This window comes from Cajanus cajan, chromosome 4, assembly GCF_000230855.2.
Source record: "Cajanus cajan strain Asha chromosome 4, NIPB_CcT2T_4, whole genome shotgun sequence".
In the NCBI taxonomy this organism is placed as follows: domain Eukaryota; kingdom Viridiplantae; phylum Streptophyta; class Magnoliopsida; order Fabales; family Fabaceae; genus Cajanus; species Cajanus cajan.
This window is the reverse complement of record NC_138520.1, coordinates 51,468,520-51,540,608: the sequence shown is the minus strand read 5'-3', so window position 1 is coordinate 51,540,608 and position 72,089 is coordinate 51,468,520. Positions and strand designations below refer to the sequence as shown.

At 35.3% G+C, this 72,089-nt stretch overlaps 4 protein-coding genes across 22 annotated transcripts; 1 reads left to right on the top strand and 3 right to left on the bottom strand.

The window, feature by feature from the left end:
- Positions 1-18,032: 18,032 nt before the first annotated feature.
- Positions 18,033-19,284, bottom strand: LOC109807355 (uncharacterized). The gene is made up of 2 exons (XM_020369873.1): positions 18,934-19,284; positions 18,033-18,845 (listed from the first exon to the last, which is right to left on the bottom strand). The coding sequence occupies exons 1-2, from the start codon at positions 19,282-19,284 to the stop codon at positions 18,033-18,035; spliced, it is 1,164 nt and encodes a 387-aa protein (XP_020225462.1).
- Positions 19,285-39,219: 19,935 nt separating this feature from the next.
- On the top strand, positions 39,220-41,949 carry LOC109807356 (uncharacterized). Its single transcript, XM_020369875.3, has 2 exons — positions 39,220-39,578; positions 41,508-41,949. Exon 1 carries the CDS (start codon positions 39,282-39,284, stop codon positions 39,570-39,572), a length of 291 nt encoding a protein of 96 aa, XP_020225464.1. The 5' UTR covers positions 39,220-39,281; the 3' UTR covers positions 39,573-39,578; positions 41,508-41,949.
- A 184-nt stretch (positions 41,950-42,133) lies between these two features.
- On the bottom strand, positions 42,134-48,713 carry LOC109807491 (embryonic stem cell-specific 5-hydroxymethylcytosine-binding protein). 2 transcript variants are annotated; one of them, XM_020370021.3, is made up of 8 exons: positions 48,556-48,713; positions 47,875-48,031; positions 46,735-46,820; positions 45,364-45,476; positions 45,190-45,255; positions 43,693-43,799; positions 43,497-43,562; positions 42,134-42,703 (listed from the first exon to the last, which is right to left on the bottom strand). In XM_020370021.3, the coding sequence occupies exons 1-8, from the start codon at positions 48,648-48,650 to the stop codon at positions 42,329-42,331; spliced, it is 1,065 nt and encodes a 354-aa protein (XP_020225610.1). In that variant the 5' UTR covers positions 48,651-48,713; the 3' UTR covers positions 42,134-42,328. The 2 variants fall into 2 exon arrangements, with proteins under 2 accessions (XP_020225610.1, XP_020225611.1); XM_020370022.3 differs by having other exon boundaries at positions 42,134-42,700; positions 48,556-48,709.
- A 13,668-nt stretch (positions 48,714-62,381) lies between these two features.
- On the bottom strand, positions 62,382-71,934 carry LOC109808653 (uncharacterized). 18 transcript variants are annotated; one of them, XM_083072560.1, is made up of 11 exons: positions 71,859-71,934; positions 69,455-69,519; positions 69,294-69,372; positions 69,030-69,162; positions 65,438-68,541; positions 65,178-65,358; positions 64,392-64,870; positions 64,168-64,303; positions 63,795-64,070; positions 63,619-63,723; positions 62,382-63,001 (listed from the first exon to the last, which is right to left on the bottom strand). In XM_083072560.1, exons 9-11 carry the CDS (start codon positions 63,879-63,881, stop codon positions 62,543-62,545), a joined length of 651 nt encoding a protein of 216 aa, XP_082928686.1. In that variant the 5' UTR covers positions 63,882-64,070; positions 64,168-64,303; positions 64,392-64,870; positions 65,178-65,358; positions 65,438-68,541; positions 69,030-69,162; positions 69,294-69,372; positions 69,455-69,519; positions 71,859-71,934; the 3' UTR covers positions 62,382-62,542. The 18 variants fall into 18 exon arrangements, 8 of the variants coding, with proteins under 8 accessions (XP_082928686.1, XP_082928678.1, XP_082928680.1 ...); XR_014433093.1 differs by lacking the exons at positions 62,382-63,001; positions 63,619-63,723 and having other exon boundaries at positions 65,438-67,439; positions 68,432-68,541; XR_014433087.1 differs by lacking the exons at positions 62,382-63,001; positions 63,619-63,723 and adding an exon at positions 71,593-71,604 and having other exon boundaries at positions 71,859-71,898.
- Positions 71,935-72,089: the final 155 nt, after the last annotated feature.

Sequence of the window (72,089 nt, the reverse complement as noted above, 5' to 3'; positions counted from 1 at the left end):
GAACAGAAACACGGAGGCAGACCCTGGAGAGGGCAAACTCACTTTGCCAAAGTGATCAGAAACACGGAGGCAGACCCTGGAGAGGGCAAACTCAGTACCGAAGTGTTCAGAAAGCACGGAGGTATGCAACTTTCGGCTCGGGCGGCGAGTAAAGTTGTATCTGGAGAGACAGTACTCACAGCTTCCGGCTAGGGCGTCTAGTGAAGCTACCCTGGAGAGGGCAAACTCAGTACCGAAGTGTTCAGAAAGCACGGAGGTATGCAACTTTCGGCTCGGGCGGCGAGTAAAGTTGTATCTGGAGAGACAGTACTCACAGCTTCCGGCTAGGGCGTCTAGTGAAGCTACCCTGGAGAGGGCAAACTCAGTACCGAAGTGTTCAGAAAGCACGGAGGTATGCAACTTTCGGCTCGGGCGGCGAGTAAAGTTGTATCTGGAGAAACGGTACTCACCCTGGAGAGGGCAAACTCAGTACCAAAGTGTTCAGAAAGCACGGAGGTATGCAACTTTCGGCTCGGGCGGCGAGTAAAGTTGTATCTGGAGAGACGGTACTCACCCTGGAGAGGGCAAACTCAGTACCAAAGTGTTCAGAAAGCACGGAGGTACGCAACTTCCGACTCGGGCAGCGAGTGAAGTTGTACTCACAGCTTCCAGCTAGGGCGTCTAGCGAGGCTAACCTGGAGAGGCTACTCAACCAATTTTCCACCGGAAGACGCTACAAGTCAGAAGGTTGGCACATCACCCGGACAATTGGGTCAACTCCTTTACTTGTCAACCGGTAAACTAAAAGGCCGTTTGACCAAGTAAAGGAGGGGGCAGCTGTAGACCCCTAAAATTGTCCGGGTCGGAAATAAAGCTTGAAGACTCTCGAAGACTGAAGAAGGATCAGCCAGAAGGACTTCCAGAAGGCCCAAGGAGGGTTCTCTATAGGTCTAAGAGGTCTTAGGATAGCTAAAAATAGAAAATAGGAGGAATTGGGACCAATACGGGCTGCTTGGGGACCAGTACGGCCTGTATTGAAGTTTTGAACTTCAATACGGCCGTACTGGACTCAATACGGCCGTATTGAAGATTTGTGAACTTCAATACGGCCGTATTGAGTTCAATACGGCCGTATTGAAGAACAAATTCTCAATACGGGCCGTATTGACCCCAGCGCCCGTATTGCTCCTATTTCCTATAAATATGGCGTCATTTGACGTCAATACACACTTTTCAACCATTTCTTGACTCTCTTATTGAGTGTTCTGGGGTTTTTGAGCAGTGCTCTGCCTTAGGAACCTCTCTGGGAGTCAGGACCGGTTAAATCCTCGAGTTCTGAGCGCTTTGCTTGAGTCTCGGATTTAACCGAAGGGGAAATCTTTTTGATTCCCTTAGTCAAAAATTTTCTTCGAGGAGAGTGTCGAGCGAGCTTGTAGAGGGAAGGAGCGCCGCAAAGCCTCCTAGCATTTATTGAGATTTATAAAAGCACGCTCCAAGAGGTTTTCTTTAATTCCCTCCTTTTACTGCTTTCTGTGTGTTTAATTTAAGCATCATGTAGATATTTAAGATAATAATCGTTCATAAATAAAAGGGGTAATTTAGTAATTTTGTGCTATTATTTGTAAAATAATCCGTCATAGGGAACCCGTTAGGGGCGCTGTGGGGTGCTAACACCTTCCTCACGCGTAACCGACTCCCTTACCCGACTCTGGTTATAATGGCCGAAGTCGATTTTTGAAATCGATTGCCTTAACTTCTTTTTCCAATGTTTTGAGTAAAACATTGGTGGCGACTCCACGAACCCTCCCTTTTTACAAAAACCACTAATCCATGGAGGGTCCCGCTTGGGATTAAATGGGATTGGTGAGACTCTTTCAATAATAAATTGGATAAGATCGACGAGGTCTCAGTTTGAGAACAAGTCGTTCTAACAATCCAATACATTTTCAAACAAAAAATAAAAAGCGAGCTCGACCGTCTTCGCGACCGCCGAGGCCCGTTTGGGGCCGGTGGCGACACCACAAAAGGGTGAGTCATCTCGGAAGTTCGTGGAGGATGATGAAGATCTGATAACGGATTGCTTCGAGAGTGGCTTTGATGACTATCTGGAGGATATTTGTGGGATAGTGTCAATTCTGCCTTCTGAGTATGCTAGGGCCATGGAATTTGTTAATGTGCAGGAAGATATCCATCAAGAGGATTTTTTTTATGATCCCAACTATGAGTCTAAGATTGTGTGGGTCAACCAAATTTCGAGGGTTATTCCCAAGTTTGACTCAGCTGTGTTTGATTCCCCTACTGAAGAGATGAAGGGTCATCTTAAGCTTTTGCTATTAACTTTGATGATCGAAGGGCATGAAGTAAACAAGGTTCTGGTTGATGGAGGAGCAGCCGTAAACATACTTCTGAGGACTATGCTGAAAAGGTTTGGAAATACCAAGACAGATTTAAAGCCCCATAACATACTTATCTCAGATTATGCAGGAAAATCATCACAACTGAGGGCATGATTTTGCTCGATGTTCAGATCGGGAGTGTGAAAAGAACTACTATGTTCATAGTCACTCCATCGAAGGCGAATTTCAATGTCTTATTGAGGCGTGAGTGGATTCATGGAGTAGGAGCTGTTCCTTCGACTGTTCACTAGAAGATTTTCTTCTGGAATGATGATGAAGGATTGGAGGTGCTTGATGCTGATCAGAAAGAATATGAGGTAGGCATGTACTTCACAAATCAAAAACTAACTGCATTTGTGAAAACGAGACCTTTCGATGCTCATAATGCTGGTATCATGGATGAACAAGAACGTGTTAGAAAAATAATTTGCTGGGACGTGAAACGAGGGTTTGTGATTCAAGCCGACAAAGAATCGGCTCAAGAGGAAGAATGAAGGATCAAGATCCTTATTCGATCTTTTTAGCTCGAATGTCGACCTATATGGTCGATCAAACGGCCAACATGGCCGTGGAATGTCGAGGCAAGATGTCAAACAAATATAGAGATGGTGAAAGTAATACGGCCACTTTGCTCGAGGGAATAGAAAAAAAAAAAAGCAGAGAGAAATCGAATGGACCAAGAGGTCGAGAAAGAAAAAGAAAAATAAAAAACAGAGAGAAATCGAATGGACTAAGAGGTCGAGAAGGAAAAAGAAAAACAAAAAATAGAAAATGATAGAATGAACCAAGAAGTCGAGACTTCGAAAGAAGACAGAAAGCAAGAGTCAGAACTAAAGTTAGATTGTATTTTCGACGATTCACCATTGGGATTCGAAAAGGCGACAAATGAAGAACACAAGTTAGAATCTCAAGAGCCACTCGAAGAAATTAATTTGGGTACTTTCGAAAATAAGAAGGTTACTTATATTAGCAAACTCTTGCAAGGAAAGCTGAGGGAGGAATTAATTCGAGTGTTACACGAATATAAAGACTGCTTTGCGTGGGATTATGATGAAATGCCAGGATTGGACGGAGGGTTAGTAGAGCATAGATTACCTATGATTCCTGGAAAGAAACCTGTTAAGCAAAGTCCTCGAAGGTTTGCTCCTGAAGTAATTGAAAAGATAAAAGAAGAAATTGAGAGGTTATTGAAAGCAAAGTTCATCAGAACCTCGAGATATGCTGAATGAATATCGAACATTGTGCCCGTCATCAAAAAGAATGAAAAACTCAGGGTATGCATTGATTTTCGAGATCTCAACACAACTACCCCCAAGGATGAGTATCCTATGCCTATTGCTGAGACTATGATAGATGCTGCTGCAGGTAACGAAACTATGAGTTTACTCGATGGTTATTCTGGATATAACCAAATTTATATTGCAGCTAATGACGTATCGAAAACTGCTTTTCGATGTCCAGGTGCTTTAGGCGTGTATGAATGGGTGATGATGCCATTTGGACTGAAGAACGCAGGTGCCACGTATCAGAGGGAAATAAATTTAATATTCCATGATTTAATTGGTAAGTTTGTACAAGTGTATATTGACGATATAATTGTTGGGTCAAAACGAAAAGAGGAGCACTTATGCCATTTAAAATTATCTTTCGAGAGAATGAGGAAACATGGTCTAAAAATGAATCCACTAAAATGTGCTTTTTGTGTTACAACAGGAGAGTTTCTGGGATTTGTCATACACCAGAAAGGGATCGAAGTGGATAGAAACAAGACTAAAGCTATCATGGAAACTAGACCTCCATCGAACAAGAAAGAACTTCAATCTCTCCTAGGTAAAGTAAACTTTCTTAGAAGATTCATATCGAATTTATCTGGTAAAACTAAAGTGTTTTCTCCTCTATTGCATCTGAAAAAGGAGGAGGAATTTCGATGGGAAGAAGAGCACCAGAAAGCGTTCGATGAAATCAAATCTTATTTGGGTCATCCTCCAATGATTGCACCATCCTCTAAAGGAAAACAATTGAAATTGTACATTTTAGCTAACGATTCGACCATTGCGGGCATGCTGGCGCAAGATGATGATAATGGCATCGAAAGAGTCATTTATTACTTAAGTCGAATGTTAGTAGGAGCTGAGAACAGATATACTCCTTTAGAGAAGTTATATTTAAGTCTTTATGTTGCTTGTACAAAGTTGAAGTATTATCTTAGACCATGTGATGTTGTAGTATTTTGTCGAAGTAATATTATTAAGTACATGCTGTGTAAACCTGTCTTACATTCTCGAGTTGGTAAATGGGCACTTGCGTTAACTGAATATTTATTAACTTTCGAGCCTTTAAAATCCACGAAAGGACAAGTAATTGCGGATTTTCTCGTGGATCATTCGAAAATAACTGAAGAAATCAATTACTTAACTACCAAATCTTGGGAATTATTTTTTGATGGATCGAAACATGAACTAGGCACTGGGATAGGTTTATTAATCATTTCCCCTGAAGGAATTCCAACCAAATTGTCATTAAGAACGAACAAAGGATACTCGAATAATGAAACCGAATATCAAATTACTGGACTCGAGATCCTTAAAGAGTTAGGTGCTAGGAATGTGGTAATTCGAGGAGATTCATAACTCGTCATTAAACAACTAACTCAGGAATATAAGTGTTTAAATGAAAACCTAATAGAATTTAAGACTCGAGCTGCTCAGTTACTAAACGCATTTGATGAGGTTGAATTACAACACGTTTCTCGACATGTGCAAATGAATTGGCTCAGGTGGTATCAGGGTATAAAGTAAGTAAGGGATGTCTCGAATCTTTGATTCATACAGAGAGTGAATTGATATGTCATCTAGAGAGTCTAAGTATCAGCTCATCGAGCCAGCAAGATTGGAGGAAAGAATTGGTCGAGTACTTGCAGAATCCAAATTTGAAGGTCGAAAGAAAAATCAAGCTCCAAGCCCTCAATTATGTCTTACTAAATAATGAACTATACAAAAGAGGTTTCGATGGAATTTTGTTCAAATGCCTCGTGAGCCATGAAAGTTATATAGCGATGGTAAAAGTACATGAAGGTATCTGTGGAGCACATCACGAAGGTGAAAAGATGAAGTGGACCTTGTCGAGAAAGGGTTTCTATTGGCCAATCATGATTAAAGATTGCATCAAATTCGCAAAAAGCTGTGAGGAATGTCAGAGACATGGACCAATACAAAGGGTACCAGCAAGTGAATTACATTTGATTATTAAACCCTGACCATTTCGAGGTTGGGCAATTGATATAATAGGGCAAATTCATCCACCCTCCTCGAAAAATCATAAATATATATTAGTTGCCATAGATTATTTCACAAAATGGGTTGAGGAAATTCCTTTGAAAGAAGTCGAGCAAAAAGACATAATAGATTTTGTTGAAGATCACATCATAACAAGATTTAGAATTCCTCAAACAATTACTACTGATCAAGGCATAGTTTTTACGGGTCGAAAAGTTGCTCAATATGCTCAATCAAGGGGAATTCAGTTAATAACTTCGACACTGTATTATGCACAAGCAAATGGAAAAGTAGAAGCTGCTAATAAAATAGTTATCAATTTAATTAAGAAACATATCTCGAGCAAGCCTCGAAATTGGCACGAAACACTTGTCCAAGTGTTGTGGGCTTATAGAAATTCACCAAGAGATGCCACAAAAACTACCCCATACAAACTGGTGTATGGGCATGAGGCTATTCTTCCTATAGATATTAATTTACAATCGATTCATATACAGAAGCAGAATGACTTGCCTATCGAAGATTATTGGAATTTAATGTACGACGAGTTAGTATCTGTAGAGCAAGAAAGGTTGATAGCATTACAAAATCTTGTTCAACAAAAGGAAAGAATTGAGAAAACATACAATAAAAGAGTCAAAGTGTGCGGTTTTCGAGTCAGAGACTTAGTGTTAAAAGTGATTCTTCCCATGGATCAAAAGTCTCGACACTTGGGAAAGTGGTCTTATAATTGGGAAGGTCCCTTTATCATCGAACAGGTATACTCGAAAAATGCATACGTGATTAAAGGAATAAATTCGAATGCAACAAGCAAAGTAATTAATGGAAAATACTTAAAATGCTTTCATAAAAGATCAGAGTACTAAAGCATACATCCAACATAAAGAAAAAATCAAAATCGAGGTTCGAGAATTTAATTATTACAAAACTTGGACTTAAAATCCTTAAAGGCATGATAAGCTTCATCCAGGTTTTGCCTTCGAGAGGCACACTGATTCTCCAAGTGTTTCTTCTGCTCCAAGGTCTTTGCAAGCTTGGAAGAAATCACTTTGCCTTCCTCTTTGAGACTCTTTTGACGTTGAATAATTTCTTGACTCTGAGTCTTTAAAGCGTCTTTTTTCGAGCGAATGTTATTCAACTCATGCTGCAGAGCCTCAATGGACTTTTCCATATCTCCTTCGTCCTGTTGTAGTTTCTTCAAGGAAGGAATCATTTCTTCAGTTGATTTCCTGATGGAGAGCAACTCCTGCCGAAGATTCTCGAGTTTGGCATGGTCTCCCTCACTCTCAACTTCAACTTGGGCCACTTCCTGAAATGTTGTAGACCATTTGGACCTAAGATCCCAAGCAAGGGTGAATAACTTGATAAATTCTTAAAGCTCGAGATGGATCTCAGAAGGAAGGTCCGAGTAAGCTAGCAAATCCTCCACCATCTGCTTGACCTCGATCTTAAATTCTGGAATGAGGAATGCTTGATCAAGGTCATCCACATAGGCCTTTGACCTGAAAGATTCAAGCAGAGACTGGAAAGCAGGAGTTGACTCAAAAACTTGTTTAGGGGCCTTTTCCGAGATAGAAGGACCACTCGTCCAGTTGTCAACATCGAAAATGTTGTTGACTTCTTCATCTTCTTCATTGAAAAAACTGATTAAGTCCAAATCAGTCGAAGGGATCGAAGAAAGTGTTGGTGTTGAAGATTCGACCCCACCTTAGGTCGAAGGAGAAGGGGTAAAGGGCTTCGGAGATTCAGTGGAATCTGCATAGATAGAAAAGAAAGTAAGAAAATTTTATTACAGTAATGGATAGTGATTAATAAGAGAAAAAATATATACCACGATCTGGGCCAATTGGAGGTTTGAGCTCGAAAGAAGGAGCTTCATCTTGTGAAGACTGGTGAGGAGTTTCTGTGTTCACCAGAGGTTCCGATAAAGGGATCTTTCCATCATCACTTTGAGGAGGAATCTCTATCGAAGCCATCACCGAGGCCATCTCGACAATGTTCAATTGAGGAGTGGCCAACTGCAAAAATGGCGAAGTATAAGGACAAAGTAAAAGTACAGTAAAAGTGAGGATTGAAGAAAGTCGAACCTGCTGAGATGCCCTAGTAAGAGGGGAAATATCCTTAGACATTTCCCTAGAAGAATCAAGTTGGATTATCTCGACATCCTACAACAAGGAAGAGTCTTAGAAAAAATTGAAGGCACATGAAAACTGGGAATCGAGTTAAAGTTGAAGTACCTTGGGAATAGACTTCATAGCATCCTTGAGAAGCTTCTCGACAAGAGGCTTTTGAGTTTTCTTAGGAAGAGGAATTACTAATTTCCCCTTTCCTTTATCTAGTTTTTTGGTGGTCGAAACCTGAAGAAATAAGAAAGTGAAAGTGAGAAACAAGAAGATATAACAAGGCAAATACGGATTACTCACAGTCTTGGTGCTGGTCGAGTCCACTTTTTGTTTTTTCGAGGTTTCGAGACTCTGAAAATAGGAGAAGATTCAGAAAAGGTAATGTGAAGTAAATCCAAAAAATTTCGATTGAGAAGGTAGATCGAAGAGGGTTGTACCTTAGAGCGTAGGGAAACCTTGTCAGAAGCAGTCTTTCTTTTTCGACCCTTTGTCATCATCATCATCACTCTCCCAGTTGGGAGTCTCTTCAACATGTTGAGGAACACGTTGAGGGATAGCAGCTGCATAACACAAGTTAAGGATGAGATAAGTATAAAATGGAATTCGACAATATTTTTTAGTTAAGGTCGTTTACTAGGAGGAGGGTTGGTATTATCGACCCAACACAATGGCCACCATCTCCTTCGAGGAAAATCGTACACGGAACATCTCGCGTAGGTAACTCGATCCTTTACAGGAATCACTTTGTGCTCAAGGTAAAATGGGTTGAGTTTCTTCACCCAAGGAGGGCGAGATAAATGTTTAGCTAAACCAAAACGAGCATTTGGAAGAGAAGGAATGTTTTTAGGAAAAAAAATTTCAAAATTAGTTTTTCCTCGAGGATTAATTACCTTTTTCGAGCGGATGTTCCTTTGTACCATTTTCGATAAAGAGACAGATGCATCAAAAATGGTTCGACCAATATTGTCAGGTCGATAACAAACTTTAAAAAATTGCTCGAATTGATAAATAATAGTTTGGTTCTTATAAGTACCTGATTGTTTCGGGCCCTGTGAAGAAAGGGGAGAATTAATCAGCTTCCTCAAAAAATCATCAAAGTCGAGAATTTTGTCAACATAGTACTCACACCACCAACGAAGAAAACATTTAGAAACTAAGAAAGAAGGAGAAAAAAGAGCAAGGTGTGAGGCTGAGTTGTTTTTCGGGACGCAGAATAAAATCCAAGAGTTTTTCGTAATTCCCTTTCTCAACACAAATATCAACATCTATGCTTTCTTTGCGTCGAAGGGGAAGAGGTTTCATCTGACAAAGTCCAAATTGTCGGGCAAAAAGTTGAGGTTAGTAGGGGTAAATCCTAACATTTTTTTGTCGCATGCCAGATATTATTACATCCCAGGATAAGAACCCAAACCACATCTCAATGGAATCCGGGGCCATATTCCCAACTTGATTATTTTGTCGAAGCCAAGAAGGACCTATCAAGGAAGTATGTATGAAAGGGACTAAGTCCTCGCTGAACTGACCAAAACTAAGAATCGTGTCAATATATTTCGCGAAGTTGTTGATTGAACGCTTTCGAGGAGTAACCGTGGTCAGACGGGCTCCTTCGAGTTCACACACTGGAGAGAAAGACGAAGTGAGTGAAAGCTTCTTCTCCAAAATCTCGTTAAGCCATAACTGTAGTAGCCATAACGGTCTAGAGAGATTTTGAGGGCCAGATTCTCGAAAAAGGCTTTCTGAAGCTTCATCGAGACAGGTGTATAGGGAAGCTAATAAGAGTTTGCTCAAGCAAATTTTCTTTTTCAAGTGCAAGGCTTGAGCCAGAATGTAATAGTATTTCGGAACCTGAAGAGAGGGAGTACAAAAGACACAAGCAGATAGCCAGTACATTAAAAATGCAATATGCTTAGAAGTCGAAACGGGGGTACCAGGTTTTCCTATATGAGCATTGATAAAAGCCAGATAAGTCTTCTTATCCTAAGAGATGGATTTTCCTTGATTGAAATCTCCTCCTCGAAGGCATCAAGATAAAACCTATCTCCTATAGGGGCCAGGCCAGTAATTGCTACAATATTCAACAGAGTGGGACATACGAAACCACAGGGAAACTCGAAAGCTCGAGTCTCTCTATTCCAGAAAAAAAATGGCAGAAAGGAGCATTTGGGGGTCGAAGAGGTGTAGATCAAATTTTGCAAGTTGGACGAATTTGAATATACCAGTTTCTACCCATGAAGAACTCATTGCACTTTCTACGCGTGTCAACCATTGCAAATGCCTATCTTTGGTAGGTGGAAAAGCCCTAAAAATCTTAGTAGTATCTCCGAACAAGGATAGATCTATTTGTGAGGAATGAATGAAGGGTAATGTAGAGGAGTCCTCAGGTAACAATGTATTTCCAAATTTTTTCTTATTCTGACCCATAAATGGGCCTAAAAAAGCATGAGTAGTACCATCTGCAAGGGTGAAAGGAAGAAGTACCTGAGACTGAAAAATCTTAAGGCTTGCTTCCTCCATGCCTGGGATATGGATGAAAGTATCATCACCATCCTCCACGGTGCAGACTGTAGCATTGGTTGTTAGCAGAGGAAGAGTTTGCGTTGACGACGCAATGGCCATTGTAGGAGATGACGCAGAGGCCATTGTAGGAGATGATGCAGAGGCCATGGTGGGGGAAACCACCGAGGCTACGACGGCAGAGGTAGACGCAGCAGAAGAGGCCATGGCGGTAGTGATGAGCAAAGAAGGCTTGTGAGAATGGTGAGCAAGAAACCAGAGAACATAGAGAGAAGACAGGGGAAACTTGTGCGCAAAGGAATTGAAGTGGTGAAGGTGATTTTAGCCAAGGGTAAAAAAGAGTCTTAAACAAGGTAAATGGGCCTTAGGTCAAAATGGGTCCATGTTAATTCAATTCAAATATTAAATCACATCAATTCAAATCAGCCGCCAAAACGTTTTTTTTGGACAAGCCTGTGGGGAAACGGAAGCATGCGCCATCAGAGCAATCAATATCACATCAAACGGTACAGCGCATTAAATAGGTGGTTAGAAATAGGTTTTCATCGAAATAGTACCAGTTACCAACAAACATGGAAAATTCGAGGAAGAATCAAGGAAAAGTCTCGATAGGAATTCAGTTCTCTTTCATCAGTGTATTCATCAAGACTGAATTCCTAGGGGGGCATCTGTTAGGGCTACTCGAAAGACCATACAACTCGAAAGCTATATTGATGAAACTACTCAAAATTACTCAAAAGGTAGGTAAAATCCAACACCTATCAAGAACGTATGAGGAGCCTTATTTGTTTGTGCTCGAGGAATGGTCGAATAGAACAAGGACTACTTGAAAAATAGATGAAGGAGGTTACTGGAGGTATCCCAAATAGTTGAGTAGTTATACCAGAGCGGTTAAGAAAAATAAATCGAAAAGATAAAAAACACGTGGGATGAACGGTTACGAGAAGTTGTATCCTAAACCACGTAATGAGAGCGTAGTGGATGATGGTTACCTTCCAATAACTCGCACGTACACAATCAACCACCCTCGATTAGCTCTATAAATATGCAAGGTATAGTGATTTATAGGGGTCGGAAATTTCATACTTGCATTTTTGTAAGCACCCTCTGCCTACACATATGGCTTCCGTGCACGCGATTGCTGGTTACTAATTTCTTGACCACATTTCTTTTCTTCTTTAAATCACGTAGTGTAGTTGTATAATTGTACTTTGATCAATCTGCTTCACTATTTTAATTGTATTTGATCATTATGTGAAGTGAACCATGATTTGTATTGCGAATATATCTATTGTTCATTTTGTTTATTTGAGGATTTACTTTCACGAACATTATTACTTGCTAATCATTGATGAATATTTAGAAACAAGTAATTATTAAATCTCTCTGCTCTATCTCTTATTCTTCAAGTATCTAAAATCGTCAAAATACCTAACTTGAAACATCATTCGTGCTAGTTCGAATAAAAAGAATCCATAAACTAATTCTACCATAAACAGACACACACACACACACACACATATATATAAAATTTAACTTAATTTAATTTTCCTTCTTTCCATAACTCTCTCTCTCTCTATATATATATATATATATATAGAGAGAGAGAGAGAGAGTTATGGAGAGAAGGTAAATTAAATTAAATTTATTAAAAAAGATGGAGTAAAAAAACATGTTGAGCAAAAAAGTTTTTGAAAAAATCGTGATACATGTTTAGAAAAAAAACTTCCTTTATATATAATATGATAATTAACAAATATCTTGAAAAAATTGACTAATATATATATATATATATATATATATATATATATATATATATATATATATATATATACAATTTATGCTTACTTTAATTTTTCAAATATTATATATGAAATATAAGCTAAATATTAATTTAGAGTTTTTTAATGTTGATCCTTCCAATTTTTTAAAATTATTTTTAATCCTTATAGGATTATCCTTTCTCAATTTCAGTTTCAATCTTTATAATATTTTTTTTCAAAGTTTAGTCAGTATAATTTTATATTTTTTCTTTCTAATTTTTAGTTTTTAGTACGAAGTTACATGAACTAAAGTGAAAGAAAACTGTTGGATCGAGCGCTTACCACTAGGCCAAAAGCTATAGCTGATAGTCAGGGCGCAACTCTTTTTACTTAAGAGCGTAGCAGCCCAAGCGCCATGATTCGACAGTGACTTGGCTCACCTAGCCTCTGCCACGGGACAATTGATGCAACCCGCAACAATCTCCCCCTCAGCAATTGCCCCGCTGGGTATCGAACTCATGACCTTGGCTCTGATACCAATTGTTGGATCGAGCGCTTACCACTAGGCCAAAAGCTATAGCTGATAGTCAGGGCGCAACTCTTTTTACTTAAGAGCGCAGCAGCCCAAGCGCCATGATTCGACAGTGACTTGGCTCACCTAGCCTCCGCCACGGGACAATTGATGCAAACCGCAACAAAAATTATAATATATATTTAAAGAACTAAAATTTGAAAAATACATATTTATAAAGATAAAAATAAATTAAAATTTATAAGAACTAAAATTGAGAAAACATGAACTTATAGAGACTAAATTCATATCTAAATCAAAATAAACAAAAATATTTTAAATTATCAAAATTAAGAAAACAAAACATAGATGGACTAAATTCATATTGTAAACATATAAATTATATTTAACATTTATGATATATATATATATATATATATATATATATATATATATATATATATATGTGTGTGTGTGTGTGTGTGTGTGTGTGTGGGTTTAAAAAATATATATGAGTGAAAATTCGGTTACTTCAAAAATAACTCTTAAAAGAGTTATTTAATGAATGTAATTATGTTATATATTGAATTTCTTATTCAATAAATTAAGTCTAAAAATTTTTATATACTTTATCTTTTAATCAATAATTTTATTTAATAGATAATGTTAGATAATAATATTTAATAATTTTTAAAATTAATATTAGATAATATTTAATAATTTTAAAAATATTTTTAATATTCAATAATGAAAAAAATGAAGAGATAACAGATAAGATAAAATATATATAAGTGAAATAAAAAAGAAAAAAATATGAGAAATTTCAAATTCTTACTTTTTTGGAAGAATTTGAAATTTTACTATTTCAAGAAATTTTACAAATACTTGAATTTCAAATTCTTTATAAATTCTTCATCCAAACAACTTATTTCACCTCAAAGAATTTGAAATTCTTCAAATAAATGAATTATTCCATTTAAATTACCCATTCAAACACACTATAAAGCAATTTGCAAGGGATTTATTCTCTAAATTTGCGAGGGAGCTAATAACAATTTGTGAGGGTCCTGTTCTCTAAATTTGCGAGGGATTAGCGAAAAACATTTTCCCTCACTAATTTGCGAAGGCTTTGCGAGACATTTGCGAGGGCTATACTTATAACTTGTACCTATCTTAAGGGCACAACAGTAATCTTCTCGTACTCTGAAGGTCGAATGAGAGCTCCGATTGAATATCCCGGTGAGAGGGAGGGTACCTGCAAAAGGCACTCCGACGCTCAAGTAAGGACAAGCACAGATATTGATAGTAATTAATGAACAGTGACTTTACCTCGTGACATGAGCTATTTATACCGACATTTATGGGCCCTGATCCCCATGGGCCCTGAAATATGCTTACCAATCTAGGTAATACGTCTTAATCGATTTATCGATGTAATTAACCCTTAATTACTGATTAAGGGTAATCTTTGAGTGTAGGTCGATCCTGGTGGCCGATTGGGTGTCGGCTACCAGATTCGGCCACTTGGTGACCGATAGGGTTTCGACTATGCGGTGGCCGAACGCCTTTACTCGTACACTTGCCCCCCAACCTTGGAGAAGGGCAGGCCCTCTTCAAGGGTAAAAGGAGGTTGTTGGCTAAGGGTAAGGCGAACGGTTTTCATAATCTGAACCGTTAGATTTTGAAAATCAGACGGTTACATTTTTTTAAAATTTTGAAATTTCCCGCTCTTTTCCTTGGCTATATATAGTTATGAGTGGTAGGGCCTCTCACGCGTATTGCTTTCAGCCGAGTTGTGTCAGCCGAACAACTGTGAGACCGAATCAAGTGTGCCGAGTGATTTTATTTGTGTTCTGCAAACCTTGGTAAGTATTTGTTATCATGGATAACGTTCCCGAAAGCTCTTCGGCTGATAGCTCTCGGTCATCATCGTCCGAGGGGTCATCGTCCAGTGATTCCAGTCGTCCAAGTATAACCCAGTCCCCAGTGCATGTCGAGAGGTCCGACGAGGGTGCAACATCAGGAGAAGCTTCCACCAGTGGGAGTCTCGAGGTTCAACCCAAAGCAAGGCGTATGTCGAATCGGCAACGATATGGGCCGTCCGAGGTACCTGGTTATGAATGGGTGAATGGAGAGGTGACATCATACTATTCGCGCTACCAAGACACGACCATGATCACCAACCTCTTGGAGTATACTAACTGCTTAACTTTTAATGCTAAGGAGGATCCATACCCGATCGGGGTTCGGTCGTGCCGAAACAATGCCTTTCTGAACCCCGATACAGTCTATCTCGACCAACACGCCGCGAAAATGTAGTCATTCTACATATATGACTGCCTCGTTCGGGATCTCAAAGTGAAATTGCCCTTTGACGAGTTCACGATAGGAGTGTTGAGGGTTTTAAATTTTGCCCCGACTCAACTACATCCGAACAGTTGGGCCCAATTACAGGGTTTCAAACATCTATGTCGATGCCTTTATATTAAGCCATCACCACTCCTTTTTCTCTATTTTTACTCGTCTAGGCCCTCGACGTTAGCCAAGTGGTTTTCATTAAGCCGAGTGGGCGATCGGCAGCTACTGGATAGCTTTACTTCCTCGTATAAGAATTTTAAGGCTGGGTTTTTCCGAGTGACCATCCGCCCGAATGGACAATGTTTTTTCTTTAACAAGGATGATAGGAGTATGTTTCCTTTGTACTGGACACGTGCCCCTCGGCCGTACGATGTGGTGCCGAAGAAGATGTTTTCAACCGAAGAGTAGAAGGACTTAAAGTTATTACTCCGTCTTCCTTGGCGTTTGTCGACCGATCTCTGATTAACTTGGTTGAATCTCCCCAATGGGAGAACGACCTGATAGGTATGTTATCTGTCTTGTTTCGACTGTTGGCTAAATTCCTATTGATTTTTACTTAATCACTTTTGCAGGAATCATGGTTTCTAGTGGTGCCGACGAGTTCAACATTTGAAACTTGCTTGCCGAACGAGTAAAGCACGTCAAACAAGCCAGGGGTGTTGGCACTTCAAACATTGCACGCACCCCCCGACCCAAAAAAGATGACCGAGTGCCCCCTTCCTCGGAACGCAAGAAGCGAAGGGGAAAAAAGGGGAAGGAGGCCGAGAGAGAGGGTAAAAAAAGAAAGGGCCCTGAGGAACGACAAGAGCAGCCGAAAAAGGCAATGCACGTGGCCGAGACATCACCAAATCGAACGGTGATTGTGGTGCCTCCTACTCTGATGTCTCGCGCCTTTATAGGTGATGATGTGTCGGTCGATACACTGATTCGGCTTGATGTCGTGTCGGCCTACGGGCAGGAATTCTTGGCCAATCATGATACCATAACCAAATGGAAGTACTTCTGCGAGGTGCAAGCACGTTCTTTGGCTCTTGCCCACCATCTGGCAGTGGAGCCTATCGGCGAAGTAATGTGCCTGAGACAAAGAGTTGAAGAAGCCGAGAAGGCTACGGCCGAAGCCCTTTTGGCTACTCAAGAGGTCACAGCTAAGAATCAGGACCTTGCTGCCGAGTTGGACACGCTTAGGCAGGAAAATGACACACTTCGTCTGCACCTGCAGAAGGCGACAAATGAAGAGCGTCGTCGAACGGAGGAAGCTCGGGCTGAGTACAATCGTCTAAAGGAGCAGGCAAAAGAAAAAATTTTCACTCAGCATGAAGCTGGGTTCCGACACACTATTCGGCAGGCTAAGGATTTCGGCCAGTTCTGGGAAGACTTCGAATTTGACATGACCTGTGATTTTTATCAGGGGTCTTTCATGTCGTTCGGGGAGATGCCCGAGGGAGCGCAACCTGATAGCACCGAACCGAGTGTTGCCCCCCAGACTGAGGAGGATACTCAGATTGCATCTAACGATGATGCTGAGAACGAACAAGAGCAACCAGCTTCTGAACGGGAGGTGAATGATGGTTCTAAGGTGCGCGAGGATCCTGTCGGTACTGCCCACTTTTTCAAACACAACCGAGTGATCTTGTTCGGTATTGCTCAGTTTGAGTAAGCAAACCGAGAGGGCTCGTTCAGCAAGGTACACTTTACGAGTGAAAATCGAGTAGCCTCGTTCGGTATGCCTTGTTTTCACAGGCAAACCGAATGCACGTGTTCGGCAATGCTTTCTTTTGGAGAGCAAACCGAGAGAGCTCGTTTGGCAAAGTACACTTTACGAGTGAAAACCGAGTAGCCTTGTTCGGTATGCCTTATTTTCAAAGGCAAACAGAATGCACGTGTTCGACAATGCTTTCTTTTGGAGAGCAAACCGAGAGAGCTCGTTCGACAAAGTACACTTTACGAGTGAAAATCGAGTGGCGTGTTCGGTCAGTAGTGGTTTTTCAAAGGCACATCCTTGGCCGAGTTGATCAACTCGGGAAGGAAGCCTTTTTGTACGATTCTCTGAAGGCACATCCTTGGCCGAGTTAATCAAATCGGGAGGGAAGCCTTTTTGTACTATTTTCCGAAGGCACGTCCTTGGCCGAGTTGATCAACTCGGGAGGGAAGCCTTTTTGTACGATTCTCCGAAGGCACATCCTTGGCCGAGTTGATCAACTTGGGAGGAAAGCCTTTTTGTACAATTCTCCGAAGGCACATCCTTGGCCGAGTTGATCAACTCGGGAGGGAAGCCTTTTTGTACGATTCTCCGAAGGCAAATCCTTGGCCGAGTTGATCAACTCAGGAGGGAAGCCTTTTTGTTGATTTTTAGATTATGCAGCTGATAAGAGATGAAGAGCAAAATAGACGAACTGATTGATATTTCATTGATTGGTGCCTAGTTAAAAACCTTGTCGGCCAAAACCTCTTTTCACTTTTTTATAAGGGGAGAAAAGACCGATCAAGGAAAAGAGTGCACTATGTGGATACAGCAATTACAAAAATTAACTGAAATAAGTTTTCAAATGGGTGGAATTCCATGTTTGGGGAATGGTTTTTCCCGAAAGCTCTTCTAACTTGTATGCTCCATTATTAAGGTTGTGTCAGATTCTGAAGGGGCCGTCCCAATTTGCTGCCAGCTTGCCTTCGCGCAGGTTCCGTCTATCCGATCCTAGTACACGCCAGACTAAGTCTCTTTCTTTGAAGCTCCTTTTGCTGAGATTGGAGTTGAAACGTTGTGTCATTCTTTGTTTGCAAGCTTCGGCCACGATGCACGCCTTGATGCGTACCTTGTCAACCATGTCTGCCTCTTCTCGTAGGGAATCATCATTGCAGGTCTCGTTGAAGTTTATCCTCCGAAAGGAAGGTTCTCTAACTTTAACCGATATCATTGCATTAGTGTCATATGTCAGCCGAAACAGAGTTTCTCTTGTAGTGGACTGAGGTGTGCACCGATAAGCCCATAAAACTTCAAGCAGCTCTTCAGCCTAAGCTCCCTTGGCATCGCCCAAGCGCTTCTTGAGTTCGGTGAGGATCACCTTGTTGGCGGCCTCGGCCTGTCCGTTTGCTTGGGGATGTTCTACTGAAGTGCATCAGTGTCGAATGCCTAAATCCTCCATGAACTTGTTCAACTTTTGGTCTATGAATTGAAGTCCATTATCAGTTATGATGGCATGAGGAATGTCAAACCGTGTGATAATGTTTCTCCACATGAACTTCTGAACCATGTTAGCGGTGATCGTAGCTAGTGGTTCGGCCTCGATCCATTTTGTGAAATAGTCAATAGCTACCAATAAGAATTTGCATTGTCTTTTTGCGAGGGGGAAAGGTCCGAGGATATTCATTCCCCATAAGGCAAAAGGCCAAGGGGTACTGATGCTATGCAATTCTTCTGCTGAAGCGTAGATGATATTGCCGTGTTTTTGACATTGGATGCAACGTTTAACGAAGTTTGCGCAATCTACCTTTAAAGTCAGCCAGTCATAACCGACTCTCAAAACCTTGGCTGCTAAAGTCCTACCCCCCAAGTAGAAGCCGCAAATCCCTTCATGAACTTCTCGTAGGACGTACTCAGCTTGCTCTGAGTCGACACACTTAAGTAATGGAGTGGAAAAACCCCTTCTATACAACGTGTTGCCAATGACTGAGTATCTAGCAGCCTGGGTTCGAATTTTCTTTGCAGCTAAGGCTTCTTCGGGTTCTTTGCCTGTCGTGATGAAGTTCATAATTTCATCCATCCATGTTGCTCGTGCTTCGGATACCTCGAGGCACTCGGTTGAGCTAACGCTCGGAGTTGGGAGTTCCAAGTGAAGGGTGGTCCTGAGTTGCCCTGGTTTTCGGCTGCAACTGGCTAGTCGAGCCAATTGGTCAGCCCTTTCATTGTTTTCTCTTGGCGTGTGTTTTACCTGAACTTCCTCAAAATTGTCCCGCATTTTTTGGAATGTGGTAATACTTCAACAAGTTAGCATCTTTGACTTGGAATGTCTCATTCACCTGTTTCGATACCACCTTCGAGTCGGTCCAATAGATTAACTTTCTCACCCCCACTTTGTGTGCTAGCCTTAGCCTTGCTAATAGGGCTTCATATTCAGCCTGGTTGTTTGAGGCTTTGAATGCAAAACGTAGAGATTGCTCTAGAGCTAAACCTGAAGGCCCTTCAAGAATTACACCAGCTCCACCACCCTGGCTGTTGGACGAACTATCGACACGGAGCACCCATGGATCACACTCGAAGTCCCTTTTCGGTTGCAACTGATTGAACAAATCGGCCAAGCATTGTGATTGGATCGGACCTCTAGGTTGAAAGATGATGTCGAATTCAGACAGTTCAACTGACCAAGCCATCATTCATCCAGCCAGTTCAAGTTTTCGCAAGACCTTGGCGATTGGGCAATCCGTTCGAACGATGACTCGGTGACTCTGAAAGTACTGGCGTAAACGCTGAGCAGTGTGGACTAGTCCTAGTGCTACTTTTTCAAGCATTTGATACCTCGCTTCTGAGTCTTGAAGTAAACAGCTAATAAAATATATCGGCTTCTGCCCATTCTGATCTTATACTAGCACAACACTAATGGCTTCATGGAAGACGCATAGATACACAATCATATCCGAATGACAATTTGGTTTGGCTAAAATCGGTGTTGATCCGAGTTGCTGTTTAAGTGTACGAAAGGCCTCTTCACACTGCTCCGACCAGCTGAACTTGGCTGCTTTTTTTAATAGACTGATGATAGGTTTAGCTATCTCCGCCAAGCATGGCAAGAATCGCAACAACGATGTGAGTCTTCCGGCCAACCTTTGTACTTTTTTAATGTTGCTTGGGCTTCGCATACCAATTATCGCCTGACATTTGTCCGGATTGGCTTCTATGCCTCTTGCCGAGACCATATAGCCGAGAAATTTTCCACCTGCAATCCCGAAGATGCACTTTTCCGGATTGAGTCTCATGTCGTGCTTGCGAAGTTGGTGGAATACTTCTATAAGGTCAAACGTATGTTCAGCCAAGGTGTCGGACATGACTACCATATCATCAACGTAAACCTCCATGTTTTTGCCGAATTGTTGCTTGAAAATCTTATCCATCAACCTCTGATAGGTTGCCCCAGCGTTCTTCAAACCAAAGGGCATCACCCAATAACAGACGTTGGCCGAGTCGGTGATGAAAGCCATTTTTTCTTCATCCTGCGGATGCATTCGAATCTGATTATAGCCAGAATATGCGTCGAGAAAGGTAAAGATTTTGTGACCGGCTGCACCATCAACAAGTCGGTCAATGTTTGGGAGTGGGTAGGCATCTTTGGGACAAGCCTTGTTGAGGTTAGTGTAGTTTGTGCACATTCTCCATTTCCCATTCGGCTTCTTGACCATGACAACATTGGCCAACCAAGTTGTATACTGCACCTCCCGGATGAATTTTGCTTCAACTAATTTAGCAACTTCCTCTTCAACAACATCACCTCTTTCAACCCCCATTTTCCTCTTTCGTTGGGCTACTGGTCGAGCCTCTAGGCAAACTGACAGTTTATGACACATAAAGCTAGGATTTATACCTAGCATGTCTGACGGGGCCCATGCAAAGAGATCCTTGTTTTCGATGATCACCTTACTCAAAGCTAGCCGATCCACTTCTAGAACGCCGATTCTGATGTACGTGACTTGAGACGACTGTGCACCCAGCTGTAACGGAACCTTTTCTTCCGTTGGTTCTACTCGTTCGTCCAGGTTCATCCTAGGGTCAAGATCCCAAGTTGAATGTTCAATTGAGGAGGGAGTGACCGCATGGACACCAGAACGGGGTTCCTCAAGAGGTAGTATCTTTAAGCTCGAAAAGTAACACTCTCTTGCTGCTTTTTGATCAGCGTGGATCGTAAGTATTTTTCTAGTATCCAATGGAAACTTCATAGCAAGGTGAGGTGTAGACACAATGGCTCCTAACCTGTTCAGTGATGGTTGACCCAAGAGGATGTTGTATGAAGTATTGGCGTGCACCACAATGTATTTAACTTGGATGTCCCGATATTCTTTTTCATCAAAACAAAATCGAGTGAGTAACTTGATGTAACCCTGAGTATTAACCCTTTCGCCTAAAAAACCAACCAGCGGGTCGTCATATAGGATTAGTTCGCTTTCGGGTATGCCCAACTTTTGGAATGTGTTCCAATACAAAATGTCGGCCGAACTGCCTTGATCAACCAAAGTCTTTCTAACGATGTAATTGTGTATCTCAATACTAATTACCATAGGGTCGTCCTGCACCGGGTCAATGCCTTGGAAATCTTCAGTTGTGAACGTTATTGTTGGGAGCTTTCGAGCTGATTGTTTTTCGACAATGTTAATTGACCGGACCACCCTTAAATGCCTTTTTCGTGCCGAGGAAGTTGCACCTCCGCCGACGAAGCCTCCTGCTATTATGTTGATTACTCGTCTAGGGGGTGCATGTGGCTCTTCTTTTCTTTCCCTAGATCGACTGCATTCACGATGGTCACGGGGACGCTCACGCCTATGTTGATCGTGGTGCCGAGACTGATAAGTTGCTCAGGATGAGGTGGGTCTATCCACGAACCTCTGGAGTTTCCCTTGTTTTATCAAGTCTTCAATCTTATCTTTTAGTGTCGCAAACTCCTCCGTGGAATGGCCTCGATTGCGGTGATACCGACAAGACTTGTTTGTGTCGGCATGTGGGGGTGTTGAGGCTCTTTTTGGGACGACCAAAACCTCAGACGCAAGAGCTTGTTCAAGTACCGTTGCCCGACTTGCATTTAGAGGTCTGTACTAGGAGTATTTTGGACCACGTGCTGGCCGTTCACGAAGTGTCAACTCTTTGTTTCGGGTCTGAAAGGGTTGCTCTATCAGCTTTTCGACCTTGCTCATGGTTTCAGCTCGAGCTTGGTTACGGAAGTCAACCAGCTCTTCCATCTGCATGTACTTGTCCGCACGGCGCCGTAGATCATCCATATCCATGGGGTTTTTTTTGCAAATACTATTAGCGAAAGGCCCCGGTTTCAGAGTTGTTGTTAGGTGGTGAAGAGCCACTACTGGGTTGAGGTCTCGTATCTCTAGCGATGTCTTGTTGAACCGATCCATAAATGACCAAAGTGATTCCTTCTTATCTTGTCAAAGGCTAACTAGTGACAGGGACGTTAGATGGTGTGGACGACTTGTAGCGAATTGGATTATAAACTGAGAGGACAGAGTGGCGAAGGAATCAATTGAGTTGGGAGGGAGCCGAGTAAACCAGCTCAAGGCCCTGCCCTTCAGAGACGTTGGAAAAATCCAACAGTGGGCCGCATCGTCTGTGGTACTCAATGTAACCTGTGTGAGAAACACATCAATGTGCTCATCCGGATCTGTTGTACCATCATACTTGTCAATTGGCAAGGCTTTCCAATTTTCTAGCAAGGATGACTGGATAATAGAAGAAGTGAAAGGGTGTCTGTGTGATCCAACCGACGCGGGGCGGATCGGGCGCTCAATGGTGGGTACAGCCGGTGAGGGTTTTTCTTGTGTCGCGACCGAAACGTGAGGGAGAGAGGCGTGATTTCGTGAGACTGGAATGAGCTCTGAGTTTGCGCGGGGGTTGCTTGAGTAGGCTTTCAAGATGGATCTTGAATCTTCAGTGCGGCGTTCTTTGCTTTTAAGGCCGAAAGCTCTCTCGCATCCCTCTCTCTTTGTTGTTTCAAGGCGGCCATTTCTTTCTTTAACTGTCGAACGGTTTCGAAAAGATTTGTTTCATCTACAACCTCAACGGGGTCCTCCTCCTCTTCAGATCGGTGGTCTTCCGTGTTGGTTCTCCTCGTCCTAGCCATTTTACCTTGATCGTGTTGCTTACTCTAACTCTTAATTCGGCCCCATGGTGGGCGCCAAAATGTACCTGTCTTAAGGGCACAACAGTAATCTTCTCGTACTCTGAAGGCCGAATGAGAGCTCCGATTGAATATCCCGGTGAGAGGGAGGGTACCTGCAAAAGGCACTCCGACGCTCAAGTCAGGACAAGCATAGATATCGATAGTAATTAATGAACAATGACGTTACCTCGTGACATGAGCTATTTATACTGACATTTATGGGCCCTGATCCCCATGGGCCCTACAATATGCTTACCAATCTAGGTAATACGTCTTAATCAGTTTATCGGTGTAATTAACCCTTAATTACTGATTAAGGGTAATCTTTGAGTGTAGGCTGATCCTGGTGGCCGATTGGGTGTCGGCTACCAGATTCGGCCACTTGGTGACCGATAGGGTTTCGGCTATGCGATGGTCGAACGCCTTTACCCGTACATAACTCATTGGCGAGGGATTTGCGACACAAAAACTCCCTCGCTAGATGAAAAATTCATTTTTTATTTTGGCTCATAATTTGGCGAGGGATTTGCAAGGCATTTGCGAGGGCCTGAGTTCCTCGCTAAATAAGCACTAACTTTAGCGACGGATTTGCGAGGAGATAAAGGTTGGTCGCAAAATGTTCCTATTTAGCGAGGGATATAAACCCAAGCTATTTGCTCGCTAATTAGCAAGGGATTAGAGAGGAAATGTGTCCCTCGCTAGTCCCTCGCTAATTAGCGAGCAAATAGCTTGGGTTTATATCCCTCGCTAATCCGCAAAATTCTTGTAGTGTGTACTCCATGAAAAATTTGAGTGCATTAGTCACACCAAAGGGCATAACCAAATACTCATAGTGCATATAACGAGTCCTAAAAGTACTCTTTAGAATATCCTCTAACTTCACCCAAATATAGTGGTATCTTGATCTCAAATATATCTTACTGAACACACAAGCCCCAACCAATTGATCCATAAGGTCATATATCCTAGGCAAAGGATAGTCACCTTATTGAGTTGGCGATAGTCTACACACAATCTCACACTTGACCTAATGAACTATTTCTCTTAAAGCTCCTTTATTTGTTTCTTAAGCTTAGCTATTTACTTAAGAGACATTCTATAAGGTGTTATAAAAATAGGTATTGTACTAGGTACTAAGTTTATGGCAAACTCAGTCTCTCTCTCAGGTGGTAAGCTAGACATGTCTACAGGGAAAACCTCGAGGAAATCTCTCACTAATGGAATTTCACTTAGCCCACTCTTCTGCTCAAGCTTTAAATAGGCAAGTATCATGTATACCTTGTCATTTTCTTTTAAATAGGTTTTAATCTGATTGGAAAACATGAATTTCACATTCTTACTCTCACCAAAAGAAATAGACTTTTTAAAGAAGTTTAATAGGACATGATTGGAAGATAACCACTACATTCCAAGAATAATACCTAGTTGATTAAGAGGCAAACAAATCAAATAAACCAAAAACTTATTTTTAGAAATCATAATAGGAAATTTAAGAAAAATACTAGATGTAGTTACGGGACCATCAATGGGGTCTCCACAAGCAAGTCATACTTCAAACAAGACAAACAATTTTAACTTTTGGAAACTGGCAAGAAAAATGAAAGAATGAGTTGCACCAAAATTAAAGAGTACAACAAAGGGTTATTAACCTACAAAACATGTACCTTGTATCAAATTTTCATAATGAGTGGTTTCAGTACCACTAAGAGCAAATACTTTTCTCGTAACCTTTTGTCGCTCAGATTGTGAACTCGAACCAGCAATTCTTCTTTTCTTCAAAAACAGACAGTAGGTACTAATGTGGCCCTTTTACTAGTAGTTGAAACAATTCTCCTCCTTGTTTGGACATTGCATAACATTATGCTCTACACTCCCATATTTCTTACACTTAAGCACAAGTATAGAAACCAACCTTCCAACATTAGCAACTCCTCCCCAACAAAAGACTCGACAACAAAATTGCTTCCATTTGCACTAGTTCTACTATGTTGAAACTTTGTAGGTGCGGAGTAAGGCTTACTCCTTCTATGACCTTCAAACTTCCTATCTTTGGTAGTACCCACACCCTTGTAGTATGAAACACATGCTCTACTATCTCGGTTGTAGATCTTACACTTGTTTACAAATGTCAAATAATGATAGATCTCTTGGTAGTTGATCGTCGTCTTCACCTCAAGATGGAGACCATTCACAAACTTGATGCACTTCATGCATTCACCACCCTTACCATCATTATGAGAGCATTAGTAGGCCAACTCATCAAACCTGGGAGCATACTCTACCATGGTTCCATCTCCCTACTTTAGCTCTAGGAGCTCCACCTTCTTTTGACTCTTCACATTATTAAAGAAGTATTTCTATAAGAACACCTTTTTGAAGTTATCCCAATTAATGAGCATGTCCTCAATCATCATTCTTTGCAAGGTGCCCTTCCACCATAAATGTGCATCACTGGTTAGCTTGAAGGTTTTCTTCTTCTAAGTAGCAAGACACACCATAACTTTGAAAATCTTTTCTATATCAGTTAACCATATCATAGCAACTTCAGGCTCATATCTTACCTTGAATGAGGCGAATGATGATGCTAAAACCTCTTTAACTAACTATGTGTAGAACTAGCCCTATCAATTTCTACCGCTCGTGCTAATGCTTGAAGAGCATCAACGACAACACGGTCATTTCTACCAGCCATAATACTAATACTTAAAACAAGCACATTAACTATCATGTTCTCACAAGATACATCAAACACATTATTAGAGAGCACACGAAAAACACAGCATGACACATAACACACACGTTCAATTTGAATCAACGTAACTTTGATACCACTAAATTTGATACCTTCTACCTCACATATATTAATAAGTATAATAAAATACTCTTAAATAAAAATTGAATTCATGCATAAGTAAACAACTAATAAAAATCAAATTTGGTAAAGGATACCACATAATAAACTCCTCATAACAATGCTCCAATAAACTCTAAAACAAAAATATAACCAATTAGTCTAACATCATATCAGAGCCACATATCCTATCAGAGCACTCCCATATAGGGACTAAGCTCATCACCAACATCAACAACATCTTGATGAGCCTCACCTATAGCAAGATACATATAGAAACAATATAGAAAATAGAGAGTGAAAAACATCTCACTTTAGCTTATGGCATAAAATAAGTGTCAGATAGCCAAACTGACCCAAGATTAACAAAACTCATCATCTCGCAGTAGACACCACAACTCCAAGCTAGCCCTGATCTGCTCTCATATACAGTATGATCATCGTAGTCCATCCACATGGAAACAGAAGGCTAAGCTAGAGTTCAATAAATAACCATACAAGTATAAAATAAAAATCTATACTACACATTCATCCAATCAAGTCCCAAAGGAACTCCCATCTCAATCAATCATCAATTCATCAAACATGAAGTCAACACCACACGCTTCATCATACTAGAAATCATGTAATAATAGCAACTCATGACAGATATCAATGCATATCAATCATCTAATGCGTCGTCACGCATACATCTAGGAGATTTCCCTAACAGTAGAGCAGTATAAGTGACATCTCAATCCTACTGAAACCACCCCAACCGTTTTCACGTCCAATGCGCCCGCTCAGTCATAGAAAATCAGTATATAAATCCTCACTTGGGTTTACTTGGATGATGTCACTTACACACTTACAAGTCTGGTTCCACCGTCAGGTATAGCACAACTGGGTACAGGCTTACCACGACCTTGGCATGCATTACCAAGTCACTTGTGGAGTTCGCCCACTGACTATCCGCAAGGAACCACGCACCTTCCCCAGTACTTAGTTAAGGGAACAACCCTCGACCTCATACCCCGCTCCAACACTAGCTAAAGACTTAGAGGAGACTCACCCAAACTAGTGGTCTATCTAAGCACCACTCTCACCCAAAACCAGTGGGCTACCTAAGCACCACTCTCATTTATATTAGTGGTCTATCCAAGCACCACTCTCAAGAGACTCTATGTGAGCTCTTCCAGTTTGAAAATATTTCCCTCTCCTCAAGTCCTAGGCTAGACACATGCCATAAGACATCACATGCAATAATGCATCATACATCATACATGGTCAATCCACCATCATGATCAATATCATTCTCATATGAACATACACACATGTCATATCATGCTTAAACATTCATATATATCTTTACAAAGCATACATATAAATCAAGCACCAATTTACATCATATATAATACATATATGAACCAATATACAACATAGTATCAACCAACTTTTTAATCCACATGATAACAACTTCCCACATCAAAACAACATGCATCTCCCTACGACAACTGTCAAAGAAAACAACATCCAAAGATTTATACTCATCCAAATAAGCTCAAACCTATCTCAAAATAAATATAAGAGGATTTCCTACAACTCTTATGAAGTCATCAAGTCCCAATTCCATCATATACTTTGTCAAAACTTACAAAAACCGCAATAGCTATAGCTAATGCTGACAGCTTGACCCTTGTTCACTAAAACAGCCATATCTAGAGTTATAGATCTAATTTTTAAATGATTCCAACGCCATTGGAAAGCTAAGATCGAAGGCTACAACTTTTATGAAGACCATAAAGTCAAATTTTGAAAGAAAAAAAAAGCGCTCAGCGCCTCCAAAGCGCTTAGCGCTTACCAAGCGCTCATCCATTTACCTCCAGGAACTTTGCCCTGGGACACTGCCCCCAAAGGGCTCAACCCTTCAAAATGGCTCAGCCTTTTCAAAAGCACTCATCCCTTTAAAACGGCTCAGCCGTTTGATGATAGAGGCACCATGTTCTTCACCATTTTTGCACCTCCACACCTGAAACTCAAAAAAGAACCCACATGCAATGGAGGAGATAGAATCCATGCACCAAAAATAGTTCAATTCAAGTCTTATCAAAAACATGCACTCATCTGATGCATCAAATCAGCCAAAATCCCATTTTAGCCCAAAATCCCCGAAAATTGGAAAGAATCCCTCAAATCAGCAAATCAACCTCCAATTCTTGCATTAATTGAGTTTTTAAACTCACATGCAACCAATCTATCACAATCATAGCTTCCCTCACCTGAAAATTGGCTCAGAGTAGCCAAGAACTGAGAAGAAGAAGAATTTCTTTTCAAAGCTCGACTTGTGAACTTCAATCCTCCAAAAGCAAGCTTCCTAGCCTGAATTTCAAGAGAAGACAAAAGAGATTAGTAATCAAGAAGAGAATAGGAATCAAACAGAGAAATTTGGGAGAGAAAGGAGTTCACAAACCCAGAGTCCTTCTCTCTAAAACTTCTCTCTAAGTTTCTTTGAGAATGAACTTATGAAATTCCCTTCTTAGAGAAATCCTTATATATTTCTCTCTCTATAGTCAACTAAACTCTGAAATCTACTCACTACGTTACAATAAGTAAAAAAAGAGAAAATTGTGTAAGCCCTTTAAAAAAAACCCTCCTTTAACCTTTAGTAAAAGCATTTGACTGTGGTTCCATTTTCCTTCCCTCAATTATTAAAATACAACAATTAATTAAAACCATATAATTTAATAAAAACCTCATAATATATATATAAAGGAGGGATCTGTTTACTCTAGGAGTAAGTCCACTTAGACTTACTCTATTCAATAACTCATGTTTTACATCAAATCTCAATGATCCAATCATGAATTTAAAGTTCGTAATGCATAGATCAAGTCTGCAAATTTTTAAAATATTTGAAAGTCATTTGATACTTGGTTTCATAAATTCAAATTGACGGATAATCATAAAAATATTTTATACGTTGATTTGAATTAATAAAAAGAAGTATCAAATAATTTTTAAATTTTTTAAAAATTTGTAAATTTGATCTATGCATTAAAGACATTAAATTCAACGATTAGATCGTTGAGATTTGATGTAGAGCATAAGTTATTGAACAAAATAAGTTTAGGTAAACTTACTCTTAGATATATATATATATATATATATATATATATATATATATATATATATAATACATTATAAAATTTAACCCCATCTTTTATAAAATAATATTAAAAAAATTAAACAAAAACTCGGGGTGTTACATGTTATATGTTAATAAATATATTCTCATAGGTGTTAAAATTTTTAGGTATATATATTATAATTACACACAATATATATATATATATATATATATATATATATATATTGTTGAATTCATTAAAAATCAACACTAAAATTATTTGTAGATATATCAAATAGATTTATACGTATATATATTTTATTTATTGTGACATTATTTGTACATTATATGTAATATTTTTTGTAGTGATTCCAATTCAATATTAGATTAATGTGTTTGACAGTGAAGATGGAACTGGAGGGAATAAGTGAGAAAAGAATCAAAGAGAAAAATATGCTAAAATTTGAAGATATTTGATAGGAGAAAAGTATAAAAGAATTCAAGAAAATATTATTTTTTTTATTTGTTTATATTATATTAGATAATGTTAAAATAATATTATAAATTAATTTACAAATATATTTTTTACAATTAAGTTGCCACTAAAATCATTATAAAAAAAAACTTGTCATAATGGATTTTAGAGTATATAAAGTTATCATAATAAATTACAAATGCAAAGATTGACGCCACATAGTGGTGATAACAAGTTGAACTTAATTGTTCTTTACATAATCAATAATGTAAGTTCATAATTGATTGTGAAGATAGGCGAAGACGTATTTCTCGTGGTCAAGTATTGCTTCTTGCATTTCAAAAAAAACAAAAATCTCACGTTATAGCAACATCACGAGGGCACAACTATAATTGCTTACCACTTTTCTTCAAATTTACTCACTAAGGTGGAAATTATTATAATTTTTTCATGCAAAAATATATTTTTATGAATAAAAAAATCTAATCACTAGCGAATATTGAATTATCTTTAAAATATTAAATTAATGTATGAATCCTACTAATTATTTCTCTCATGATTACTATGATACTGTGATACAGAAATTATTTGACAATGAAAAAGTTGTTATAGACAAAAGTTGGCAGAAAGATATACTGTGCACATATTACACAAATAAGAATTTAAAATAGGCTAATGACGTGAGCACAAGCTAAGATTAGTTGGCACAACTTAGTGTAGTTTATGTTCTTTAATCAAATTATTTAAAATTTGAATTTGATTTTGTTAAAAAGAGATTTTATTAAAAAAAAATACTTATTTTGCGTATACTTAATTAAAAGCAGGAATTAGCCATTATTTGTAGCAATAAATACATTATACCTATATGATTTAAACAAAATAAACGCATTACCATGAAAAACATAAAAGATTCAATTTAATTAATCCCATTACGCTAGTAAGTAGGAATAACATCCAGCATTTTTTCTTTGTTCAAATTCAGATCATTGCTAGTTTTTTTCTTGGTGACAAGATCATTGCTAGTTTAGTATGGAGGAAAAATGAGTATTTTCCAATTTCAAAACTAGCTGATTAGGAGATGGGAAGTTTGACCGATTATCCAAAACTAAACAACTTTAAACACTTAACGTTTGTATTCTATATACAGAGAAAAAAAAATGGAGGAATCCTTTTTCTATATATTAATAAAACAAAGTATTAAATATTAAAATTTTTAAAATTTTACAGATTTGATTTATATATTAAGAATTTTTAATTCAACAATTGAATCGTTAAAATTTGATGAAAAATATAAGTTATTAAATAGAATAAATTTAACTAAATTTATTATTTGAGTGAGTAGATCCTTTCTCTCTATATATATATAAAGAAAGAAGAGATAGGGGATATATATGTATGTATGTATGTATATATATATATATATATATATATATATATATATATATATATATATATATATATATATATATATATATATATATATATATATGGGGAATGTTAATATACTTTCACCTATTTTTTAGTTAGAGTATGTTAGCAGCCTACACTAAAATTTTAGGACAAAAAACCATTTATTTCTTTTGATTTGGTTAATTTGTATAAAGGATATTATAGTAATTTAATTTAATTTTAAATAAAAATAAAATATTTTCTCTCTGTTATTAACTTCATTCTTTAAGTCATTTCTTTCTCCTATTAAATTCCTTCTCCAACTCATTTCTCTTTCCTATTAAATTCTTTCTCTAACTTATTTATCTCTCTCCTATTAAATTTCTTCTTTAACTCATTTCTCTCTCATCTGTATAACGTCTCCCCTCTCTCTCTTTGAACAAATAAAAAATTAATTAATAGAAAGAAAAAAAAATGATTTGGAGAATGAAGTTAATAAGAGAGAGAAAATGTTTAATTTTCTTTTAAAATTAAATTAAATTACTATAATATTTTTTTATACAAATTAACCAAATCAAAAGAAATAAGTAGTTTTCTTGTCCTAAAATTTTGGTATAGGTTACCATATTAATGCATTATTTATACCAAATCAAAAGTATTGTATGAAAAACAAATTCAGAAATAGGTAGTATTTAACTAAACCATAACATATAATATAAATTTAATTATTAATAATTGTATGATTTTAAATTAAAGAACTGTGAACTACGTCAATTATATCTATTAATCACTTCAATAGCATTTATATCAACATTTTTTTTTTAAAATATGTCAAAATTTGGTGATATTCTATATCAAAAAAATCACTTAAACAATATTGGTTGATATTCAAAAGTATAGAAATTTCAATGAATTATTTTGAAAATGAATTTGCGAGACTTTATCGTAGAATTTACATATAATTCACTCATCTAACAATCTCACAAAAATCATTAAAATTTCGCATGATTTTGTTTTTCTTCTATTTCTCATCTCTCTCTCTCTCTCTCTCTTCTCTAACCTTTGTTGCTTCTCTCACTTTCTCCTCTCTCTCCTTTTCTCCCTTTCTCTCCCTCATCTCCTTTCTCTTGTTTTTTCCTCTCTTTCTCCTCTTCTCTTCTTTATCTTATCTTTTCTTTCTATTTTTGTTCATCTCTCATTTATTTGTTTAAATTCAATAAGATAAATGAGAAAATATTGATGCATAAAAGACTATATGTAGAGAAATGTTATTTAGGAAGACATCAAGCTAAATCAATTGTTTACTAACATAGCGTTTAATATGAGGGGAAGGAAAGGAAGAGATTTTTTTTTTATTTTAATTGTCTTGTTTTGGTTCAAATTTTAGAAGGAGAGATGAGAGATTTTAAAACACTTGCATGTAGAATAATGTCTAAAATATCATTGCTTATGTTCTTAAATTTAAAATTATAAGAATACAAAGTTAAATTGATTTTTGAAAATCCCTCCCCTTCTCTCCCTTCTTCTTAACCAAACAAAATTCCAACTCCTTCCTTTCTCTCCTTTCCCTTTTCCTCTCATCTCCTCCTTTAAACCAAACATACCCTGTCTTATTTTTTCATTAAAAGATTATAAAAAAAATTGTATTGGTTTTTTTTTTCTTTATTTAAATCTTATCAATTATGTTTTTTTTTTATTAATTATATTTTTTTTTAAATTCATGTTCTCCTTTGAAATCTCATAAAATCCTTTCAAATCTTATAAATTCTTAAAATATAAATCTATTAAAATTCACATTATAAAGTCTTGATTACAAAAGTCTTTTAAAAAATGCTAAAAGTCATTGCATTTATACAAAATAATCTTTTAAAATTCGCGAAACATTTTCATACTAAAATAGTCTTATGAAATCTCAATCTAATACACGACCTAGTATGATGTTTAATGTGTTTAATTAACCTATTGATTTTTTGTCAAAAAAATTAATCTATTGATTTTGCACGGTAAATCTTATTTTCTTTGATTAACTATTTGATTAGTGTGAAGTATCTATCAATTTCGTCAAAGACTAGTTTTCATGCAAGAATATGATTACTACCTGAGTATGTTTGTATTGAGTATTTAAATACAATAATTATTTTTTGAAGAATTTAAAATGCCTTGAGAGTGAAATACTTTGTTTTGATGGAAAATTTAGAAAGAATTTGAAATATGAGCATTGTGAAATTCCTTAAAATAGTATAACTTTAGATTTTCTCAAAATAGTAAGAATTTGAAATTGTTCATATTTTTTTTTCTTATCTCACCTATATATCTTTTATCTCTTTATCTTTTTTCTCTCTCACTCTCCCATTTCTTTTTTTCTTTTCATCTCTCCCTCTTCCTATTTTGTCTTCTCACCTCTTTTTTGTTTCTCATTTTTCTTGTACCCCTCATTTTCTTTCAAAGTCAACATAAAAATATCAATACTTTTTTAAATTATTAAATGTTATCTAAAATTGATTTTTAAAACTATTGAATATTTAGAAATTGGATAATATTTAATTTTATAAAATTTAATCTTCAAATCTTAATGTATATATATATATATATATATAGTGACACCCATTCTACCCCAATATATAACATAGCAAGTTGTTTTAGAAGGCTCAAAAGCCCAATATAGGTGATTTAGTAGCCCAAAACGGGTCGTTCCCAATCTGGAACGGGCCATTCCAAGCTATTAAATTGACTTGTAAATCGTAGTTGAGAACGGGCTGTTCTAGAGGGAGAACGAGTCGTTCCAAACCCCAAAAAGGGTCATTTCAGAGGAAGTATGGGCCGTTCTGGATGGAGAACGAGTCGTTCTGGTTTCAGAACGGACCGTTCTGCATGTGATTTTTGTACGTGATGAGGGGGTGCAGAACGGGCCGTTCCAGATTCGGAACAGGCTGTTCTGGCCACTCCTGAACTTCTATAAATAGGAGTTGGGTAGTTGAGGAGAAAATGAGGTTTTTAGAGAGAATGACTCTAGGTCTGTGAGCTCCTTTCTCTCCCAATTTTCTCTGTATGATTCCTTTTCTCCTCTAGATCACTAATGTCTTCTGTCTTTTCTTGAAATTCAGATTAGGAAGCTTGCTTTGGGAGGAATGAAGTTTCGCGTTGAGCTTCGGAAGGGAATTCTACTTCTTCTCAGTTATTGGCTATTTTGAGCCAATCTTCAGGTGAGGGAAGCTAGAATGTTTGTTTTTTTAGGTTGCATGTGAGTTTAGAAACTCAATTGATGCATGAATGTTGAGAATCCATAGATGGATTGAAGAAAATCTCATTTTTTGGGGTTTTGAGAAAAGGAAAGATTTTGATGATTTTGATGCATAAGTTGGATGCATGTGAGATCTAAGTTTATTTAAGTTGTATGGAGCCTATGCATTGTGTTTTTGTGTTTGCATGTGGCTGGATTTTTTGGTTTGGAATGAGAGTTTTTGAACTCTCTGATTGGGATTTAGGCCGGGCGCAGGTTGAGCGCGCCGGGCGTGGAAGAGCTTAGAGCTCTCGGGTTAGTGTTAGGCCAGGCGCGAGCTGACTGCGCCGAGCGTGAATATATTTATAAATAATTAATTTAAATTGATGCTTATGCATGTTTAAAGTCAAAGTTTTAGATCATGTATGTATGATATATGATGTATGGTGGGGTATGATTCATATGTATACTTTATGATGATACGTATGAATGTTTGAATATGATATGACATGTGTATATGTTCATATGAGTATGTTTATTGATCATAATAGTGGGTAGACCATCTATGATGTATGATGCATTATTGCATGTGATGTCTTATGACATGTGTATGATTGTTGATCATGATGGTGGGCAGACCATGTATGATGTATGATGCATGATTGCATGTGATGCCTTATGGCATGAGTCTAGCCTAGGACTTGAGGAGAGGAAAAATATTTTTGAACTGGAAGAGCTCACGTAGAGTCTCTTGAGAGTGGTGCTTGGATAGGCCACTGATATATGAGAGTGGTGCTCAGATACGCCACTAGATTTGGGAGTGGTGCTCAAGTAGGCCACTGGGTTGGGTGAGTCTCCTCTAAGTCTTTAGCTAGTGTTAGAGCGGGGTATGAGGTTGAGGGTTATTCCCTTAACCAAGTACTCGGGAAGGTGTGTGGATCTTTGCGGATATTCGGTGAGCGAACTCCACAATTGACTTGGTTATGCATGCCAAGGTCGTGGTAAGCCCGTACCCTGCTGTGCTATACCTGACGGTGGATCTGGACTTCCAATTGTGTAAGTGACATCATCCGAGTAAACCCGAGTGAGGATTATATCCTATTTAGCTGTGACCGAGCGGGGGCATTAGGCGTGAAAACGGTTGGGATGGTTTCGGTAGGATGGAATGTCACTTATACAGCTTTGTTGTTAGGGAGATCTCCTAGGTGTATGCATGACGACGCATTAGATGATTGATATGCATTGATATCTGTCATGAGATGCATTTATTGCATGATTATTAATATGATGAAGTGTGGTGTTTGACTTCATGATTGGTGGATTGTATTTTATGCATGAGTAGTATTGGATAGAGTGTATGGTGTGACTCTATGAATATGATTGATAGTTGGATGATTGTGTAGTATAGATTATTGTTCTATACTTGTATGATTGCTTTTTGAACTCTAGCTTACCCTTCTGTTTCTATGTGGATGGACAGCGATGATCATACCTTGTATGGGAGCAGGTCAGGGCTAGCTTGGAGTTGGGGTGACCGCTGCGAGACGAGGAGTTTGATCCTCGTGTTTGAGTTACTATTTTGGGTAACGGTTTTGTCTGTGCTTGACCGGCACTAGGCAATATTATTTTTTTGGGATGATTGTACATATATGGCGTTCTATTTCGTATTTAAGAAACTTAGTTATTTTTATTCTTATCTATACCTGTATGTATGAGTTATCCAACTTAATATTTTTCTTAGTTTACTAGTAGTAGTGCGATTCCACTAAGTGTAGAGACCATGGCGGGTCGTTACACAATACATATATAAAATAATAAAAAGAAATGTTACTCCAACACGGGTAAAATGATTCACATCTCCAAAAGAGAATATATCTTCAATATCCTATCAATTTAAAATAAAGTTTAGAATATAAATAAATTCATAAATAGTTTCAAAGGAAATGTAAAAACTCAAATTACAATAAAAATTAAAGTCTTAGAACACCCTTGCCCCGATGTCACACTATCAGACTCAATTATTGACACATTAAATGTAAATCATGTCCACATCTTCCTCACTTAACAACAACCACAAACGTATGGTGAGAAAATAAGATATTTATATAGAAAGCACATCACAAAATTCCACAAAATAATCTCAAAGCAATATAATCCATAAACACAACATTCATCATTCAAACATGTTCAACATCATTTCTCAAATCCACATATTCCATCATCTTATCACAATCCACATATGTACATATAAACAAATTGCACATATACACCGTGTCTTACATCCAGCACTAGATCGCGTACACGCCCTGCTGACGCATCACACATCCAGCATCATGTTAAGCACACGACTATGCTAATACATTTCACTATCGGCACCGATATCACGCATATGACCATACCTGATGCATCACACATCTAGTATCGTATCACGCATACGACTATACCCATAACAAACCATAAATAGCACCGTATCACGTGCAGACCCTTATGGCCCGGTGTCACACATACAATTGTGTCCAATCATTACATCATAGTTCACAATTCAATTCCACATCACATGCACAACCAACATTTTCACACAAAATAATAAGCCATACACATATCTTGCACAACCTCTTCATACACATCAATCTTTAATTCACAATTAATTTATATTCCATCTATCACACACCATTTATACCTTTTCATACTATAGTCATTACTGGACATCGTACGATTCACAACCATCATCAAAATCCATCAATATAATACCATATTTCACAATCCCACATCAAACTCATTCAATCATATCATAAGTATTATAAAGCATCACTAAGAAATCATAAATTATCACAAACATGCCAAAAAGGGGGTCCTAAAATGTCAAAAACGCAAACTAAAATAGAATACTCGCGCTGAGCACCATAAATTCTAACAACTTGACTTCTACTTACTATTTTGACCATAATTTGAGTTATACACGTCCTTTTTGAGTGATTCCAAATCCATTAGAAATATAACACCCAAAGCTACAACCTTTGTGAAGAATACGAAGCCTAAAAATGTCGTTAAGGTCACCTCGTATGATTGACAATACAAAACTTAATATTTTGCACCCTAGAATGGAGATTGAACTTATAACTCGCATAACTCAATCAATTCTTAACATTTTCACCTAATTCTAGAGTCTAAATTATAGCCTCAAGTGTCTACTTTCTAACCCCACAAACGAGAATTGATTTTGTTAATCAAAAAAATATTACATAAATATTAACGTACATCCATAAGTAAAATCTTCCAATTACTTATTAATTCATATAATTAAGGGTATTTATCAATCTACAAGAACCCTAACTTATAGAGTACATCCCAATAAATCCAATTATCATCTAGATCATCAATTTTTCCAAATAATATTACAACCACATTTATAAATCAATATAAAACTCGATTGAATCATCAATTTTATAGAATCAACTCAAATAGTAAAACTCCAATTTTTCAAAAACCTAACTCACAAACATTTTTCTACAATTTTGTTCTCTCTTCGAGATCATCATCTTTACAAATTGTTTGCACATTCCTACTCCTCAATTCATGAAAAATTTAATGGGGTCATCAATTCCTCAAACAGAAATAATTATAATTATCTATAATTCTATGGGATTCCTCTTTTACCAAATTCTCTCATGTGACTTTGCATACAAATAATCTATTTTCTTCCGTAGCTGGTTGCGTTAAACAGAATAACCTTGAAGCAATTTAAGATTGTTTCTAAGAACTTCTTGAGCATTCTTCCTCAAAGCTCTCTGTTTCTCCTCTCTTTCTTTCCTAACCCTAGGATTAACTTTGTTTGACCCCTTTCTTAAAATAATCCATTAGATTGGGTCAACCCAACACATCTTCCTTCGCTTTCAACCCGCTTCTTTTTTTCTCCAAAATAATTAAATAAAATAAATACATATATTATATAAAATATTCTTCCTCTATAATAAAAATAATATATTTCTAACCCAAAATTTAATAATATAATTTCAATATTAAAATATCATATAAATCAACCTTTTAGATTTTATAATAAAATATATAATTTATCAACTCCTAAATTATCTCTTAAAACATATAAATAATTATTTAAAATGTTAATAAAAATATTTATTTAAAATATACAAAATAACATTCCCTTATAATAATAAAATAATATTGACCTAATACTGTATAATAATAATAATAATAATTATTATTATTATTATTATTATTATTATATAAAAAAATAGGGTGTTACATATATAATCAATTTTATTCATGATGAAAATCAAATTTATATTGAAAACTAAGAATTTAAATTTTAAGAAATTTAAATAGACTTTTCCAAACAAAACATTTAAAGAACGATGAAAATTGAAATCAAAGTAATTTAAATTCGTTAAATTTCTAAAATTTTTCATCCAAACTCACTACTTCCATGTATATGATCATGGTTTACAATTATTACCATCATTCCTGTTTGTTAGGGCTCATTTCTCTTCCTCTCCCCTAAAAAAATACAATGATTCAAATCAAGATTTTTCTAATTATCTATGTGAAATTTAAAATCATAAAAAAAAGTAGAAAAGTAATAAAAGAATGTTTAGTCAAATTAACTGTCTTCTTGTAGTTGGATATCTGCTCTAAATTTGGATCGATGCAAGCAAAAACATCTCTGAAAATAGTTCTAACACCATATCAAATGTGCCTGATAAAGAATAACATAGCAAATGCCTATGATCTCTGAATCATATTTTTTAATCCATGAGACTTAAAATTAAAACTTTTCTTAAAGAGTATATATCCGGTTTGTTAATTTACAAATCCAGATTACGAACAAAGTTCAAAAAGCATACATGTAGGATTACTAATAATAATAAATGAATAAAGCGATAAAAAGAAAAGTGTACCCGTAGGATTTAATTATTATACACTGAAAATGATTATCTCTCCTACGATCAAATTAAAGTGCTTTTATGGTGATCGTGGAGCGTCATTATTCCAAAATGAATTCGAGAAACAATAATGTGACACCTTTTCTCGGGTGCATGGTTCACTCCATTCTCCCAAGTTTTAAATAAAAACTAAAGAACTTTGCTCTTCCTGCTCATACGGAAAGCAAGAGACAAGTGACAATAATAGCTCATAGGAAAAGAAATATTACGGCTACCTTAAGTTCATTTTATTCGATCTTAACTTATAAGCATACTCCTCCTAATGATGGCAACCACAACCCTAAACTACTAAAGAAGAATAAAGGAATTTCTGTCCAGCATTATTTTATTTGCACACTAGAATTATTCCTATAGCATTAGGATTGTTATAATTGCTGCCATTATGACCATTGTGATGATGATGAATGACGTCCCTTTTGCACATACTATATAAGAGTTTAGTATCATGCCATGTTACACAAAACAATTTAGAAATTAACTATAGTGTTTGCTAATATGCTCAAGAGAGGTGGTGTAAGCATTTCAATGTTGGCAAATTCTACACTTATGGTTGGTTTTTGCCGTCCTCGGCGGCGGCTCCGTCGGCGGAGAGGCAGCAGCATCCGGCTAGGGAACAAGCGACGAGGGTTCTGCCTTGGATCACGTCCGGTGGTACAATGGGGTGTCATGGCTCCTCTTAGGATGTTAAAGAAGATCATCATGGAAATTACACCAAAGGGGAATTGGATAGAGGCTTATTGTTGGTCTCTACCTCTTCTACGCCCCCAACTATTTCCCCTTTGTTAACCACAAGTAATGGATTTCATCTCCTCGTTTTATTTTCTTTCTTAATTGCTATATTTTTCACCCATATTTCATGAGACCCAACTTTTAAAATTGAATGATTTGATATTTAATTTTAAAATTTTGGTATATTTTGTCACTTTATTAATTGATCATTAGCCGATGTTACATTGACATGACATTTTAACTATTAACATGATTCGTTAATGTGATATAAAATTATGATAGACTATTTTATGTCATGTCATTAACTTGAAATGTCAAAAGTCAACATATGACATCAATGATCAACTAATCATATTAGAAAATTAACTAACAAAGTGACAAAATGTGTAAAATTTTTAAAATTAGATGATAAATGTGAAATTTTAATAGTTGGATGATAAAATTGGCAAAATCATGAAATAGGTAGCCAAAAAGTACAATTAAAACTTTTTATTTCTCCATGTGCCTTTACTTTCTCCTTCAAAATGTGAAAAGTAAAACCAAGAGAATGATTCTACAAGTCTTGGTACGTAAAGGAAAAACTAGTCATAAGAACTGGCCCCAAAAGTTGTACTGATCTTGGAGAAAGAATCCATTATACATTTTCTTTTGTAAACCTTCATGTAAAATGTCAAAATGACTGCACTACTCGTTCACTTTATGTAAAAAATCTATTTTCGTGTTTTTTTATATATTTATTACTATTGCAATATTGTATGGGCACTTGATAATTTTTGTACTAAAGTTCTAGGATTAAATGCTGGGATGCTGGACGTTTAGGATGTCCTTATCATTGATAAATCGTGACTATGTTAAGGTTCAAAACAAAAGGCAATTAGTTTTCCTAAATAGAAGGTTAAGCGATTAAGACCATTTGGTTTCCGAATAATCCGAAAATAAATTAATGGTAACAAAAAAAAGAGGTAATATTTAAACAAGTCTAAATTAATTAAGTGAAGAAAAGAAAGAGTATTCATGTAAAATTATCACGTCATTTGAGACAAATTTTAATACAAATCTTGAGAAGTATAATATATATATATATATATATATAATCACATGGGAAAGAGGGAATACTTATAACTAAACAAATTTAGTTAAAACTGAAAAAATAGAGACAAAAAAATATAAACTATAAAAAAATACTGAATATGAAACAAATACTAATTAAATTGAATTAATTTTTAAATAAGAAATCAAAACAATTTCAAACAAACCAAAACTTTAGAATGTATAAAAAAATACCATTTTAATTAAAATTTGCAATTGTTCATACTTATTTAGGAACTTGTTTATATTACCAAGCTAAACGTTTCTCCTTGGATTATAAGATACCATTAGTTTAAATTTATAACTAGAATTCATAACTATATTTTGGTGAATTTTAAGAAATTGAGTTCAACTAGTTAGTATCAAACAGTTAAAAAACTAAATTAAGGTAAATTAGATTCCATTGTATCGAATTCACATTTTGTATCAAATTGGTTATATAATTACAAACTTAATCGCCGTAAATTAACTTTTGTTCACTTAAAAGTTAAATCTAGTACAATCCAATCAACAAGGAACCTAGGACATGATTGCCAATTTTGCAATTCATTGCAAGAATGTCCAAAATTATTTCATACGACTAAATTAATACTATACAATTGTATCAAATATGGTTGTCAATATCACATGTTAACTCGTAAAAACCATCGAGTTTACGAGTTTGAGCAATCCAACCTATTCAACTCGTATACAAACTTAATTTTCAGTAAACTCGATTGAATTCGAGCAAAATCACTCAAAATCGTGAGTTTATTGTGATTTTGCAAGTCTGCAAGATTCATTAATGAAACCTTCAAAATGACATTAAGAGCGGCATTTTACTTTAGAGTTTGTTTTCTTCTCATGTTTCGAACGAATATCTGAATCCCAAAACACGTGATTTCATCAATGTTCTTTGATTAGGGTTGCCATGTCACTTGCTTACTCTCTGGTCGGAGTCACATTCTTTATGTTGTGGTGTTTCTATGGTAGCTCATCGACTTCAGTGGCTCAACGCCATGTTCTTTTGGTTAGTGTTTCTATGGTTGGCTCGCCACATTCTCTTGTGCCGTGGTGTTTCTAAGGTTCTTATGATGAAGGTTCTTTCCCATTTCTCTTTTGTATATTTTTTTCATGGTGGCAATAATGATCAAAATGGTGATGGAGATCTTAGACTTGGAAATAATATTAGAGGATTAAAAATGGAAATTTAAAAATATTAATCTTTTCTTAATTTTTTATTTGTCGTCATTTTAAGAACTTATATCTTATTTAAAATTATAGATTTCCTATTAAACTTTGTTACTTTATTATTATAATTTGTTATTTTACTTTAATATAGAATTGAAATGTTGAATTATTATATTATTTATAAATATTTTAACCTATTTTTTTCATTAAGTAAATTCTTACGAATTTACAATTCAAATTTACAATTTACAATTTAAGTTTTGACAACCTTGGTAACAGATAATGACCGAACAAGGAAGCATTTTAACATGCTGAGACCACATTTTGTATTCAGCAAAACCATAAAATAATACTGGTACTATAAAAAGCATTACTGTATAAAGCTCCTCTTGAATGAACCAAAGTTTAAAGAGAGACCTTCCTACAAGACCAGAGATTGCAAATGTACAACTATAACGTCACCTATAAGGAAATACATGCATATATGTAATTTATACCAATAAAAACATACCAATCTTCATGCTCGTGCATACCAAAACAGGTTAGTTTAGTGGTTACTTTTTTCCAAAGTATGAAAACAAGGTTGGTTGTTTATCATCAGCAGTCTTTGCCTTTTCTCTTTTCTTTCCTGGGTTCGAACTTATCTGATCATGATTTGCCAATGCTGGCTTTGAATCAGCTGAAAAAGTCTCATACTCACGCTTAATTGGAAGCATAGAAGTATTTTGAGAATGGGAAGAACCACTGAATTTTAAGTCTTTGTCTCCCTCCTCAGATTTAGCTCCTTCACTCAGGTCTTCTGTATGTTCGGTCTTGATTAATTCGGGACATGATATTTTCTGTTTTGGCTTTGTGTCTTCACTTTCAGCTCCCTTTTTTGAAAAGAACTTAGAGATTGAAGTGTTACCTTCGGACTTTACTTGAATCTGCTAAACATGGGGTCATGCCAACTAAAGGTTTTAAAATTTCAATATTAATAATAAAGTCTGCCCAACATTTTAAAATCATGTAGACATATTGGTGTGAACTGTGAACTGTAAGCATGTAGATATATAAGCAAGAGCATGAGAAAAGTTAATGTAATGGTCCCCTTCAACACACATGGGCACAATAACATGACTAGCAAGCGTGCTCGCATATTTGATTGACATATTTGTTTGGATAAATTTCATTAAAAGAACTTATAGTAAAAGAAAATAGAAAGAAAAAAATAAAATCAGCTTTTCTAAAAACTAAATGCTAATTTGTAAAAACTCTCATATTGGCTTCTCTAAAAGATTATTTTTAACTTGTACATAAACTAATTTAAGCTTAAGGAGAAGCTAATTTAATTTTTTTTTCTTCCAATTTTTTTCTCCTACAAGTGTTTTTGAATAAATTTATCCAAATAGACTCTTTGTAGAAGTTCAACACCAGATGGAAATAGTTCAACTGATATATCCCTTAGCTAGTCATTGAGATCTTTCAATTGAGCAGTCAGTATTAAACAAACTACAGTCATAAATTTTTCCTTTTTGAAAATTTGTGCATCAAAGACAAGTGACTGAAGTGGGAATAAAGATCTAGGTAGATGCAATGCAATTTCAGGTTCAAATAAAAGTCATGTCATTTTGTTGATTGAGTTACATGTTCGACTCAATACACCAAGACATATTTAAGACGTCCAAACTAAGAAAAGGCTAAGTGACAGGAAACATCAAAATGAATGTTAAACTGTCATACCTCCTTTATGCATTCAGGTCCATCAAATGATGGCTTGCCCATTGCAGGTGTCACTGGGTACCACACCTGTAGATTAAAAGAAAGGAAAACCAACAATACTGAATGAAACCATACTAAACCTGCACATCTTAATGACAGAACTGGTATCAATGAAGAAAATAGAAATTACAGCGACAATCTTTTGTAAAGCTCATACCAAATCAGATTCTTCATATGGCTTCAGCACACTCTTAAAACTGGAAGCAGAACTGCTTAGCCAGGTATCAGTTGATTCCTTGCTACCCAAAATAACAGGCATTCTGTCTAAAGAGGTACATTTAAAGTATAGAAATAAGTATTTCACTTACATAATACATGGTCATTCAACTGGTAAAAGGCTTTAAAAGGAATGGTTTATAACCTAATAGATACTGAGAATCTTGTGCAACTGTGACCCAAACTAATCAAATCCAAAATGGCTTGGTACCATTTATTTGTTTCCTCTTTCCATGTGTTCGGATACTTGATAGGAAACTTAATGTTCTATGAAGGTTTTTCTTTTTCATTTATAGAAACAAAAAGAGGCTTAGCTAGCTAGGAATTCTACAAGGAGTAGAAAAACAATTGCAAATATGGAATAATGGAGAAATTCACGTAGTTAATTATTCAGCTATATCACACTGTAAATTAGCGTGAAGATAAATGTTAAAACTGTCTAAAGGGGTATTCTTCCCTTCATAACCATACTTCCAGATTACCTAACCTCCATTCCCCCTATTCCATGAAATGATGCAACATTACATTATTTCGATAAAGAAATAGACCTCTTGTTTGTCTTCTTTTACATGTCTTGCTAAATTTCTCTTCTGCATTCATAAGACCATCTCTTGATTTCATAACAGTTTTCCCATTGAAGTAAACTATTTAAGGCTTAGTCAGAAACTTGGAGCAGGAATTTAATGCCTTATGTTCAAGTTCTTTTTCCTTTGGATGGCCATAAGTCCATAACAATTAACAAATACTTTTGGCTTCTTAAACCGTTCAGCTTTCAGAGTTGTCACAAGATTATCAGCTGTACATAGGTGGTGAAAGATACACTGAATAAAAGTTAAAAGATCTTTGGCTCCAAACACATGAGCTGATGTGGAGACCTAGAATTAAAGGAGAAAATACCACCAAGGAACAATGAATCTGACAGGCCTACGGTAACACAAGAGTCCAGAGTAAATGAAGGAAGCACAATAACTCGGTGCATAGTGGAAGGTACTGTACGAGATTGAGAAGCAATATAAAACATAATGAGACAGTCTCTTACTCTTTTGACTGTAGTGGCCTCCACTTCAAAAACCAAAGAACCCTCACTGTTCTATTATTTATAGTGTCATCTCTTCCTCTCTATAGTCTATCCAAAAATTCTAATTAACTAGATGTAATGTAACTAACTGTTGATGCTCTAACTGTAACCAACTGTCAATGACTTGATGCTTTGGGTATCTCGTGAACAAAGTGCAACGTATATTTTAAGTTTCTGCCACAAGGTAGGTGCAACACGAGACTCTCATTCCAATTTTTCCAATAACAACTTGTGATATTTATGAGCGTTTCTTGTTACACTATAGAAACAAGTTAACACTAACAATTTTTTCATAGATGATATTAATACTATAAAGCTGAAACTTTTTGGGCATGCCAACATTCAGAGTGCATGACTCACCATGAAGCCACTGAAGTGCTGAAGATGAAGAGGTGGTAACAATAGTAAATGTGTATAATGTTTCACCTGCAGTTAAAAATATTACATTAACATTAAGTGTATAAAGTAAAATTAACATGGTCTTTGATATTAAATAAAGTCAATCCCTTACATCTTTCTGCAGTATTTTTTTACCTTCAGAATTTTGCCATGAGTCATAAAGAGCAGCAAAGACAAGTGGTCGCCCATCTTTGAAGTGAATATAGTAAGGTTGTTTCCTTGAACCATCCTTTTTCCACTCATAAAATCTTAACATATAAAGAACTGAACTTAAAGCCACGAATAAGCAAAGAATGGATGTAATAGAAAAAACTTTAGAAAACTTAGATAAACTTTAAAGGTTAAAATACTTTTTTAGTCTCTATAATTTAACTTAATCTTTTAATCCTTATAGTTTAAAATAGACTTGTTTAGCCTCTGTACTTATATTTTTCAATTATTTTTAATCCTTATAGTTTTAAGATAGATTTTTTTAGTTCATGTACTTGCAACTTTATAATCTATTTTAGTCTTGGTTGTTAAATTTTTTTTTGAAAAGTTGTCTCTTTTGTGTTAATGTGACAGAAATATTAATTCAACTTGGTGTATTTGATGCTGAAGTTACACAAAATTAGGTATCTCGACACTTAATGTCTCTTTTGTACCCTCACTTGCGACGCCCATTGTTAAGATACACTTTGCTTTACCCTCACAAAATTGAAAACTTCTACTAAATCAACAAAAAACAAATAACATTATAAAAAGAATTAATGAAAGAGACTAGAAGGATTAAAAAACTGCAAGTACAAAGACTAAAATAATCTATCTTAAACCCTAGGGACAAAAAAAGATTAAAATAAATAAGTATAAGGACTAAAAATGTCAATTTTAAACTATAGAAACTAAAAGGTAAAGTAAGTGAAATTATAGGGACTAAAAAAGTATTTTAACCAACTTTAAAAGAAGGAAATCTCTTGACAAAAGGAAAACATTGCACCAAAATTTTGTAAATAAGAATATGACAACAATATGGACATAAAATACAAAATAACAAAAGACTAGAGATATAATAAGAAAAGGGATATATGCTTAGAACAATGGTTGCCAGGGTGGAATTTATCTCATCCTCAATGAAGAATCCATCCAAACTCCCAAATATTACTATGTGCATAACAGGTAGAAAAACACACACTGGGAGTACATTGTCTACCCAGCAAGCAGAACTCATTTTAATTCAGCTCAGGCATTTTTAGGAAATATGACAAAACAGGTCTTAAATATATCGAGACAAATCTTCAACAGTACATGCAAGCATTTTTACACCTAAAACTCAATATCAATATCCATTTTATGTAATTAGTAAAGACGTGAGGTACAATATATTATTGAAGTGCATTCCTTACTACAATACTAGAGGGAACAGCAAGAGGATAAAAAGCTGCAGCAACAGGAAGCATTGCCAAGACATGTTAAAACCAAAGCTAAGAAAAGACGAGTGAAAATATAATTAAGTAATGCAACACATACCCTTCTACTGCTACAAGGCACCTGCTTTTAGGAAGCAGACGACGAAATGATGCCTTTTCATCAATAGATTCAGATCGAGCATTAAACTGCAGTACACAGAGCATATTTCACATTAGATTGAGTACTTCATTTGAGGAATTATACTTTAAAGTCATTGTATTGTAGTCGACAAACTCCCATAATGATTGTGAAAACAGTAAACACACCAAATTTTTTTGTAATGAATGTAAATCTAAAATGACATTTCTAGCCTCCAAAGTTAAAAAGCATCCAGAGAAATTTCCAGGCTCATCAGGAATGATTATGATGACATACATAAGGGAAGTTGAAAAGTAAATGGCTTTAAAATTGTCCCTAAAAGACTCTACTCTCTCTCTCTCTCTCCCTCAATCTTCCCCTCAAAGTTTAAGTGTTGCTTAAATAGCTAATCAAAATGATTCATCTGATGTTAGAATTACTATATAACAAACCCTTAGAATCAAAATAACACAATAATACAGGGAAGAATCTGTCTTTAGCAGTGGCAGACCTTAAGAAGGACAGCTTCCCCCACCCCCTCGCCTTCCCTAAATCTTTCCAAGCAAAGTGTTTCATCTCCTTACCAATCACCGCAATTTATGTGACACTTTCTCCACAGAAAAGGCTACCTTATTTAAATTTCAATTGTGTCAGTTGTCACCATTTTATCCAATTAAGCCTGCCAATATATACCACATAAGGACAGAACATATTTAGTTACTTAATCTAAATTAAAGTAATTCATTCTCAGGAAATCACCAGAGAAATAGTACTTAAAAATATATACATAGGTTAAAATGTTATGTTTCCATTCACTAAAATAATAACCCCATATAAACCAAATGAAACCAAATCCAGAATTAAACGTGGGCTCCTCTAGTTATTGAAAATTAGTTTGTTGATTAGTGTAGGAACCTAACTAGGTATTTCAATGTTAGCTTCTTATTAATATATACTCTTTACTATCAACTAATTATGTATTACCACTAACTACTTATTCAAACCCCATTGAAGTTACTCAAACCATTCATCCCCACAAAAGTTTAGTGAAGTTCCACCACTGATCATCAAGCTAATCCAATGAAGAAGGGAGAAAAAGAAATGGTAATTTGTAAACTATACCATCCTGTAGTGATCAGGTTTCTCTGTTTTCTTTGTAAAACTGGGGATTAAACCCCATTTCATACAATGAAGAACATAACCTTCACCATCAGATACATCTTCTCTACGAACTACTGGCACGTCAGATCCCGGCGACACGTTATATGATGGCCTATACCTAACCACAGCCAAATTCAATAGTGAAAAATAAAATAAACACCAACCATTTCCTTCCGAAAACTGAAAAATCCATCATGGTGACAAAATGAAAGAAAACAAAGCAACAACTTTCCCTTTTTTTCATTCATTCATTCACGCAATTCTAAGACCAACTTCAGAAAACTCCCCAACATATTTTCCTACAAAAACAATTTTAAGACCGACTTGAGAAAACCCCCCAACATAACAACATCAAAAAAAACAAAAAGGAAAAACAATGTCCCTGTTTTTCTTTCTTCCACATTATCATTCGTTCCCACAACAACCGTTTCAGACCCACTTGAAACAACCCCAACACAACTAACCCAAAAGATAAAAGTTTCATTTTTCTTAAACGTTGTCCATTAACAGTCATACTATTTTCAGACCCACATGAACACTGAGGAAAATCTTCCCTCGTAGTCTCTGCTTTGACATACCAATAAAATAATTGCTCGAAAGAGTTTGTGTGATTCACTTCACATGTTATAGTGTTAACTTTACCTGTCGATATCGAGAGTGCGAGTTGGGGCAACGGTACGGTGACAAGCCCTTGGGACATCATCCGCTCTAAGAGAACAACGTGCTCTCCCACACATCTCTCTTTCTCTCTCCAACTGATGGAGCTTCCAGAATTCAAGGCGGGAATAAAAAGCTTCTGAGAAATTATTATTCAATTGTTACTTCAGTGCTTGTTTTGGTTTTGTCATTTTATTATTATTCAATTATTTAAAAAATAAATTTATTTCATCATTTGATCATAAATAATCATTTATAAAAAATTATAAACTAAAGGAAAAAGTCGTACTACTAATAATATTATCTTATTCATTAATAATATAAAATATTATAAATGACTATTCGTGAAAAATAGCTAATTTAAACAAAAAGTCATATCAATAATAATATTTAATTTATTAATAATATAAATTATGTTAAAATAATTGTGGAGAAAAGATAGATATCAAAAGGAGGTTGAATAATGTATATTAAAAACTTGCACGTTTATAAGTCAGTGAAGTAATATTTGCACTAGATGAAGAGTTAAAAGAGTAATTAATCAATCATTGAGACTACGTCTAGTTTTTAATCCAACCAAATTGAGTTCTACTAATTTTTAATAAAATTACAAGTATCATTTCACCAAACCACTTATGGTTCAATACAAGTATTTTTGAATTGGTCTCTTCAAACTACTACTTAAGTATTCTTTTTACAAATAAGTCTCTCTAGGATTAACCCTAAATATTCTTTTACAAACAAGTCTCTTCAGGTCCTAGTCTATAACAATGGTTATAAAGGTATTTCAAGGTTGTTTTTATCGTCTCTTTTAGACTTGATTACAACAAAAGTTTAATCTATCTACATGGTTCTCTCTTGAGTTGTATATGTGTTATTTGTCTTCACTATTCCATCTTTTCTTAAGTTGTTTCTTATATAGTAACTTCAAAAGAGATGGTTGTTGCAATTTCTTAAGTCTGATTCACATAACTGCTTCGTGTTACTTTTTCGTTTGATCCAGAGAGAGAAGAAGTATTCATTGGTGCATTAAATGCTTCAATTAATGTCTTTCACTAAAACGTATTCCTTATTTTTTAAGGATCAAGCTACTTATCATAACAAAGCAGTAAAATGGGAATAGTAGCAAGCATAGTCGGTGTGCAACAAAGATATAGTGCTTTTATCACACCTTTTTCATGAGATCTAGAATCTTTGTCCTTTATTATGATGCTCTATATGCCTTCATACACCTTTAATAAAATGTGAGTTCCAAGACAATGACTTTCGATCTGTTAAGGTATAAAGTATTTATTTGAAAATTTAAATTCGTCAATCATAATAAATAATAGACGTTAAGAGCATAATAGACAGTTGTATGTTTCATTTGATTTATTTTGTCTTATAAACGCTACTTCATCCTACAAAGTTTGAAACAATTTTTTAAAAATGTTTTTTTGTCGAAAGATGTAGTGTTTGTTATGATTAAGACTTGCGAAAAATGAGGAATCTAAGATTGTATTTAGACTTAACAATAATTTTTTTAGTTCTTATAATTTTACTTTTTTTATCTTTTAATTCTTATAATTTAAAATTGATATTTTTAGTTTCTATAGTTATCTTTTTCCATTCTTTTTACTCTATAATTTAATATATATATATATATATATATATATATATATATATATATATATATATATATAGTTCTTATACTTGCATGATTTTAATCTTTTTAGTCCTAACTGTTATTTTTTTTTGTAACGTTGTTTCTTTTGAATTTAATATGATAGAGAATTAATTCAACTTTCTGGGTTTTATGTCAAATTTATTTTGTGAGAGTTACTTTAAATTAGGTTTTTTTTATCAATGTTTCATGCCTTTTTTTACTCTCACATGCAAATGCTCCTTGTTGAGACACCCATTTTAGTAATGTTGACTATTTTGAATTGACTCTCACTTGCAACACTCATCCTTATAGTTTCTCTTATTTTACTTTTTAGTCCCTATAGTTTAGAAAAGATCTTTTTAGTCCATGTTATTATTTTTTTAATCTTTTTCTTAGTTCTTATAATTTAATATAGGTTTTTTAGTCCTTATACTTGCAATTATAATCAATCTCAATCATGACTTTGACAGAAATATACCTAAATTACAATGAAGATGTATGCACTCAAACATAATTTAAATATCAAAATCGTATGAGCAAAACAAATGGAGGTATAAGGGGATAAATAATAACAATAATAATAACATTAAATAATTTATCTAGCATTTTATTATTTTCTAGTAAGAGTTTTACAAGTGTTTTCTTCTTTTCAAAGATGAAACTCATTATGTGCTCTTTATTATGAGTGGTGAGAGCATACATTTCTATCTTGTTCTGAATTGAAGTAACCAAATGCCTAAAAGTATAAACTAATCAACATGGATCATTAACAACCATGCCTAAATATATGAAATAAAAACTTGAAAAGAATAAACAATTAAATTTTTATATTTTACTTTATAGGAAAAAAATCATTTATAGGAATAGCAAGGATATTCCTATCCCTTCCTTATAAAAATTTCATAATATAGAACAATTAAAGAAAAACTAAATGATAAAACATTTAATTTAAATCTCATAACTTCCCTTTATTATTTAATCATATGATTAGTTACATCTATTGGGTTGTCATTTTCTACTCTCATCTCCATATTTTCACATGATTACACAATTTATTCTCCAAGACAAGTTATTGCCTTTATATTTGTGGAGAAAAGATAAATACTAGAAGAGGGTTTAAATAGTGTATATAAAAAACTCGCATATTTTTCACAATAAAATAGTAACATTAGTCAGATAAAGCGAGAGGAATAGTCAAATGGAATACTGAATATTTTTATACCGGTTTGTCTCAATCAGGGAGACTACGTCCAGTTCTCAATCCAACCAAATTGAGTTTCACTATCTTTAAATAAAGATATAAATATTCTTTTAATAAGTCACTTCTGGCTCAACCCTAAATATTATTTGAGTTGTCTCTTCAAAACACTACCTAAGTATTCTTTTAACAACAAGTTTCTCAAAACTTAACAACCAAATAGTTTTTTTCAGTCAAGTCTCTCTAGGCTAAAAAAATAAGTATTCTTTTTCAAACAAGTTTCTTTAAACTCAATAATAAGTATTCTTTTTAGACCAACCTCTCCAAGCTCAAGAACAAATATTCTTTTTCAGACAAATCTCTCCAAACTCAAACTTATAACAATAATTATGAAGGTTATCAAATTATAATCAATTTATATCATTGACATTTAAAGTAATAATTTCTATTTTCAAGATAAATATTTTTATAAAATGGATTGTAATTTAAAAATCACAAATTGTCTCCATAAGATTACTAGAATCATGGAAATAAGATATAAAAGATATATTTTATCAATGAATTACATCAAAATAAACATCAATAAATAATAAATTAAAACAACAAAGACTAATATAAATATAAATAAGAGTTTAGAAAAACTTAGGTTGAAGCACACTAAACGCTCGTTATCCTTAAAAATAAAATACCTTACTTTACTAATAAATTAATTTATAATGCAATTTTTTTTCACAATATGATAACTTCTCAAATAAATTGTGTATACCGATTGATTCTTAAGTCAAAGAACAAAGTTATTGTGCCATCTATATTTCCTATTGGCCAATTAGGCCAAGCAAAGGCACTTAGCGCCGTTGACGCTCGAGCTTAAGGGGCTATGTACCCTCTAGATCTCCCATTGACCGATCAGGCCGAGTAAAGGCTCTTCGCACCAATGACGCTTAAACCTGAGGGGCTATTTACCCTCTGAATCTCCCATTGATCGATCTGGTCAAGCAAAGGCTCTTCATGTCATTGATGCTCGAGCCTGAGGGATTGTGTACCCTCCAGATCTCTAATTAATCGATATGGCCGAGCAAAGGCTCTTCGTGCTAATGACGCTCAAGCCTGAGGGGTTGTGTACCCTCCAAATCTCCAATTAACTGATATGGTCAAGCAAAGCCTCTTCGCACTGTTGACACTCAGGCCTAAGGGATTGTGTACCCTCCAGATCTCCAATTCACTGAGTAGGTCGAACGAAGGCACCTCACGTTGTTAACTAGTCAACGTGGAGGGTAACATACCCTTTAGATCACCACCCAACCAACCAGGCCAGATTTTAGGGTTACTCACGAGTTTGTTAACAAGTGGACTCCTTTGAGACTAATCGAGGTTGTAATTCCCGTAATTCTCGCACAGATTTGGTTACGATTATAAATGTGATTCATAGACTTATTATGAAAAAAGACTCATACACATTTCAAGGGATTTTGATCAAAGGAAAGGATTTGTATCCTTGATATGGGACTGATATAGATAAAGGGGGAGGGGCTTGAGAGAAGATAGGTTTTTCTCACTCTTGAATGTTCTAGGTTAGGACGGCAGCTAGGTTCTCTTAAAGTTCACATCACGAATGGTTCTCCGACTATTATATATCTCCTTATTGGAACAATTACTAAACACTTTTAACAAGAGAAATATTTCTTATTAAAAAGGGAAAGCTATTTTTTTTACTGTTGTGGTTTCTTTTTATTGTCTCGACAAGCAATCATGTATACAAATACTTTAGCATTAAAGTGCAACTAAGAGAAGGGCCAACTGTGGCAACTAGGGGTGTAAGCGGGTACAGGTAACTTGCAAACCCAAACTGACCAAAATCAATCCAATGAATTTGGATCGAATTTTTAAAGTGTTCGGGTTAAACCCAACTAAATCCGACCAAAACCCGGCACTATATGGGTCCGGTAACAGATTTTGTGTTTTCAAATCATTACCCAACCCAACCCAGTCATGTATTATAATAACAATAATAATGATAATAATAATAATAATAATAATAATAATAATAATAATAATAATAGTAATAGTGTTTGAATGATCATGTGTTCAGGACAATACTCACTATCACTCTTATTTAGTATTGAGTTTTGTGTTTTAGGTTGGAAACATTGTAACAATATAATATATTTATTTTAAATTTTATTTTGTATTAATTAATGTTGGTTTTTTAGTTGATAATAATGTAACAATTTAATAAATTTATTTTAGAATTTAATTTGTATCAGTGTTTACTTTATAGGTTGATAACATTGTATTTGTAACACTGTATCAAATGATTTACATTTATCTTAAAATATTTAAATTTTTACAAAAATAAATAAATTTAATTATGTCGACCCGATTAACCCAACCCAACCAATCCGTTCATGGATTGGATTGAGTTGGGTTGAGTTTTAAAACAAATTGGACAAACTCAACTCAACTAACACGTTAAATTTTGATTGGGTCGAGTAATGGGTTAATCCAAATCCGATCCAAATTAACCCGCTTACACCTGTAGTGGAAACAAAATCAAAAACTGAGAACAATGCTCAACAATATATCCAATATGTGGGACTTAGAGTGTGTTTGATTTGGCGTTAAAAATGCCTAAACGTCTGTTCAACTCAAAGTAACACCTTCGTTACTTCTCAATTTTTACATTAAAAAGTGAGAAGTTACAGTTACATTTAAAAAAAACGCTTACCCAAACATGTTGATAGTCAAACAAAGTAACTACTTGAACATTTAATAAAAAAAAAGTATAAATGACATTAAAAATAACCTGATCAAAATGGTTAAAAACAATTAAACAAATATTAAATAAAATATTTATTTAAAATTTTAAATTATAATAAAATTTCCCAACACATTCTCCTTAACCCACCCTAAAATTACAGGATCATGGAAAGCTTTGACATTGACAAATTGAATTCATCATACAAATTTTGACATTTACACAACAACACCTAAAATGTCAAGATTATTAATATCAACATTTTATATCTCATATAGACCCACATTTATTTTTTTAATCTTACAGACATAATTTTTTATATTCTATAGACCCAAACATATAGTCTAAAAGTTGAACATGAAAATAAGCTCAGTTCCTAAGTAGGTTTCACATGACTAGGCTATGGATCATTTGTTCCAACATAGCTCTTATTTGTTGATGACTTATTGCGGTGGTAGTGACACTTAAATGATCCTTCGTGTGTGGTTGGTGCACAACAACACGTCTTAGACTTCTTACTTGATTTCTTTTTGCTTTCTTTTATGTTTAACTTCTCTGTCCCTTTTGTTACCACCTTCAACAACTTCTTTCCATCGTAATTCTGTTGATTGTTATTACAATTGGGCTTCTTCTTAGAGTCACTTATTTGTTTGCTTTCTATCACATTATTTCCTTTTTCAAAACTCACTTTCTTTAACACTGCCTTCAACAAACTTTCTCCTTTGGCACTTGACATTTTCTGAATTTTGTTGATTAGTCACAATAACAATGGCACACAAACAAATTATATTGAATTTATCTTTAGAATAAAATTAATTACACTTTAAGAATCATTTATGTTCATTATCAGGCGATCATAAATTGTATATAATTAACAATTATTTTAACCTATCAAGTGATCATAAATTATTACGTGATTGAAAATTAATTTAAATTGTTATTTAATCATAAATTGCTATATTATTTAAAATTATAAAATAGTGTTATTATTTGTTAAAAAAAGTATTTAATTTTATAGTATATGGTTGTGGTATCATAGTATCTTTCATTATTATATAATGAATTAAGTGTGTTTTTACATCATGAAGTGTTGCCTATTTTCATTTTTAGTCTATGAAATAATTTTATTTAATTTTAATTTCTAAAATTTTCTATGAGAAAAATATTAATGTCAAGGACTAAAGTATTAACGAAAGAAAAAATTAGGAACTAAAAGTGAAAATTGATAAAAGTTTAAGGAGTACTAAGATGTTAAATTTTTACACAATTAAATATTTTTGAATTAATTTTATAATATTTAAAAGTTCATTGAATTTCATAATAATTACTTTAAATTTATACATAAGATAGATTTTTGTTATGTCATGACATGAAATCGAAGTTTTTTTTTTTTTGAGATGAAGTGTTGCTCATTTAAAATGAAAGATCTTCTTTCAGCATGATCTCACCAAGGTGTTCAGATGAGGTGAAAAAGTTTTCTCCTCCTACACCTAAACCAGCACCATGCTTCATGTTTTCTAAAGCAAACAAAGATGTAGAATTTCCTCCTTTGGAGAGGAAAATAAATCCCAACACGCGGTACTCCACCAAACCCACCATCATTCCTTCTAAGATTGGTACTGACGGAAAATCGAAGGTACTCAGTCAGGCAGAAGAAGTTCTCAATCGACAAACAGAAAATGCTCAAGCACAGAACTCCCTACTAAAGAAGATTGATGACAAGGTTACAAAAATGTCAAGCAGTATGAAAAAATCAGAAGATAAGCTGGACTATCTCTCATCAAAGATGAAGAAATATTACCAGCAATTGACTGCTGACATTTCCAGACTAGAGAATGAAATAAGGAACACTCCTTTTGGTGCAGCAATAAATGAAAAGGATCGAGAAATCAGGAGTCTAAAAGCTCAACTCTTCCAACTGGAAGAATAGATAGAGCAAAAAAAGAAGGCTTTGCAGCCTCAGCCAGTTCCTAACGATCCATATGCATTCTTACACCCTCCTGCACCTGTGTCTCATTCTCTGTTCAAACCATCATTCGTCTCTTGGTCTAAACCAGAAAGACCACATTACAACTTACCCACCGCCTCTGCAAATTGGCAATGGCGAAAGACGGAATGCAGTTCGCGAAAAATCTCCAAATCAATAGAAGATGACTCTAAATCTTCTACCCCTGCTTCATCCCCCAAAAAGGCATGATTCTGGAAAAGGCCATTACTTCCAGGATTCTCAAGACCCTTACTCTCAGATGCCTATTAGCCAATACTTTGGTACTGACAAAAGGGATGAACAGTACGCCACCTCAGAATCATCTGAAGACACCAGATCTAAAGATGATCTTCTCACAGATATATCTGTTGAAAATTCCATCACTACAGCTTCATCAGAAGCACAGTTAGCAGATCTCTCTATTTTAATGGCATCATCTACCGGACAAGATCCTATTTATGAATCCCCTGATGAGAGTCCCAGACAGAACACTAGAAATGGGAATGGAACTGCCAAACCAACTAGGGGCCCTTGGTTCACTCTTGATGATGTTGATCCAAGCCAATGGAGATCTCGACTGATTGAATTTGGAGCTTGGCTAGATACCCGATTCATGAAAGGAGATACTGAGTCATACAAGATCATTGAAGAATTTGGATGTAGGATGACTGGAATCCTAAAGGAATGGTACGCCAACTTGGGACCAGTTGGCCAGAATACATTTCATGAACTAGGAAATACATCTGCAGTCCTAGGTGCGCTCCATGAAGAATTCATAGGAGATGGAGCTCTTACAGACAGAAAGATCAGACAAGAATTCTTTGAGATGAAGTGTTGCTCACTTAAAATGAAAGATCTTGATAAGCATTATCTCAGAATTCTTAAAAGATTCTATCTTCTTAATGGTCTTAATGATCCAAGTCTGAATAGAACTTATGTCAGTTCACTTCCTGTAGAAATTCAGCCAGAATTAGCCAGAATGGCTGATGCCATGAACAAAGATTTTACAGGATTAACGATGGGTCGAATTCACCAGATGACCCAAGAAGCCGTAGACAAGCTTTGTTGACAACATGAATACTTCTCAAACATGCTGAAAGATAAAGGGAAGTATGCTAAAGCTTGTAGAAAACCCTTTTTAGAGATTAAGTGCAAAGACAAGGATAGGTGCCATTGTCCAAAGAAAACATTTAAGGGCAAGAAGTTTAAATCTCACTACAAGAAGAAGAAGTATAAAAAACCTTATAGGTTTTTTAAGAAGAAAGAGACTCGTGGGAAAACTCCAGGTCAAAGATGCTACATCTGTGGCAAAAAAGGACATTTTGCTAAGAACTTCCCAAACAAAGCTCAAAAGGCCATAAAGATGATGACGTCGTTACATCTAAATGACCAAGATGATGTAGAGTCTTTTTACTTAGAACAGAGTTCTGCAGATGAAGATACTGCATTTGCCCTACAAGATTCTTTCTCAGATGACTCTAGCAGTGATACAGATGACTATAGTCAAGAGGAAGGACCAGTTCCTATCTTCGCTGTTGAACAATCCGATAGTATGACAACTGTTGTTCCTTCACACCCCAATGTTGAAATTGAAATCCTACCATCTAAGTATGAGAAGCCTATCAAAGTCATAGGTTTCTTTGACACAGGGGCCTCGAAGACTATGATGAATCCAGAAATCTTGCCACCTCATTTCTGGAGGAAGGAAGATACCTTCTTCATAGCAGCTGACGGAAAGACCTTCAGAACAGAAGTCATTTCACGAGCACCAATAGGCATTTGTCTCTTCAAAGACTGCATAATTTGGTCTAAAGTCGTTGGAACTCAGTTGCCTAACAAAGATATCTTAATTGGAATGGATGTCTTCACTCAAGCACACAGGTTACTCATTCATCCAAGTGGACTCAGATTCAAAGGAGAATTTAAGCCTTTCGTGCCAACCAGTAAGCTATATTCCCTTTCTGAAGCTCCACCAGAATTGGAAGAAATCAAGATACAACTGAGGTCTTTATGTTCTGATAATCATAAAGACTTCACTCATCCAAAACCTCTTTGGAAGAATCCTGATTTCTTTATTCAATTGCCATTCAAGCTAAATGAGGACATAAATCCCACAAAAGCATCCCATCCAGGCATGTCTCCATCTGATCTTAAGCTTGCCAAACAAGAATATCAAGAACTGCTCAGACAAGGTCTCATTGAACATACGACATCAAATTGGGCGTGCCCAGCTTTCTAAGTAGAAAAAAGATCAGAAAGACTCAGAGGAAAGAAAAGATTAGTCGTTGACTACAAGCCTCTCAACCATTTCTTGAAGGATGACAAGTTTCCACTACCCAAGACATCCACTCTGCCTATCTTGCTAAAAGAATCAAAAGTCTTCTCTAAATTTGATCTCAAATCCAGATTCTGGCAGTTAGGAGTTGATCCCAGTGAAAGGCACAAGACAGCTTTCTGCATACCCAATGCACAGTATCAATGGACCGTCCTACCTTTCGGCTTGAAGGTAGCACCATCACTATTCCAGAAAGCAATAACAAAGATACTTGAACCACTCTTAGATAATGCTATCATCTACATAGATGATATTCTCTTATTCTCCAAAGACATGGAGAGTCACAAAAAGCTTTTAAGCCAATTCCTGAAAAGAGCAAACTTGTATGGTATCATGTTTTCAGAAAAGAAGATACAGTTAGCCCAACAGGAAATTGACTTCCTAGGGATGAAGTTCTCTCAAGGAACTTATCAACCTCAACCTCATATTGCTGAAGAGTTGCTCAACTTTCCTGAAGAAAATCTATCTATCAAACAGAGTCAACAATTCCTTGGAATCATAAACTACATCAGAGATTTCATTCCCAAGATTGCAAGATATACAAGTCCTCTCTCAAAAATGTTGAAAAAAGACCCCCCTCCATGGGGATCAGAACAAACCAAGGCTGTCCAGGAAGTAAAAAAGATTGCACAAAATCCTCCGGCGTTAAAGATCCCAGGAGACGGAAAAAGAATTCTCCAGACAGATGCAAGTGATCATTACTGGGGTGCCGTCTTCATTGAAGAAGTCCAAGGAAGGAAATTCTATTGCGGACATGCTAGTGGACAATTCAAAGAAGCAAAAAAGCATTATCACACCACCTACAAGGAAGCACTGGCTGTAAAAAATGGAATCAAGAAGTTTGATTTCCACCTACGAGGATATCATTTTGAAGTTCAAATGGATAATTCCTCTTTCCCCAAAATTCTGGATTTCAAAAACAAGTTGCCACCTGAACCTCAGATCCTAAGACTGAAAGATTGGCTTTCCAAGTATGACTTCACTGTTAAACATATCAAAGGAAAACACAACCTCATTCCTGATTTCCTGTCGAGACCTCAAAACCCAGTCATAATCATATCATCCACCTATAGCTTTCCATTAATCTTCATGGTGAAACCATTACCTGATACTGCAAAAACAAGAAAGCTATATCCTCCTGGTTTTAAACCTAATAGTCCTGAAGAAATTATCCACTTCGCTAAGGCTCACTATTTTTATTATCTTCATGAGACTTTAAAGTTTAAAATCGTCCCTCCATCCATGTTTGATCCAACAGAAGACCATCTTGGAATTTTTGAATTATTCTGTGAAATTGGTTGGGATTTGTTTGAACCAACTCTCTGGGCCTTATGGTGTAAAACTGTCCAACATCCAATTGCAATTGCCCTGAAGACGCAATCAGCTTATAACATTCTGATAAATCCAGACAAGGCAGAATTTTTATTCTGGACTTTATTAGAATGGTTTTCACCTCTCCCATGGTGGAGAAGTGAGTTAAAAAAGGTTCTTGATTTTCAAAAGAATCAAATGGGGAAAAGAAAAAAACAATGTGAGTCTTTGACTTCTATAGCCATCATCAGTCGCCCTTATTTCCAAAAACCAACAGGACAACTGTGGTCTAAAAATAAAGCTTATTTCTGGGGAACCTTTGAGACATATCCACCAGATCAGAGTTACAGGACACAATTGATCAACCATCTCAAGGAAGCAAAAATCCAACAAAAAAGCCAAGGAGAAGCCAGCTCATCACAAAGTCGGTTAATTCCTACCCAGTCAAACCATCAGGGTATCAATACTTTCATGAGCAGAACTGAGTATTACGTGCCCGATGAACAGTTTCAGACAGCTAATGATCTAGGAGAAAACAACGAAGATGATTACTATGCTGAATTGATGATAGCCAACTGTTCCGACTCAGATGCATCAGATCTGAATCTCTCTCCTAGTCACGAGCCCATTATCAAAAGGGACTAATAATGAGAATCTACTTTTCGTACTGTCTGCCCTCATGTCTGTCATCAGTAATAAGTGTGTATGACAGCTTGTATTTTATATGAGTCATGACCATGTAGGTCCTTTGTTTGTACACGTTCTTATCGTCTGAGTCATAATGGTTTGTCTAGTTGTATGAGTCACACCCCATGAGGGTCCTTTTCTGTATTTAGCTTTTAGTGAGCCAATCAAGATTGGCCCATGTGTAAAATGCTTGTTGTTTGTAAGCCTCATGAGATCCCCTCCGAGTCTATATAAGGAGGTTCTCTTTCAGTTTGTAACCAAGTCGAGTTTACAATAAAATTCTCTTGTGTGTTTATTACTCATGGATTGCTAAACCTCTCTTCCTCTCTTTCGAAAACTCTTGATCCTATTATAGTATTATGCTCTCAGTAGTACATGTTGAGCAAGTATGCTCTGTACTCGCCTCTTTAAGAGGATCTTGTACAACATAACGCTATGAACCATTGATCCAGTATTTTCCGATCCTTAGGATTTATGATTAATTTTTCAAATATAAGACAGAAGCTGAAATAACCTCGGCGAAGGACGCCGAATAAGTAAGCAAGTTCTTATATTCTGATAGATGAGTCATAAGTCTCTAAGGCTCTCGGCCATATTGACCAATGGTAATCAAATATATATATATATATATATATATATATATATATATATATATATATACATATATGTTTTTGTCTTTATCGATCGATGATAGGGTGATTAAAAATAAAAATAGAGTCACAATATATTAAAGAGTAAATTATACCTCACACTTTTTGTATTTTTTTAAGATTATAGTCAATATCCCTTCATAATTTAAATCTACAATAAGATCCCTTAAAAATTGAATAAATGTTACATTGACCTCCCCTAATTCCAAAGATATGTATCATGTGACTTGCACATAACTTTCAATGAATTTTTCTCTCCCTAAAATACCCTCATCTTCTCCAACTGCTCCACCCACCCCTTCTCTCCTGATGGAATCATGCCAAGGAGGCCAAGAGGTGACACCTTGAAGGAACCAAGAGGAATGGGATAGACATGAAGACACTACTAGAAAAATTAAAATTAGAGAGGGAACAAATCCGTCACTAAATTTTATAAAATCCGTCACAAAATAAATTAGTGCCGGAATTTGTGACGGAACTGATTCCGTCACAAAAATTGGCGTCACCAAATCATTAGTGACGAAAATTTCAGTCCGTCACAATTAGTGACGGAATGAAGGCGTCACAAAAGATATATTTTCCGTCACTAATTTCTAACAATAAATGTTTATAAATTAATAAAAATCCGTCGCAATTTGTGACGACCTGTAACTCCGTCGCAATTTGTGAGGGATTAAGTCCATCGCAATTTGTGAGAGACTACCTCCGTCACAAATTTGTGAGGGATAAAGTCCGTCACAAATTGTGATGAATAGAATCCCTCACAAACTGTGATGAATAGAATCCGTCACAAACTGTAATGACTAGAATCCCTCACAATTTGTGATGACTAGAATCCCTCACAAACTGTGATGACTAGAATCCGTCACAAACTGTGATGACAAGAATCCCTCACAAACTGTGATGACAAGAATCCCTCACAAACTGTGAAGGATCTATCACAAGAACAAAATCCGTCACGAATTGTGATGACTAGAATCCCTCACAAACTGCGAAATCTGTTATAGACTGCTATGATAAATGGAATCCGCCAGTTATATTGATCTTATAAAGAACTTTTTTTTTACGTGAAGAATATGTTTTTCTCCTGTAATTGTGATATAATTTTTTAATTATGAATATAACAAATAATTTATTAATTAATAAAAAAAGTTGAATTTATTGTCTATTTGTTTGAAAATTAACAATAAATAATTAGGAAAAATTTTTCAATTCTATAAAAGCATGTAACTAAACACGAATATAAGAAAGTCAAGCATACCATATATACAAATAACACCAAATATAACAAAGTTTATGATTGTAGCTGATCCGTAATGTATGATAAGTACTGTAGTAAAACTTAAACATAACAAATTATAAGTTTAAAGCATAGTAAACATAATAGTAAGAGATAATGCATCCCTAAACATCTATATCATGATCATCATCTAACTCATTATCATCAGATTGTACAGTGTCAACATCATGTGTAGGAGGAGGTTGGGGAGGACGAGAAGATTGAGAAAACATCTCCATAAATTGCTTCAGTTGCTCACGAACCAACCGAGACTCTTCCTGTGAAGCACGAATCAAATCTGCATGGCTTTGCAATTGTTCTTTCAATGTTTTGTTTTCTTCAGACAAATTTGAAACAAGATTTTTCATTTGTTCATACTCAGGAGTTGAGATACCATCTAAGAATGTAGAAGAAGAAGGTTTATACTTCCTAGCCTCTGAACCTAAACCAAATATTCTTCCTTTATTGTTCACACCACCAACAACATCATAGAAAATACTAGTTTCAGATTGCACACTAGAGGCAACATGATGTCCCGATAATTGTTGTGACTGTCTTTCAGATAACCGTCTTCCATACTCATTCTATAAAAAGAAAAGTAAGAAACAAAAGTATATAAAAATTAATGACAATAGAAGATCTCATGAATGTCATGAATGATGCAAAGAATCATGCAAGAAGAACATACAAAAATACTTAGTAAAAAGTCTAAGATGTAACTTATGAGCAACATGACTAGATAAGTATGAATTCCAATGAAATTAGTAACTTGTAAACCTAAATGCAACACCACATACACATGAATCTCATTGAATTTAGCAATTAGTAAACTAAGATGTAGAGATGGTGGCACTTCACATTACATGAAACTAAAATTGAGCACAACCAATAAGGTGAAATGATTCTATGTTGACATAATTCAGTAAAAAATTCAAATCATATAAAAAAAATTACATGCTATAAATGGTATGGCTTGAAATTTTGAGACCATTAATTGTAACCTATCTTAATATGTCAAGTCGACAGTGAAGGACGGAACATGACAACTTTCACAGTACCATAACCATTGTTGAAACATAACCATTGTTGTGTCTCTAATATAACCATTATATGTCAAGTCTTGCAAACATAATCATTGTTATCTCTCTAACAGAATCAATCAACTTCTTCATAATTCAATATATATAAAATTATAACTTACCGCTATCCTTTTTGCCTTGGAAGACACCCATGTATTCTCGTTCGCTGTCTTATGGGTCTTTTGGAATAGGTCCCAACATGTTGGAGTCATATCTCTAGATATTTTCTGAAGGAACAAAAAGTAATCTAGTTTAATTTTAAATTTTGCTCCTGAAAAGAATAAGTTAATATACTTACCAATCTCTTAAAATGCTCAGAAGTAGGAATGGATTCTCCAGTATGCAATGAACCATCAGAAGAATTTCTATTTTTAGCATTAGTCATTGACTTTTGTTTCCAATTCTCATCATTCCATTTCTGTTAAAGTTCTACACGTTTTTGCTTTGGAATCCAACTCCCTAGATCAATGCCTCGTCGCACCCTATACATAGCATTTGAAAGCCCTTCAGATGCTTTATGGTCAAATGCTTTTCTTATTTGTGAATCATGATCAGGTAGCCACTTGAACTTCCTCTACATCAAAAATTTATAAAATTTTATATAAACAATGTGTAATTTAATGCAATGAAAAATATAAAATGGTTATTATAATATTTGTAGTTCTTTATACCTGAAACTCTTCAAACCACATGTTTGCCACACCTTCATTAGTGCTTTTAACCTCTCCATATGATTCCCATGACCCTTCAAACTTCCCTTTGATTATTCTTGAAATTTCACGGGTAGGGTGAATTGGTAGGTCTAATCTATAAAAATAAAATAGAAGAACTAAAATCACTTATAACAGGAAACATGTTTATATTGATCTAAAAGAAAAGAATTATTAATACTTACGTGTTTTGTGGACCTGGACGAATCCAAATACGTCCATCAGAGTCAAAACTTCCAATTTCTAAAAATGGATCAATAGAGGATGATGATCCAACAATTGGACTACCAGCAGCATGAATGGAGGGATTTGTCTGTGGTCTTTCAGTCATATTTGGGGATTGTGCCAAAGAAACATGAGGGGTAGGTATAGACTGGTTAGTTTGAGGAACTAAATGTGGTTGAGAAATGGAAGTAACATGAGGGGTAGGTGTAGCTTGGTTACTTTGGGGAGTTATAGGTGTTTGGGAGGTGGAACCATGTGTAGGTTGTGTAATACAATGAGGGGGTTCTCCAATAGAATGTGTTGGCTGAGAAGTAGAAGGAGAAGTAGAAGGTGGTGGCACAATGGTGGTACCTCTACCTCTCCCTCTTCCCCTACCTCTACTAATACCTCTACCAGTGCCTCTCCCTCTTCCTCTATCAATCATGTTATTGCTCACAATCTATATACACAATGTACAACATTAACAAATAAAGTTTATTAAGACATCAATAATAAATTCAAGATTAACAAATAATATGTACTATATAGTAATATATGCATATCCACAACAACCACAACATTATGACATCAAAGTCTATTAATGCACACATATCAACAACAATTACAACATTACTTGATGTCAATATGAAACATGAAATTAAGTTAATTCTTCTTCTTCTATTTCATAAAAGAGTCAATATGAAACATGAGATTAAGTTAATTTGAATCTATATCTTCATAAGTTTCATCATAATCATCTTCATTACTTGATGTCAATTGTATGTCTTCTTCTTCTTCTTCTTCTTCTTCTTCTTCTTCTTCTTCTTCATATGGGAAGGATAATAATATGATGCAAATGTCGACATCTCCTCAAGTAAATATGCTTTACAAATTGAGCCTTCCACATAAGCTTGGTTTGTAACTTTCTTTCTTAATGATCCTATAAACCTATGAAAAAAGTAAGTCTTAAAATTCAAGCAAAAAAAATAAGCATGTTGTAATAAATTTAATATTAATAATAACTAACCTTTCAAATGGATACATCCATCTATATTGAACAGGGCCACCAACTCTTGCTTCATATGCTAAATGAATTGGTAGATGTTCCATTGAGTCAAAAAAACTTGGAGGGAATATTTGTTCTAGTTTGCATATTATGATTGGAATGTTATCTTCTAACACACACAACTTCTCTTCTGAAAGCAGGGATGAAGTAATTTCTCTAAAGAATTGACTAAACTCAGTAAGAGTGTTCCATATAGGCTTAGGCAACACTTTGAATGCAAGTGAAAGCAAACGTTGCATAAACACATGACAATCATGACTTTTCATGCCAAATAACTTTGCTTCCCTCAAGTCAACACTCCTACTCAAATTGGAAGCATAACCATCTGGAAGCTTAAGACTTATAACTCATTGACAAACAACTAGTCTTTGTTGTTTGGTTAATGTATATTGTGCCTTTGGCTTTACAAGGTTCCCAGTCCTGCCGACATTTAGTTCTAAACCTCTACGCTTACAATGAACTTCCAAGTCCTTTCTAGATTTGATAGTATCCTTTGTTTTTCCTTTGGTATCCATGACTGTGAACAAAATATTGAAAAATATGTTTCTCTCAATGTGCATCACATCAAGATTATGTCGAAGAAGATTTGTCTTCCAATATGGTAATTCCCAAAAAATACTTCGTTTTGTCCAATTGTGCTCTTTCCCAAAGCCTGATGGATTTTGTTCTTGGGATTCTTCAATACTTGGTAGATGTTGCACCCTTTCCCATATTTCTTGACCACTCAACCTTCATGGAGGAGTTAGAACCTCAACTTTGCCTTTTGTAAATGAAGTTTTATTCCTTCTATATGGATGATCTTGTGGTAAGAATCGACGATGACAATCAAACCATGATGTCTTTTTACTACATGCAAGGCTAAACCCTCTATTATTTTCCATACAAATTGGGCAACCAAGTCTTCCCATTTTCATCCAACAACTTAACATCCCATAGGCTGAAAAATCATTGATCGTCCGCATCAAAGCTGCTCTCATCATAAAATTTTTCTTCAAGGATACATCATAAGTCATAACTCCATCATCCCATAACACTTTCAATTCATCTATAAGGGGGTGCAAGTACACATCAACTTTATTCTTTGGGTTGGATGGCCCAGGAATTATAATGGTTAAGAACATGAACTCTCTTCTCATACACAACCATGGCGGAAAATTATAAGGAGTAACAATTACAGGCCAACAAGAATAAGTCCTACCAGTTTTGTCAAATGGAGCAAAGCCATCAGCACACAACCCTAATCGAACATTTCGAGCCTCTTGAGCAAAATCAGGCCATGTTTCATCAAAATGTCTCCAAGCTTCTACATCTGAGGGATGAGACAAAGAACCAGGTTCTCTTTGATGAGTATGATGCCATTTCATTTCATGAGCTGTTTGCATTGAAGAATACAATCGTTTCAACCTAGGAACAAGCGGGAAGTACCACATACTTTTAAGTGGCACTACTTTGTCCTTACCTCGTCTTGTAAAACGTTTATACCGCTGCCTTTGACAAACTTTACAATTTTGGAGCATCTCATTTTCCTTGTAGTACAACATACATCCACTTGGACAACAATCAATTTTCATACTTCCTAACCCCAATTCAGCAACTGTTTTCTTTGCTTGGTAAATATTTTTAGGCAAACGATTGTCATCTGGCATTATATCCCCCATAAATTGCATCCATTCATTAAAACATCCTTCGAATAAACCATAGTCTGTTTTCAAAGTTAAAGCTCTTAAAGAAGCAGACAAAATAGAATATTTATCACAACCATCCCATAAAGGAGAATGTGCATCCTTTAACATTTGAAAGAATTTTTGTGCCTCTACATTTGGATCTTCCATCATTATGTTGTTGTTGTCATCATCATGTTGGTCAAGGTGGGTGCCAATTTCTGGTCCAGCAGCATCCATGACCAATTGTTCATAATTATCAAACATTTCCCTAGGCCCATTACTAGCATAGTATGATTGATCTGCAACCATAGGAGGAATTGGGGGTATTGGTTCACCATGATTTGTCCAATGATAATAGTTAGCCATGAATCCTTTCTTGCAAAGATGCACCCTTACTAAGTTAGGTGTTTCATATCTCCTACACTTACATTTCTTACAAGGGCACCTAATCTTCCCTTGTCCAATATCATCTTCATTGTGTTCCAAAGCAAAATTCACAAATTCATTAATTCCAACAATAAATTCTTCTGTGATACTTCTATGACAATCCACTCTATTATCCATACACCTTCTATTTTCAGGAATATTCATTTCTTATGCATATAATAAGACAAAATTAATTATTATAACAATTTTAATCTATTTTCTCCTGTGACACTCCTATGAGCATTAACACTTCAATGAGGGGTTCACTTCAAAAATAACACTTAGTGGAGTTACTCCACTCAATAATAGCCCATACATTAGTCGTTTACATAGAGGCATAGTATATATATATATAAACCATACTTGTAGTAGAATAAATAGTCTTAGTTGACTATTTCTTATTTTATTGTTATTCTGAACTAAACAGTAACATTTGTCTTCTGAAATTTAATAACAAGTAACTAAGTGTGCTATATAATCCTATCAGCTGCAAACAATCATTGAAAAATGCGTTTATAGTATGTTAATGGAAAAATTATTGATTCAAGATCTTGTGTATTTAATTTGTACAATTAATCAACTATACTCTTAATCTTTCATGTTTTTATTTTGTAAAGTTGGCAGCTGTCAGTACATAATGCAAAATATAAAACCATCTAATCAACTATACTCTTATTTTATTCTTTCATGTTTTTATTCAATTTGATTTGGTGTTCTACGGAGGTCGTTTTCTTCTTTTATGAAGATTGTTATTTTTCGGATTCAATGAAGGTCAGTCCATATAAAACCAAGTTGAATTTGTCCACTAAAACCAACTCTAACAGTAATAATTATAAAAACTCAATGATAAAAAGGTTATAAATACCTTGAGTAAATCAGAAACCTTCTTAGCAATATATTTTTGTTCAATATTGACTCCCTCCTATGTTACTTATCAACATGAATGCACAGTATAACTTCATCAACACATTACACCTGAAAGTATAACTTAATAAATTCTAGGAAGAATATATATAAATTATTGCAAGTATATATAAATAGACGAGGCAGACGAGAGGCAAGTAGTATAAAACAACAATGAACCATATTAATATCAACCAGCTAATAGAAAATAGCAATTAAGAAATAAGATATTTTGGTCTATGATCATGGTCTTTTCACTAACTCTCGTGATAATTAAGAAGATTAAATTTGTAAATTTTTTAATATGATAAAATATGTAAATTTAAAAGTTTAGTGATAAAACTCGTAAAACCGTAAAATATAATAATTAAGATAGAAAGAAATAGTAGAAAGCAAACTATCCTTGCAATTGTGGTGGGGAATATTTATCACCATTGACCCATCATAATTTGTCACTTGTTAATTACTGTATGAGTACAAACTATAAAAGGAACCTTTACATCAACCAACCAACCAAACGAGAATTATATAAATTATAAAGTAGAAACTGAGGAGGCTACCTTAATTAATTGAAGTCATGTAATTAGAAAGGAACTTAGTAGGGAATGCACCAATAGCAAGTCATCACCGTTAGCTAACTCTCAAAAATCAAACCAGAATTGCAAGCTACGCCAAGAAACCAAACATCACCCTCTGTTTTTACAATTAACACACAACCATGTCATCCTATTCAAAAGAGACAGTAACGCTTACATTCAAAATACCGATGATCTTAACTGATAAATAAACAATTCACAAGATAATACTTTTACAATAACACATGCCTGTGCCAAAGGTGATACTCGGGGACTGATCCCTCCTTCACGCTCCATCTGTGCCAATGTACAAGCTATTCTGAGCTCCCTGGTAACAGCACAAATATCATTAAAATCCTCCATCCATTTGTGTTCCAAAGAAATTTCAAGAAATAAAAATAGCATGTCACTTTAATGTTTCTCCCCCAAGAATAGCTGCTAAAAATAATCCATCTGGCTTCAATGCTAATCTAGACTGCAAAACATTATAAAAAATAAAAAATTAGATAATAATAAATGATATTAAAACTAACATTTAGATAAGGATAAAGACAGGTAATTTGCACATAAAATTTTTCTCCGTATTGACGAAAGAAAATGCTCAAACATTAATGAGAATTATAACTCAATTATAAGCCAAATTATCCATAAATTACAATCAAGTCCTTCCCAACTAATGAGGCTTTAACTAGCTGTTTTTTGTGGCTTCTTTTGGTCATAAGAATTTGCAGATGTTCAAGAGTAAAAACACATTTAGCTCATAAGGTGTGTGACTTTGAACAGTGTTTACAGACTCCACATCCTGACTTTGTCAAACAGCATTAGAGACTAACTTACAAAATGGTAGGATATATATTCTTTCAAACTATAAAATCCACAGTTGCTACTCAGTTACAGTGTTTGTATGCTACAATACCTGAGAATTGCATAAAGCTTTATAAATCTTTTGCTTTAAACATAACATATAAATCTTAATCGTTTCAAATATCCATTATATTAAATCGCTAAAATGAATTAAATAGTTTTCCAGTCAATTTGATACGGCATTCACCCCTAGTAATGTTTACACCGAACCAGTGGGTTGAACCCGTCAAACTGTGAACCATGTCTCCACTTCAAACATATCCGGTTCAACCAGAAATCAAATTGGCTGAACTATGTCATAGAGGTCTTGCCAGTCAACCTTTGCTTTAGTTTTCAAAAAATCACCTAGAAGATTATTACCGATAAAATTTGTTTTCTAGTTGATAGTGTTTTTTTTCTGAATTAAAACCTGCTGTTTACAATCATTTACTCATTGTTCATTGTGGAGAATTCTAAAATCTGAAATCAATAGAAGTATGCTTGTTGAAATCATGCTATCCACTAGTTGGCTTCTACTGGTTAAATTCATGCAGCTGCAAAATGTTATTGAACTTACATGATGCTTTTTAATTTATGCTTTCAAGTAGCCTGGCTATGTGATTTAATTTACTCTATTGTTTTATCTCACAGCATTCCACTGACAGTGGAGTGGTTAGTTAAGCCGCCTCATGACTATTTACTTGCTGGCTGCCATGATGGAATGGTATAATTCCATAAAGGTTCAATTATTTGTACTTTACCTTCTCTAAATTGATGTTTACCTTGCTTTTTAACAAATAGGAAGTATATTTTTCCATAATGTTTCGTTATGGAAAAGGGAGAAAACATTCAAATTTTTTTTCCATAATAGCATTGTTGTTTTAAAATATCAGCATATTGTTGTCTGAAGCCCTTTTTTCACAATATATATCACTTTTAATATAATTTGCTTTATATTTATATAGGTGGCTTTGTGGAAATTTTGTACAAATTCTTCATCAAAATGCGAGGGTAATAATTTTGTTACTTTATGTGTGTCTCATGTTTACCTATTTGGTTGTTAGAGCAGGTAGCTATATTGAAAAATAAGTTTATGCTTTATTGTTTATTTACTAAATTTGCAATCTACAGATTCAAAGCCCGTGCTTTGTTTTGGTGCGGATACAGTTCCTATTAGAACTGTTGCTTGGGCTCCATTTGAAGGGTTAGTAAAAATAAAATTTTGTAAAAGTATATTAATATATAAATTTTCTTAGTGCCTAATACCCTCAAAACTTGATGACACTTGAGGAAGACAAAAGAAAACCATCACAGTATCACAATCTGCGCCTTCAATATTTTTATGAGAATTAACATAGCACTAAGAAAGTTTATGGCACTTAAACGCCCCACTTAACTAACACTCACTCACTTAGTCTATAATTAATTAATCGAGTAAACAAATTAATTACTACACTAACTAATCAGTCTAATTAATTAGTCTAACTAAACTTATTTCATTATACTAACTTATATAGTCTAATGCTAATCCTCAAAAACTAACTTACTCTAATTTTTATTTATCTAATACAAAACTAACGAAGAAATTAATCAAAAATTAGTTTCTTTATTATATGGCTTTTATCAAACAATTAACAACCATAATAAAAAATAAAAATAAAAAAACTAATCAAACCAAATGTTTTTGGAACATTTCCACACCCACCTCTACACGCACCTGACATGGATGGCGAAAACAAAGCACAACATATTCATTCCATAAACACGTTCATCCCAATATCAGCACAGGAATGCAATCAAACAAAAATGAAAAGAAAATGTGAAAATGCAACAAAATAGGAGCAACACGATCAAGAAAGTAAAAACAAAGAAGGCAAAGGAGCACCCCAAGCCAGAAAGAGAAAGGAGTAGAAAGACATTGAGTGAGGAAGAGAATAGAGAGACATTTGGGAATGGAATTGAAACCCTAACCTTAGGAGGGGCAGCGGACTCCTAATTTTTTCGGGAGACAGAGCGAAAATTAATTGCAAGGCGCGGGACGGGTTTGGGACTCATAAAGGAAGGATTTTATTTTATTATTTATTTTCAAATTTTTTTAACAATATTTTTTTAAACAAATTTTACATTAAATTATTAATTATAGTCATTTTTTAACTAAGTTATTTAATTTTTGTTTTTACAATCATTTTTTATTATTTTTAT

Excerpts from the sequence above, each read along its gene's own strand:
- LOC109808653 (XM_083072552.1), bottom strand. The coding sequence starts at position 64,855 with ATGATTGATAGAGGAAGAGGGAGAGGCACTGGTAGAGGTATTAGTAGA. Across the intron at positions 64,304-64,391 it reads CGTCCAGGTCCACAAAACAC|ATTAGACCTACCAATTCACC; the intron begins GTAAGTATTAAT and ends TTATTTTTATAG. Across the intron at positions 64,071-64,167 it reads TGTGGTTTGAAGAGTTTCAG|AGGAAGTTCAAGTGGCTACC; the intron begins GTATAAAGAACT and ends TTTTTGATGTAG.
- LOC109807355 (XM_020369873.1), bottom strand. The coding sequence starts at position 19,284 with ATGGCTTGGTCAGTTGAACTGTCTGAATTCGACATCATCTTTCAACCT. Across the intron at positions 18,846-18,933 it reads CGAAGGTGGTATCGAAACAG|GTAAAACACACGCCAAGAGA; the intron begins GTGAATGAGACA and ends GAGGAAGTTCAG.
- LOC109807491 (XM_020370021.3), bottom strand. The coding sequence starts at position 48,650 with ATGTGTGGGAGAGCACGTTGTTCTCTTAGAGCGGATGATGTCCCAAGG. Across the intron at positions 43,800-45,189 it reads AGCACTTCAGTGGCTTCATG|ACAGAATGCCTGTTATTTTG; the intron begins GTGAGTCATGCA and ends GTACCTCTTTAG. Across the intron at positions 42,704-43,496 it reads GACCTGAATGCATAAAGGAG|CAGATTCAAGTAAAGTCCGA; the intron begins GTATGACAGTTT and ends CCCCATGTTTAG.
- LOC109807356 (XM_020369875.3), top strand. The coding sequence starts at position 39,282 with ATGCTCAAGAGAGGTGGTGTAAGCATTTCAATGTTGGCAAATTCTACA.